General features: G+C 34.4%; 8 protein-coding genes across 24 annotated transcripts in view; 5 read left to right on the top strand and 3 right to left on the bottom strand.

Moving 5' to 3' along the window:
- The window catches only part of LOC102609202 (uncharacterized), a 3,514-nt gene extending 2,701 nt beyond the window's left edge, over positions 1 to 813 (top strand). Inside the window, exons 8-9 of one of the 7 annotated variants that reach the window (XR_008053593.1) lie at positions 99 to 460; positions 573 to 813. Coding sequence is in view for 1 of the 7 variants with exons in the window: in XM_006479362.4 (XP_006479425.2) it covers positions 99 to 266 (168 nt within the window). In the remaining 6 variants the exon portion in view is untranslated. Of the gene's footprint in view, positions 1 to 98 lie in introns of all 7 variants that reach the window. The other 6 variants (XR_001508376.3, XR_003065679.2, XR_001508377.3 and 3 more) reach the window with 6 other exon arrangements.
- A 153-nt stretch (positions 814 to 966) lies between these two features.
- LOC102608915 (uncharacterized) lies at positions 967 to 11,870 on the bottom strand. Of its 6 annotated transcripts, XM_025099447.2 has the most exons (20): positions 11,709 to 11,869; positions 11,396 to 11,431; positions 10,747 to 11,250; positions 9,980 to 10,180; positions 9,466 to 9,549; positions 9,121 to 9,180; positions 8,827 to 8,871; positions 7,907 to 8,106; positions 7,281 to 7,784; positions 6,862 to 6,958; positions 6,576 to 6,755; positions 6,406 to 6,495; positions 5,928 to 5,990; positions 5,705 to 5,779; positions 5,145 to 5,195; positions 4,519 to 4,596; positions 3,767 to 3,901; positions 3,278 to 3,385; positions 3,121 to 3,186; positions 967 to 1,459 (listed from the first exon to the last, which is right to left on the bottom strand). In XM_025099447.2, exons 3-20 carry the CDS (start codon positions 11,086 to 11,088, stop codon positions 1,385 to 1,387), a joined length of 2,454 nt encoding a protein of 817 aa, XP_024955215.2. In that variant the 5' UTR covers positions 11,089 to 11,250; positions 11,396 to 11,431; positions 11,709 to 11,869; the 3' UTR covers positions 967 to 1,384. The 6 variants fall into 6 exon arrangements, with proteins under 6 accessions (XP_024955215.2, XP_052294735.1, XP_006479424.2 ...); XM_052438775.1 differs by having other exon boundaries at positions 10,747 to 11,431; XM_006479361.4 differs by having other exon boundaries at positions 7,284 to 7,784; positions 10,747 to 11,431; positions 11,709 to 11,868.
- A 6,262-nt stretch (positions 11,871 to 18,132) lies between these two features.
- On the top strand, positions 18,133 to 21,632 carry LOC102608244 (RPM1 interacting protein 13). Of its 2 annotated transcripts, XM_006479360.4 has the most exons (4): positions 18,133 to 18,948; positions 19,952 to 20,038; positions 20,163 to 21,318; positions 21,475 to 21,632. In XM_006479360.4, the coding sequence occupies exons 1-4, from the start codon at positions 18,646 to 18,648 to the stop codon at positions 21,507 to 21,509; spliced, it is 1,581 nt and encodes a 526-aa protein (XP_006479423.2). In that variant the 5' UTR covers positions 18,133 to 18,645; the 3' UTR covers positions 21,510 to 21,632. The 2 variants fall into 2 exon arrangements, with proteins under 2 accessions (XP_006479423.2, XP_006479421.2); XM_006479358.4 differs by having other exon boundaries at positions 20,163 to 21,632.
- A 458-nt stretch (positions 21,633 to 22,090) lies between these two features.
- Positions 22,091 to 27,839, bottom strand: LOC102607453 (uncharacterized). Of its 2 annotated transcripts, none has more exons than XM_006479355.4 (13): positions 27,656 to 27,839; positions 27,472 to 27,526; positions 27,296 to 27,385; positions 26,965 to 27,042; positions 26,754 to 26,828; positions 26,387 to 26,439; positions 25,350 to 25,500; positions 24,932 to 25,042; positions 23,442 to 23,568; positions 23,192 to 23,289; positions 22,892 to 23,030; positions 22,666 to 22,718; positions 22,091 to 22,550 (listed from the first exon to the last, which is right to left on the bottom strand). In XM_006479355.4, the coding sequence occupies exons 1-13, from the start codon at positions 27,757 to 27,759 to the stop codon at positions 22,470 to 22,472; spliced, it is 1,215 nt and encodes a 404-aa protein (XP_006479418.2). In that variant the 5' UTR covers positions 27,760 to 27,839; the 3' UTR covers positions 22,091 to 22,469. The 2 variants fall into 2 exon arrangements, with proteins under 2 accessions (XP_006479418.2, XP_015386254.2); XM_015530768.3 differs by having other exon boundaries at positions 27,472 to 27,523; positions 27,656 to 27,819.
- Positions 27,840 to 30,955: 3,116 nt separating this feature from the next.
- LOC102606961 (receptor-like serine/threonine-protein kinase ALE2) lies at positions 30,956 to 38,929 on the bottom strand. The gene is made up of 9 exons (XM_006479354.4): positions 38,314 to 38,929; positions 37,429 to 37,512; positions 36,851 to 36,964; positions 36,661 to 36,771; positions 34,653 to 35,021; positions 34,309 to 34,569; positions 32,714 to 33,103; positions 32,364 to 32,604; positions 30,956 to 32,034 (listed from the first exon to the last, which is right to left on the bottom strand). The coding sequence occupies exons 1-9, from the start codon at positions 38,372 to 38,374 to the stop codon at positions 31,323 to 31,325; spliced, it is 2,343 nt and encodes a 780-aa protein (XP_006479417.2). The 5' UTR covers positions 38,375 to 38,929; the 3' UTR covers positions 30,956 to 31,322.
- Positions 38,930 to 49,062: 10,133 nt separating this feature from the next.
- On the top strand, positions 49,063 to 53,943 carry LOC102631471 (WD repeat-containing protein WDS homolog). Of its 2 annotated transcripts, XR_370828.4 has the most exons (5): positions 49,063 to 50,129; positions 51,782 to 51,883; positions 52,335 to 52,970; positions 53,094 to 53,395; positions 53,479 to 53,626. XR_370828.4 is itself a non-coding variant. In XM_006479352.4 (4 exons), the coding sequence occupies exons 1-4, from the start codon at positions 49,482 to 49,484 to the stop codon at positions 53,644 to 53,646; spliced, it is 1,554 nt and encodes a 517-aa protein (XP_006479415.2). In that variant the 5' UTR covers positions 49,069 to 49,481; the 3' UTR covers positions 53,647 to 53,943. The 2 variants fall into 2 exon arrangements, 1 of the variants encoding a protein (XP_006479415.2); XM_006479352.4 differs by lacking the exon at positions 53,094 to 53,395 and having other exon boundaries at positions 49,069 to 50,129; positions 53,479 to 53,943.
- Positions 53,944 to 54,611: 668 nt separating this feature from the next.
- Positions 54,612 to 57,151, top strand: LOC102630956 (uncharacterized). Its single transcript, XM_006479350.4, has 4 exons — positions 54,612 to 54,920; positions 55,820 to 55,915; positions 56,034 to 56,106; positions 56,927 to 57,151. The coding sequence occupies exons 2-4, from the start codon at positions 55,831 to 55,833 to the stop codon at positions 56,943 to 56,945; spliced, it is 177 nt and encodes a 58-aa protein (XP_006479413.2). The 5' UTR covers positions 54,612 to 54,920; positions 55,820 to 55,830; the 3' UTR covers positions 56,946 to 57,151.
- Positions 57,152 to 58,040: 889 nt separating this feature from the next.
- LOC102630449 (uncharacterized) lies at positions 58,041 to 65,727 on the top strand. 3 transcript variants are annotated; one of them, XR_003065373.2, is made up of 15 exons: positions 58,041 to 58,457; positions 58,760 to 58,912; positions 58,998 to 59,114; positions 59,192 to 59,276; positions 59,585 to 59,693; positions 59,826 to 59,893; positions 59,997 to 60,122; positions 60,200 to 61,260; positions 61,476 to 61,676; positions 61,778 to 61,838; positions 62,841 to 62,954; positions 63,525 to 63,638; positions 63,728 to 63,834; positions 65,054 to 65,128; positions 65,318 to 65,727. XR_003065373.2 is itself a non-coding variant. In XM_006479348.4 (15 exons), the coding sequence occupies exons 1-14, from the start codon at positions 58,387 to 58,389 to the stop codon at positions 65,078 to 65,080; spliced, it is 2,397 nt and encodes a 798-aa protein (XP_006479411.2). In that variant the 5' UTR covers positions 58,041 to 58,386; the 3' UTR covers positions 65,081 to 65,128; positions 65,318 to 65,727. The 3 variants fall into 3 exon arrangements, 2 of the variants coding, with proteins under 2 accessions (XP_006479411.2, XP_024954363.2); XM_006479348.4 differs by having other exon boundaries at positions 63,728 to 63,817; XM_025098595.2 differs by having other exon boundaries at positions 65,054 to 65,727.
- The last annotated feature ends 1,853 nt before the right edge of the window (positions 65,728 to 67,580 follow it).

Raw genomic sequence — 67,580 nt, 5'->3', positions numbered from 1 at the left:
CAGCGCCCTTTTTTCTTTTCTGGTCCTTTCTCTCAACTCTTTTATGTTATACAGGTGAAGCTAGTGGAAATTAGCTAATATCTTGAGTTTCCTTGCAGCAAGGGGGTATGATCAAGGAGACGTGGATGGAAGAAGATCCTAGAGAAGCTATATTGAAGTATGCTGATGTTGCAGCAAAGGATCCTAAATATATTGCTCCAGCATATGCACAAACCCAACCTGCACCGGTGTTTCAAGAGTCTGATTCTGAGGATGAAGAGAAATGATTGGATAATGTTCTGCTATTCTTTCACTCTTTTCGGTTGCCAAGTTTCCATTGCTACTTCTTGATGGGATTACGATACGTGAATGAATCATATTCTCTTCATTTCTCTTTTTTTTGCGGCCGAGTTTGAATATTACCTACCTCACACAACACGTGTAATTTGGGCATCTGAGGAAGACCTTTAACCAAGCATGGGTATGTTAAAAGGTATTAGCAAGGACTTTGCATGCTTTTCCTTTTCCTTCGTGACTTAATGCATTTTGAATTTACTACTGAAGTTCTTGACAGCTTGACGGCTATGGTATAGTTTTGCATGTGATTCGCCATTTACGGACGGGACGTTTGCTGATGGGACATTTGCTGATTTAAAGTTCCGAAACAAGTTTAGTATGAACCTTGTAATACTGTATGTTCTGGAATCTTCCAATGTAAACTTTGTTATGTATCAACATCAAAGTCTGCCGCACCAACTGAATTTGTCATGATGTGGTGTCGAATTTTAAACCATTAGCTGGCTCTGTTGGTTAAATGGCAGGTTTTCACGTGAATGAGTGTCGTAGACTATTTCTTCATGACATTGTTGGAGTATGACATCATATAGATATGTTAGCGTGGTGCAAGACAGCATCAAATAACATGGTTCAGCCTTGTTTTCGACAAAATAAAGAGAACAGTTCAGCAAAAGGACAAGAGAAAGCAAGTTGAAGAACAGAACAAAATGAAGAGTTAATCACATTTAACTGAAATATATTTCCCTCTAAATAATTTATTGTCACTCTATAAATAATTTTATTGAACATTTACAAGAATTTGTTGCAAGACAGATCTCGGTTAAGCTTGACATCATATCCCTGAAAAAGAATGGGATTGATGATCACTTTGTGGTGGGCAGTAGTACAACAGACATAAATGGCGTGAGGCATTTGTAACCAATACTATAACATTGTGTTACAGAAAAATAAAGCTTAACAGCACTCCTGGTATGTTTCTGAAACTATTGTCATAGACAAAATACTGGCTGTCAGGTCATGAACAAGAGTAATAGAGGCCATTTCCCTACGAGCTTAATTGCTTTGATCATATCTGACCTGACTCATCAAATCTGTTAACTGGCTAAAGTTAGAAGTACCCATTCTCGAAGTTTGACAAACGAGAGTCTGATAGAACAGTGAACAGTTGTGTGTCTACAAATGGCTGCATAAACCAGAAAATGAATGCATGAGTTGATTCAAACTCTTCTTTAAAGACTGCAAGAGTATCACCAATGTAAAATAAAAATGACAATTAAATAGACTCAAATAGTCCGTGAACAAAATAAACAAGAGTTCCTCAATTGTATTACTACTGATGAATACTGCCTTATACTTATCCAAGCAGTTCTACAACCCAAGGCAGCGGAAACAAATGTAGCAGAACTTGTGTTTCTCTAAATGCTTGATGAATGCAGACTGCATGCCTAGCTCAATAATATTCTTTCACCAGGTTCAAACAATCAGATGAATACAAACAAGATTGGGAAAGCAAGTTAGAACATAGCTGAACATTAATACTCTTAATAACCTTCAAGTCCAACATTCTTGACAGATACAAACAATGTTTTTTTTTACATTCTAAGAATGGTAACAGCAACACCTGATTGTGCCTTAAAAGTACCAAAATAGTTGTGCTGTTGGGGAGAGACATTTCAAACAACATATAATGAAAGATTATAAACCATCTCAGACAGTAAAGCTTGGTAGTCCTACCAAGTTGAAGAAAACAATACCAAATCATAGTGGAAGACATCACTGAATCTGTCAGCTCCATTTTCCCTACACTGAGTGAATACATGACTCTTCCAGAGTATTTGACATGTCGCAAATATTTATAGTGTATCTCTAGATCAGATTATCTTCTATTTTATATTCTCTAGTCTATCTTTCTTTCAAGTGACATGGTTGAGCCTGCCCCAAGTGCCACTTTACTAAGGGTAAGCGGGACCAGTGCCAGGTGCATACGATCCTTGATCCATCTAATATATCCAAACTTCCATCTAATATATCCAAACTTCCTTTGTATGGACTAAATTGGAGAAGAATTATCTTTTAACTGAATTGTTCTATAGTGGGATGATCACCACTGGCTTAGATTCTGTCTAGCCTTCACATTGACTCAGATTTCTGTTCAATGGTTTATGGGGTATTTGCTAACAAAATGTGTCAGCTATCTGTTTGAGAATTTCCAGCTAACGAACTGTGTTCTTGAGAGCTCAGAAACATTGAATTAATTTAAGAATTGGAGAGAGGACCACCGAAGAAAAGCTATTAATGATGATCCAACATAATAAATTTGTGATCAATTTAATTCTGCTGATTAAATAATCATGAGTCATGAATTCCATGATTAGAAGTTCAGAACCCCTCTCTTGCAACTAAATTTAATACCAATATTCAACTAGTTGATAAACCAGAAAAAGCATATATCACACTTTCTTGAGTTATCCTTGACCCAATGCAAGACAGATGCCAAATAACCTTGTCATATGGATCAAGTCCAAACAGAGTATTAGAAAGGAAAAAACATGTCCACACAAATAGAAACAAAACAAGCAAATACAAAGGCAAATCAAATGGGAAGATTCATCCTACGAGGACCTCTAGGTAAACTTTGGCTTCCATACTATGTTAAGCAAACACTTGAGTTGAAGCTTAAGCTTAATCATGTGTAGTGATAACTTAACACACATTAATTATAGTAAAAGGGTCATAAGAGATCACCATTTATGTTGAATTAGTGCATAATAGCTACTCTTTTATGTATTTGCAATAGTGAAAGAGATTTTTTCAAGGCAAGGACAGATTAAAATGCAAAACTACCTTGACAAATGGTCTGTCCCGACTAGGAAAGGAATCAATAAAACTATCTTTAAGAAGTAAAGAAACCTGAAAAGCCAACCAGAAATTCATATGTTAAAAAGTTTGTGAATACCAAAAACCTTGAAGAAAGTAAAATTTTTATGGTAGATTGACTGACCCTGTCATTGTTTGATTGTACATTAGTTATTGTGTGAGAACTCAAATCTGAACAAAGAGACTCCATGTAGCTGCCCATGACATTCAAAAATTGGGCTGCAGCTTCAGCCTGGAAATGAATTAAGATGTTAGTTCCTGGCTAAAGAACAAACGGTGAGAGATACTCACAAAAGATGATAAAAGGTGAAAAGAAAGCACAAAAAAACGAATGTAACTCAGCAATTTGAGGGCCAAAGGCGACAAACACTCTAATGAAATTAAACCTATAAAAGTACTATTTGTTTTTTAACAGACCCAAAGATTCAGTCTACTTTATATCATGAGAACAATATCTTTTTATGCATGAGAAGCATTCCACTAAATTTTTATTATCAAAAATATTATTTAAACTGATGATAACTGATCCTGCCTGAAGACAAAAAGTTTCCAACTAACAAAAAGACACACGATCAAAATCATTAGGTATGCAATAGCAGCAATCTTTAAATACCTGCACTTCACTGCACCTATATACAGGATGTCTTCTAGCTATTGAACTTTCAAATGACAGCCGAGCATGTATTGGTCTAAGTTCAGATACAAGTTCTCTCTGCTGAGGAAGTGCTGGCAAGTGACATGATTTCACCTGGTCAAAAGCCAACAATAATAAGAACACAAAGCCTTCTTAACAATTCCATTGTAATTAAGATTTTCCATTAAAAAAAAAAACTTAGGATATTGTACAAAAACAGAAACAGTTGAAACTTTCCATAAAAATTTCTTAAGATTAACAATCTAGAAAAATATTTGGAACTCTCATACTTAGTTTTGATGGCTAGAATGAACATGTGTGATATTCTACCTTTTCAGGGACAGAGCGGATGCAACAATAGATTAGCATGTGCAAAATAAAGCAAAAGTTGAGGAACAATAGATTATATTTGCTGACTAAATAATAATATTTGTTATGATAATAATATCAATAGCAATAAAAATAATGAATGGGCATTTTTAAGTAGCGCAATTTATAGTCACCCCTTCTTGAGCAAAAAAAAAAATCAAAAAACCAAAGAATTGTTATTTGAAAATAAAAAATGAAAGAAGTTTACAACATGGGTAAAATTTCTAATTCCAAACTGTTAGGACATATCAACCATAGGTGTTAGATCTGATTTATAAAAAAAAAAAAAAAAAAAGTTAGCCGTTCGATTCAGTTTCCAGCATGTCCGGAAAAGATCCAGAAAATGAGAAAATGCTACACACCTGGTCCTTGAGAACATTAACTTGTACAAGATTAGATGTTTTTATCTTTAAATCAGCAGGTTTGGTTTGAATGCCAGCCTGTGAATGATAGAGACAAAAGTATTAATCAAAATAGTATCCCTATTATTTATTATAGCTTCAAATAAGGCCAAGAAATATCTAAAATAAACCATCTTAAATTCCTAAAGCATATAAATCTCCTTTCAGATGGACAGAATAGTAAGTTTGAACAATTTAACCAATATAAGCTCCAGGAAAAATTTCACATAAGGAATCTCAAAAGTACTTGATAATTAATCCAAGACACTTTTAACAACTGAACTAGCAGGTGAAATAAATGAGCAAAAGAGAAATTTTATTTTAGCAGTCTGTAAAAGTAATATGTGTTCTCAAACCAAATATAGAGTACAAGATTGATGTGTAACTCAAAGGTGCAAATATTTGAAAGGAATTTAATCAAGTTATAAAACTAGGATAGCTATGGCTCCGTAGTTCATCTTGAAAAATGTAATTGCTAAATGGTGTGAAGTGTCTTTAAAAGGGTTTACTCCATAAAAGGTAATAAATTTCAGTAGCATGCTACTTATGCCATAAACCTGCAATATTATAAACTATATGAAACTCACTATAAAGGGAACTGGCGCTTCAAGAAAATCAAGCATCTTCGCTGGAAGAATCTGTACAAGATGAGGGGATAGAAGAGAAAACCAATTATTCCAGATCTTATACATGTCAATGCGTTGCAGATAGCCTCTGTGCAAAAACTACATGAGAATATTGTTTTAAAGAAAGGAAAATAGTACAAAATCAACAATCATAGCTGCCTCTGTAACATGGTTTTGAACTAAGCACCAGCATTTCATCCATCCCATTAGAGGATATTTCAATTTTGCCCCAGATAATTAAATCGAGAAGTTTCAAATTTCAAGAAAATAGAAATCATGCATCAAATGTTTTGCAGTAAAAAAATACAAACCCTTCACAAAATAAAATTTTCTTTCAGTAAGATGGCCTCAGTAAAACAACCAGTAACCAGTAATTTTATGATTGCTTTATGCCATGACAGATTTTGAACAGGAGGACTTATTTTTAGGATGAGTTCTCAAGAGTTTAGGTTTAGCTCGAGATGTTATCTCACATCTCTGAAGGTTCAAAATGAAACGGGCAATGACTAAATGCTACTTACTGGAAGAAGCAAGCTCTGCCATTGAAATGGACGAATCATGGGAATCAGAGATAGGACAACAGCTGATAAAACACCCTGCAACATTAAAAATTTATGAGGGTGAAGAGCCAGTTGATAACAATCTCGTCATTTAGAAATTTTCAACAAATAGAAACTGTATTCCCAGAAAATTTATTTATCTATGGCTTAGCATACTTACTTTCAGTAACAGAAACTAACTCACCAGATTAGGACACACTACCACCACTTGTTTTTCCAGTAATACTCCTGCAACCAGTGCCAGAACCTGGAAATATAATTCATCAAGATCAATCTTTATATTGGAATGCATATGCGCATGCTAGGAGGAATGCTTTAAGTACTGGGGCAAATTTAATAACTCAGATGGTTGTTGTTATTATTATTATTATTTTTAATTTAACATCAAATTTGTCCAAAATCGAACACTACATTTTTTACGACATCAGGTATCCAATTCTGTATCCTTTACACATTTAAAATTGTTTCCATTTCACATATAATCACAGTATACATCGAAGTTCAGGAGCTTTTATTTTTCTCCCAAACAAATATAGCATAAGAGAAATAGCTTGCAACACACATGATCTCAGGAACTACTCCAACAGCAGAAAATATATTTAAAAAAAGAAAAAATAGTTTATATGACAAGCCAAAAAAATAGCAATTAGAAAGAGCATTACACTTTCAATTGACAGAACTCGACAGATGGTTGCAGTTGCCCATATTGACAGCGCAAGAGCTTCTTCAGCAGCAGCCAACTTTGCATTGACCTTTTTATGAATTTCAGTAATATTGAGTGCATATACATGACGAGGACATAGCTTCAGAAAAACTATGAACAAAGATATACCTCAGCAGCTTTGAATGAGTCCAAGGATTTTTCACAGATGCCCAGGGCACAAATTGGAGGTCGGTTGTACTCAATAGCCTGTAAATGCTTAAGTGGCAGGAAAACTATTCCACTTCCTGGTGCTGGAAGCGGCAGAGCATGATAGCCACAAACTATTTGCAACAAATCATTCTTATTTTCCTGCAGAGGAGGTATGAAAAAGAAAAAGAATTAATGGTCAAATGGTAATTATGATGCCACATATGCTAAATTGATGTGTAAATGTAGGAAATGACGATAAACTCACCCTAGCCCATTCCATTATCAAGTCATCCCCTAAATCTTTTTCATAATTCGAGAAAAACTCATCATCTTCCTCCTCCGATGCAATGCTTCTAGCTGGACTGCCAAAGATAAGAATATATTATTGAGATTGTCACGAAGAAGGAAGACATGCAGACAGATGCATTAGATGGTGAAGAAAATGAAAGTTATCTAGTTAACTTATGCCAATAAAGAGAAACCAGGAAAACTAGTAAACTAGAAAGCAGGAAAACTGATTTGAAGTGTGAATCCAGACCCGATCTCAAGGAACTAATCAATAACTAGCTGATCTCACAGAAGACAAAATCTGGACACAAATTAAAAATAAATTCTATTTATTTCAACCTAAGCCCGTAAGCCAATATTTTATGAAAGTTGATAATAAGATAATTAGAAATCTACCACCTGAATAGGGATTCAGAACTTGCAAGACGCTCTAATGTGCGGGTCTTAGATCCAGAAAATGTGCCAACATCTGGGGAAGCATGGCCATTCTCATAGGTAGCACACATTCTTTCCAAATTATCAGAACGATTTTCTGAGGCCTCAGAAGCAAAATCATCAAAATACAGCAAATTCTTCCTATCATCTTTATCTATTTCCCGTAATTGACTAGTATCTGAACCCTCACTAGCAGTCACACTTTCAGGAGTCCGAGGTTCTGATATCTTTATCGATGAAGATGTGACCTCATCATCCGAAATAATTCCAGCAGCGGCCGCAGTTAGAGCCACAACACTGTCAACGGGTATTGCAGAGGCTGTCCAATCATTATAATCTTCCCTTTCAGGTGAGTCACTGTCATTTATTGGATCATTTAGTTTGGGTGTTGAAGGAACGATATCGGTGAGTGACATCTCAGCAACAAACTCTGTTATCCGGTTCAGGCGCTCCTGTGCTATTATACTACATCAAAGTATGAACTGTGTCAGATCTGTTACGAAGAAAATGTGTGTGTGTACAAGTCTCTCTCTTATTCAGAAATCAAGGACAAATAATCCTCACAACAGAATGAAAGAAATATCAACCTGTTCAACATCTCAAAGTGTAACTCAAAGAAAGGAACTCTGGTTAGCAAACAATAGCAGCGAGGGGCAGAAACCAAAAAGCGGCTACATCTTCCAGATGATTGAGAACGTGATGGTGAGGTACCTAGAATACCAGGTGGCCTCTGAACAATTTCTGATACATGTAAGCAAACTCCATAAAGTGTAGCATTGTCTGCAACCTGATCAAGGGAACAGAAAACTTTTCAGTATCCACCGAATCATGTTTATGACAAAAACCATTAGTCAACAGGAAGTGAAAAGTTACACAACCAAGTCACAGTAAGCAAAGCAGCCAGCAGTCCAAGAAGTCCTTTCTCAATACAAAAAATTGGAATATATGAACTTCATGAAAAAGTAAACTGTAAAAGGAAGTAACTTGTTTCCAGAATCAATTAGATACATATAGCAGCTTGCATATCAGTGTAAGAAGATGAAGAGTCTGAGGGGGAAAGCACATAAAAAACAAAGAGAATCTCAGAAGACAGCACTCCTAGAGTCAGAGAAGGAGAAAAAAAAATGGACAACGCACATCACTATTGTACAAGCTAGGTACCACCACAACCATCTAACACATGAGCAAGAATTTCGCCTAATGAACCCAAGAAACACTACACTATACTTAACCTGAAGACAAAGACCAAAAGTAATCTAAGACAGTGGAAAAGTTACGGCAAAACTCATCAGTAATTATTGAAAGTTACTGTTGATGACAAGAAGTAAATCAAAAAGTGATTTTGCTTACAAAAGCATCCAAACTCAAAATTCATTTCTAAGTCAATATTGCCAAAAATAAGATTCCCAATAGAACGACTAGAGATGACCGGGGTAGCACTTTGTGGAAGCAATAAAATAACCAATGTAAACAAACATGATAAAGAAGATACATGGATAAAATATACCTTGAGTGAAAAGATAAATGATGAATCATCTCTGCCTAGATGCTCCTGTTAAGAGCGTCAAAGAGAACAAGTTTACAGTAAGTAATGGATAACAAAAAGCATATCAAAGTGCAAAAATCTACTGCAAGATGACCTGTGAAAAGTAATAGAAATTCCATATATACAATAGAATACATAATCATGTTAAGTGCGTAAATGTTGTTTACTAAAGAAGATAATTAGCAACAGTTAGACGCTGGAAATGTAGATTTTATTTGTCGTGGTAGGCAGTACAGAGACATTAGATTTGCAAACCTGTCCATAAACAAGTTCATTTAGATCACTCAGTGATGGGGTCCTCTCCACCAATCTTGCCTGTAGTATAAAATTCGTGAGTAAGACAATGGCTGATAAACATGTGCCAGTGCAGAATAGAATGAATTCCAATTGACAGAACGTCAGCCATCAATTTTCAGATTGAACCGCATCAGAAAATTATGAAGAAATGTGCACTATATAATGTAAAAGACAATACAGTTATTGATCAAATTTATATGTTAACATTCCAGTAAATTAAAACAAAAAAAAATTGTAAACTGCTCCACAGTAAATGAAAATTTTGGCAAGTAAACAAAGTATCAGAAAATATCAGAATCAAACCTTAACACCCCCAGGAAAACAGAAGGCAGTTAAATCCTTAGGGCGCACAGCTAACTTTTTGCCAGGAGGATATTTGAAAAGTATCTGTAGATATCAGAAAGAAGAAAAGAAAGATAATCAGCCCATATCTTAGTTAACATGACAATGGGTAACTGTTTATCAAGATCCTTAAAAGCATTCCAACAAAAAGGAAAGCATTCAAACAAAAAGGAAGACACATAAACCAAGTCATCAATGTTGGTAAAAAAGAACAAATATACTTCCACAGGTAGAAGTATCACAGAAATTCGCGCAGAGATTTCTTGGCATAAGATACAATTGCATTTTATTTCAATAAAAAAAACATAACCATAGATTGTGCAGTCAAATAATGAGAAAATAAAGTAAATTCCATTAAAGTGTATATCTTGAGTACACTTGCGGCAAAAACAGCAGTTATACAATATATTTTGGATCATATTATTAAAAGTAAAGAAGGTTTCCAGGAGAGCACTGATTTATTCATGCAATAAACCTGAGGTTCCAATGTCGGAAGTGAAGGACCCGGGTATTGTAGAACTCTAAGGTCTAACATCTCAGATTTTGCCATCTCTGACTCCCATTTCTTCCTTCTTGCAAAAGCATCCTCCACACATACAAGATTAGCTTCAGGATGAAGCCCCACGATAATAAAGTGCTCAAATAGTGAGGTGGGCTCCTTGTATTTTGTATGATCCTACAAAGAATATCTTGTAGTATTTATTATAGAATCAGAAAGATAAATGCGGTTCATAAAGTCCTCAACATTACAAAAGCTACAAAGATATAACTGAGAACAAAATTGCCAACTTGAAAACTAAAAAATATTTTATGGAAAAAGAGAAGAGAGAGTAAGTGAGTGAGTGAGAGTATATAGCATGGCAAACGACCAAGTTAACTAAACTACAAGAGCATATGAATCACAGTCCAAATTTTGTGTACTTAGTTACAGCTGGTTGTTTCCTCTGAAGCAGTAGCTGGAAGTGGTAGCTAAAATGAACCATCCAACTCATATCCTCATAGCAGGTGTTCTCTTCAAAAAGTACTTGTAGATGTGATACACACAAAAAGAATGTTTAAAAAGAAAAAGTATCCCTAACCTTGAAAAATAAAAAAACTAGTTTCAAGCTGCCCGAAAATAAAATTAAAAAATAATAATGAATGAAGGAAAGAAAATTTAGACACCATTATTTCGACTCATATAAAATTTTTCAGACGACTAATTGAATATAAATAACAAAGAAGCATATTAAGATAGAATACCGTAGATTTGGAGTGACGCTGATACCACAGGCGTTTTTGGTTTGCCAGGACCTCAGGATTGAAACTAGACTGGTAACCATTTTCCCGAGAGAAGCCACCCCACCGCCAAGCCCTTTGCATCTGACATTTAAATCTCTGGAAGCTATTAGTACGTGTATGTCCCGCAGTTAAAACCTCACTCTGACTGCGCCTATGCCGTGGCCCCATCAGATTGGAGCTTGAGTTACTGTGTGAGTACACACCTTGCAGAGCTTCTCCAGCCACTCTAACGGCCTCCTCCGATATTTGTTGTAAAACATGATAAGGCGATGAGGCCTTATCTTCTTCCTCTTTGGTATCCATTTTTAAACACTTAAACTCATCTTGTAAATGCTCATTTCATCAACCAAAAGCAAATCCTCCCCTAAATTTTTCGGGAAAAGCCCCCTAAACAAGCATAGCTTTCAAGCCATTTCACTTATTTTGACAGGTTCATCACAATACCTACCTAATAAATCTCATTAACTGCACCTCATTATAAGCAACAATCAGCATGAAACAACCATGGATTCCCTTTAAATAACGTTTATCCTTGATTCTAAGATGGCCCAAATCATAAATACGTTCAATATAATCAAAACAATTTTCACAAAAAGCTAACAACTTTAACCTGTTTTGAGCCTTATTGGTTCATAAACTGCACACCCTGAAGGCAAAACGCATTAAAAGCAATTCAGATATTGCCAACTTTTAAAAACAAGCATCATATTGCACATAATAAAAGACTCCAAATCAAGAATTTAAGTATGCAACGGCTCCATAGTCTTCAAAACGGGGAAAAAAATAATCAACATTTGTAACTGAAATTGAAACTGAGTTAATGCATTAGCAAATTAAAGGTGCAAGCTTTAACTTTTAAAGCAAGGCGATGATGATCAAAAGGAAAAAAAGAAAAAAAAAAGAAAGAGATTGTGCTCGCATACCTCTTTGTTGGATTAGGATTGTTGTGAGAGAGAGAGAGAGAGAGAGCAAACGAGTTGCTAAAAATAGAAGGAAGTTGAACAAGATACAGGAGGAGGTTACCCATGAGAGAAGGAGAGTTTGTGTTGAGTTTTTATACATGCTCTTACTATTCAAAAAATAATAATTCAGATATTTCGGCAGAATCCATAAAATTCCCCATGGCTTTTTGAAATTTCCAATGGATACCCAAAAATGATGGGAATTTATTATATTTCTTTATTTCCCTTCAATTTTTGACAATGAGAGAGTTATGCTGAAAAAAAATTCATTCTTTATATGTTAATGAAGTTCATTTTTGAAATGTTTTGGCGTTGAGTTTTATATATGCTCTTACTATTCAACTGAAAAAAAGAATTCGAGTATTTCGGCAGACTTCATAAAATTCTCCATAGCTTCTTCAAAACTTTCAATGGATACCCAAAGTTATGGGAATTTATTTATATTTCTTTACTTCCCTTCATTTTTAGACCATGAGAGAGTTATGCTGAAAATTTTCATTTTTATGTGTTAATGAAGTTCATTTTTGAAACATTTAGTGAAAATTTATGCCATCAAATTAAACGTCCTTTTATAACATAAATAGTATAATCGAAAAACTATAATTTTAATTCAATATGGATTGAAGAAAATGACCATATTAATCTATTTAATACGAAAATATTAAATATTAATAGATAAATTCCTCCATTTAAAGGAGATAAAAACTTAAAAATTTTAAGATTTCATACGGTTATCGTAATTTATATTTTCATGAATTTTAATTATCATTCACAATGACAGATATGAAATAGTTTGGATGAAAGATTAGCATTAAAATATCCTTTAAAAAAAAAACAAGTTATACATACGTTCAATATCTGTGCTTCGACAATCGTTGTTATATGTAACATGTATTTAAAGAAAAATATTTATAAAAAATTAAAAAAAAAAAAAGGAAATTAGAGCAAAGGGCGAAGGGGGAAATACAATAAACTAAACTAAATGATTATATTCGATGCATTCTGAAATTTACAGAGCCACGTGGAGTAGTAAGAAAATAGAATATTAAAAGTATTAAATAAATATATTAATAAGAAAATGGAATATTAAAAGTATTAAATAAATATACATCGGTAATAACTTCCATTAACGAGAAAGTGATTTTGACTTTTAAAAATTCAACGTGTCTCGTGACTCGTGTGGTTACTACGACCACATTTCCTCCTTAGATCCGAGCCGTTGAATCAACATCTGCGGCTCGAGTTCGACATAGAAACTGAATGAATCTTAATTCCTATACAGGAGCGTGTACGGGACGCAGCCCTCTGACAGTAGAGCGTGTGACGGACGCTCGTAAAAAGCGGTGGGTGTACTACTAGAAAGGGGAAGCGGAAAGTAAGAAGATCAGCATGATATAGGAGGATGCACATGATGGAGAGAGTGCGGTCCTAATCTCGAGAAGTGTAATAACATTTTAGATTTTGTTTTGTGAAATTCTTAGAATTTGTTAACTTCATGAAAAAGATTCCCGCAGCTTAAAAGTTTATCTTTTCTTTCTAAATATCCAGTAATGTTATGCTTATGCTTGTTCATTTTATATATATTTAATTGCGATAATATTTATGTAAAGAGTATTATTAAAAGTCTCTTTAAATTTTATTGTCTATTTATTTATATTTTCCTTTAACAAATTTTAACTACAACTATTTTAATTAAATATTTGTTTCTAAGTAATTTTATGTAACCTGATTTTAAATGTCATTGTTGTTGTTGTGTTTTGAATATTTTTTTTATAAATAATTTTATTGATGTGCTCTCAATATATTTTTCCCAAATATGTTTGTCCATTTTTTAATTTAATGCATGCTAATTAAAAAATAACTAGTAGTTAATAAATAAAAAATGTAATATTAATTATAAAATTATTACTTGAAAACATACAACAATTTGAAGAAAAAAATTTATTGCGAGATGTGTATGAGTCTAATAATATTTAGTATGTTAAAAAAATTAAACAGCTCATTTTCTAAATGAAAAATAAATAATAATTATATTTATTTTCTCTCTCTAATAAAAACGATTAATAAAATATGAAGAAACTCATTCAGCAATATTGAAGAGTGAAAATCATATTTTATTTAAAGAATTCTAATTGAAGTGTCTTTCAAAGTGTCTAATCCTTATGTAATTCTTCAAATAAGAAATAAAATTTTATTTGAAAAATCTTTCGATAGTGCACTAACATCTTAATACAGTATGTCAATCATTAAGCAAATTGTAAAACTAATATATTAATAATTAATAATAAATCAATTATTACCATACACATAACATTAAATTATTAGTATCGTATCAATTAGTATCTTAATTAAATATTTTTTCGGCATATTAATCATTTGGTATTCAAATACCACATTAGGATCCGACTAATATAATATCCTAATTAAATATCTAGCACGACATTATTGATCAACGCCTCAAAAATTCAAATGTGAAAAAAGACAAATGTTAAATATCTAGCACAACATTATTGACTCTCTTTCAATTGATCAACGCCTCAAAAATTCAAATGTTAAAAAAGACACCAAGAATCCGATCTGCCCTACATTAAACTGTTATTAATTTTGAGAAAACTATTTTAAACTTCATTTTAATAATTATTTTTGTGTTCAAATGTACTTGAGAAGTGGTAGACTTCGTCGTTTTCGGAGTGGAAAATAATAATGGTAATCAGTTTCACTAGATATATGTATTTTCAAAAGCACCCCTGAAGTTTAAAAAATTGTTGGAAGATGATCCTAAAACAATTTGCAAGCAGCCAAGTCCACGCAACTTCTGGTGTGTGCAACTAGAAAATTTTAATGCCTTTCTTCGGGCATGATGATGGTGATGCCCCAATTCAAGGAGAGAGACCATGCATTCAAAACAGGACCACCTTACGGCTTGGTTGCTTAAAGGGAAGACATACTCATACAATCTTTGCATGGGTTAATATTTTATTTATTGTCCAGCCATCATTAACGCTAATACAAAATACACTACGAATATAAAATATAAATAGCTATTGTATGAGAGTTTGATGCACCACGACCATGCTCGCATTCGAGGGATGATGATAAATTTTAATAGCTATTGGTGAAGCACAGACAAATTCTATCAAACCATATATATATATATATATATATATAAAGCTTGAAAAGAAGTCGCTTTTTTTAATTGTCATGATTGACACATTTCCGTGCATATTCTATATTTTCATAGTGTTCGTGTTCGACCATATAAGGAAAAAAAATCTTGTGTTCTTGGAATCAAGTGAATAGTCGGTCTAATTAATATAATTAGTAAAAGATAGTGGTTATGACAAAGCTGCTTCACCGTATAGCGTTGATGATAACTGTTAAATCATAACAATAAGTATATATTTAATATTTATTTTTATGATCGTACAATATTATTCCACTATAAAGCAATTTCAACTTAGTAAAATTTATTAAATGGAAATAAAATATCTAGAATCAAGTGAATAGTGGGTCTAATTAATATAATTAGTAAAAGGTAGTGAATAGCTTGATAATGACTGTTAAATCATACCGTAAGTACAAATTTAATTTTTATTTTTATAATCGTACGGTCATCAGTATTACTCCGTCACGGAGCAATTCCAACTTAGTAAAATTTATTGAGTGGAAATAAAATTTTTAGAATTCAACCCATTATATTTTTTTTTTCAATAACGGAAGTGCTGTTTGCTGCGTATTAAAAGTGAGAAGTGAACAAATAGCAAGCCACAAAACCCAAAATAGGAATAATTACAAGCATGTGGCTTGCTACATGGACCAACAAATGAGGTATACGGCATCGTAGTTTGGTCCTACTTGTCTACACCACCAACCACCATCGCTATCATTATTCATTGTCATTTGCTAAATTAGAAGTTTCAATAAGACTTTATGTGACCCTCTTGAGAATATTTTCTCTTGACGATAAACCACTTAGGGATTTTTTTTTTTCAATAATTTGGGACCGTGAGAATTTTTTATATTTTTGGGATTATTTTATTTTATTTATAGTGAATTTGACAAAAGTAGGAAATTGTTATGAAAATTGAGAATTTGGTGAGACTTGCGGATGGACTTGTTCAATGCACGAAAGCTACGAACAAGTAGGGTAACCGGTTTAATGGGTTGGCTTTTGTGGCCCAAAAAATGCCTAAACGCTTGTGCTGAGTTTTATGGGCCCAAATTGAGCCTATAAAAATTCAAGAGATACTATTGGCACCCCATTTTTTAATCTTATAAAATCCCTCTAATTATTTTTTTAACTTACAATTTTATTTCTTCTGCAATTTAAACTTTTTATTGTTTGTTTACTTTTCATTTGACAAAATTTCATTAATTTCTTGGAATTATTGTAAAAAAAAAATCATAGAAACTAGACAATTTGTTCAATAAAAAAATAATTTCCATCATTACACTAGTTGAAATTTGAATTTGACAAAAAAATAAATGGATTAATATCTAAAATCCATATACCAATTTTGCAAATATAAAGGGTTTTAGTAGAATTTATGATATTGATAAAATATTTTGTGTCGTGTCCTTAAAAGAATGGAGATTTATAAGATAAGAGATGGGGGTGCCAATAGCACTGTTCTAAAATACAATCAAGCCCGTTATTTTTCGGCCCAATAGTGGCTTTGGATTGGACCTTCTGCTTTTTTGTAGCATACAAAACTCTTTTACAGTTTTACTTTCCAATTCCATGCCGTCCGGCGTCCGTTCAAAGTGATGAGGAGAGCAATCGTCATTTTCCATTCCCAAAAATCAATAATATCATGTCTCCTAGTGAATGACACCTCATCCCCTAAATACGAGGAAGTAACTTGTCATTTTTACTCTGACCAACAGATGAGGTGACGGGACGAGTAGAACCAGCCGCATGGGATCATCGCAAAAATTCAAATCATCATTGACTTTAACATGCGTTGACCCAGTCGTTTAATAGATCTTTATTATCACTGACTTTAAGAAAAACCGCCTCATTTTGATTAGTCCAACATTTACTTATTAGACTCCGTACGTCTTTTTAATTAAGTAGGGCTTATTTAAATAAAAATTTTATTAATAAAATTTTTATAAATTGAGTTTTTATTAAAAAAAATTTAACTGTTTTATCATCAATAAGAGTTTTTATTAAAAATTTATAAAATTATTTTAATAGATAAATTTTTAAAAAATTATATTATGAAAAAAATAAAATAAAATAATTAAATAAATAGATGATATTTTATATATTTTAACATTTAAAAAAAAATTAATATCTACTTCTAAAAACTCAAAATTTGAACTTTTACTAGTAGAGGCAAAATAACCTATTTATCTTCAAAATCTCTATTAGAAAAATTACCAAACAATAAAAAAAATTATAATAAAAGCTTATAGGATTAAATAAGCACTTACGACCATTAAATAAGTCATATCAAATAGTCATTTAAACCCGTAACCCTAAAAAGTATGAAACGACCAACACGGTTTTGCAGTACATTAATTTTTTTAAGTTAAATGCAATTTATTTAGGCTCCTTTTTATTTCTAAAACTACCATGTAATTGAGTTGATTGGCACATTCATGATTCAAACTTCAAATCTTTTCTTTTGTTGTGTGGGTTAAAATAAAAAACCCAACAATGATTATTTTATTTCACCTATAATTTCCTTTAATAGAAATACTTCACCCAAAAGTGAAGTTGAAAATTATATATTCCAAATTGTCCCATTTTACTAAAAAGTAAAATAAATAAAAAGATTGGATTCACAAGTATCTTCATCTTGTAAACAGTAGTTTTAATCTTTCTTTATTTAAATTTATTATCATATATAAATAATATTGTTTAAGGTTTACTAGAACTTTTGAATTCATAAAATTTCAAAAATTAGGTTTCAGATTAGCAGTGTCGGGTCATGTCTCCGCAGATTTGTAATTTAAATATCAATAAAACTTTTATTGTGTGGATTTTAAACAAAAAACAATTAACTTTTTTTTTTCAAAAAAATACATGATGCAAAAGATTCAGTAATACTAGGAATGCCAACAAATGAGTCTCAATTTGAGTTCAAATGATATACATCACTCATTTATTGAATAATATATTTTATATTTAAAAAAATATTTAACTATTATCTAATGAATAAATGCCACATTTTCTAATTAAACCTTAAATGTTGAAAAACCTATCATTATTCTTAAAAGATTTAACTATACGAAAACGTGCGGCAAGGTTCACGACATGAGATGACACTGTGGACAACACACTTGACCAATTTGTACACATCATCACATCATGGCACCTTCTTTACCAATTACAAAGCAAACGCATAAACATTTCAGTTAATGCCAGTGATGCCCTCGGCCTGTCACTCAAATCTCAACTCTTGTGTTTGCTCTCTCTCGACTCAAATAAGTGTGTGCCGTGTGCGTGTCTCTTAATATTTCCTCACTCTCTCTCACCACTCCGAGCATCTTCTCTGTTTTTCTCAAAATTTATTTTCCCGATACATAAATTATTTTTTCCTTTTTATAGCCATTGATTCGCCCCCCCCCCCCTCCCCCCAAACCCTAATTTCCTCATTTTCGCATAATTTGCCGCGAAAGCTTCCCTCTTTAATATTTTATCTTATTTTATTTCTAATTGTTTAATTAAAAATTAAATTTTTTTTGGGAAAGAAAAAACAAACTATTTCCAATTTCGTATGGATTCCAAGTCTTTCTTGTTAAACGATTTTCTTTCTTTATTTGGAGATCTTCATCACTCGGATAAATTTAAATAACTTTGATTTTCGTTCATTTTTTTCTTCTATTTTTTCCCTTTTTTTATGAAGAGAAGTCATAAATCCCGAATTTCGTGCCTTTTCTTAAAAAAATGGAGGAAAATACAGTGGTATTCGATATTAGTTCCGACGAAGAGCCGGCCCTTGACGTGGCGGCGGGAAGCGATGACTATGGCTGGATATCGAAGCTACTTTGTGATGAGGTGGACGACTCTGATGACGTCGTGGTAGTGGGTGAGATAAAGTCCAGGTCTTCAAAAGTAACGGCGAATAAAAGTTGTGAAGACGACGATGACTGTGTCATTTTGGATGGTGACCCGGATAAACCAGTAGCCGTTAACGAGGATAAGGCCGATGATGGTGACGATTTGGTTATCGTTAGTCAGAAGGGGCAGGTATACTTCGGTTTAGTTTTATGTTTATGTAAAAGCTTTGTTCTTTTTTGTTGTAGAATGAAGAGAGAAGATAATGATTATGATAGAATTTTATTTTATTGACAAGGGTATTGTCTTACAAATATGTTATGCCTTGTTGATTTTGTTCTTTTGATGTTTCTTGGATGATTTTGTTTGTCCCACATGAAGATCATTGGTTTTTGAGTGATTGGAATTCTGAAAATGGGGTGTATTGGTTGATGGTTATGTTTAGACACTAAATAGGCTTCTGGCTTTTGAAATTTTGTCGCTAGGAAGTATGTTATGGCTTGGGAGTTTTTGTTGCTCTTTGAGGTTTTGAAGGCAGCTGGGTGATTCTTTGCTGTTTCTTGAGGTTAATTCTATTGATGGGGTTTTGTGAGAATGGTTATCTTGGATATGTTTATCTGATCGTGGTCTTTTGTGAAGTAGACATGATATGAAATTGGAGCAATGAGGTTAAATTAAAGTGAATCTCATCCTCCTTGATCTGCTGACCATACCACTTTATCCATATGAAAGGATGGTGAATCTGTATATCAATTGATCTGCTGAGCGCTTCTAGCTCCAATTTGCAGGAACTTGCAGATTGCACATTAATTTTATGTGGGTGCATCCATATGATTGGCTTAATTTCATCTGGTTATTAGTGGTGGTGCCACACGTCACTGGATTGGGTTTTCTGCTGCAAGAACACTCTATGCATGGTTCAGCAGCATGTGCTAGTTTGGATTGCAAACTGAAAGTGTGATTGTTCACTCTTTTAGTTATCTGGATAGAAAGTAGGCTTTTCGTTCACTCCCGTAATTATCTGGATGATTGCTTTTCTTTCTTTTCTTTTTTTAATAATTATTATTTTTACTTTTAACCACAACCTCCAAAAAGAAAAAGGTAGAAAAAGAAGTCACTTATGGAAAATGCTATTTGCATTGATTCTTAGTACATTCAGACACTAATGTCGGTTCTTTGTTTATTGTTGTTGCAGGTTGCATGCAGAGACTATCCCCATCCACGACATCTTTGTGCTAAATTTCTTTTCAGTTCTACCGCACATGAAACTCACTGTAATCTGGTAAAGTCTTTTGTTGCTTTTATCTTTTTGAAACATTGGCATAGACCTCATTAGGAAACTGTCTTATCTATAGCCTTTAATGGTTAACATTTCTTGTTCTGATATATGCTGTTTCCGAGTGCAGTGTCATTGTTACGTCTGTGACATACCTGCGCCATGTGCACATTGGGGTACTGGAGTTAACAGAATTGACCACTGTCATGCCACTGAGAAAGAGGAGTTTTGGAAATCTCAGCGGAAGACTTTCAGGCGGGAGAAAGATGCTCCTTTACCTGTTCAAGTTCAAGTTCCCGATATCTCTTTGTCTTTGCCATTGCCCCTACCTAACCAAACCCCAGCTCGTGATATCATTCGATTGTCTTCGAACTCCTTATCACAGAATCAGGTCTCCAGGCCTGCAGTAATTCGTGGTTGCTCCACTACCCCCAGGTCGACCATTCCAAACATGATAAGCCAGTTTAGAAGCCAACAGTCGGGACAAGTTCGTAGCAGAAATAGGATCCCAACACGCTCAGTTTCTCGGCCACCGATGCTTAGGGTACGTGGTCCAGGAATGTTCAAAAGGGCTGCAGTTGCTGGAGGTGGGTTGGAGGGGAACCAGTTTGTATATGGCTCATCAAACATCAGAAGTGGTTATGGATCGCAGTGCTCACAAAATCCTGCTCCACGGGGAACATCAAATGACCGGATTGATGTTTCATGGGCCCCCTGCATGAATCATGATTCATTTACATATCAAAACACTTCCCAAACTGGCATGGGAAATGTCTTCACAAGTACAGTGCCCTCCCAGACCCAAGTGTACAGTCAGCCACTTCCTCAACCTGAAGTATACAGCCACCCGATGGCTCAGCAACTGGTATACAACCAGCCCATTCCTGAACCTCAACTATACAGCCAGCCTATTCCTCAACCTCAGTTATATACTCAGCAGAGTCCTCTATCAAATGAGGGCCAAAATGCCAATGAACTAGGAAATCAAGTGCAAAATTCCACAGGTCTGGATTTGTCGGAAGTTGATGGGTGGGCATGCCAGACCAATCTGAGCAATCAACTACCACAAGTTGAAAATTGTCAGCTTCCTAGAACAGTGTGCATAAATGAGCCGTCGCCTGCTGAGGAGTTCAATTCACAGGGTAATGGAAGCGCTAAACTCTGTTACAACAATTTGAGTGAATTGGAGAATTGGTATCCAGACAATCAGTATGGTCAGGTGTCAGAAGGATATGTCCCTTTGGACCTGGATGCTGTAACTTCTGATCCTGCAGCATTTGATGCAGGTATGCTTTTTTTCGATTTTGAAACCTCTTTCAACGGTCTGGCACGTGCATAGTTAGCAAGTATTGCTGGTGATGTTGATAAAAAGAAAAAAAATAGGATGGTTTATTTCCAGCTGCCTATTCACAGAAGAAGCTAAAGAAAATTATGTTTTGTAGGTTGGGCTTACACTTTATCAGAGGACCTATTGTAGTGTACAAGTATTATGAGATGAAGTGTACTCAGTGCCTAATTGGATGAATGAAATTGTACAGATGCTGTTTGCTCGTTTAATCTTTTAGTTTAACGAAATCCGATGCCAATATGTTAAAAATTATGGGCCATTCTTCTTGTGGTTTCATTTTCCCTTATTACTGCAACTTTTGATATTTTTGTTACTTATCATATTTATAGTGTATCGTCTGTAAAAGGAATTTGCATTTTCACTTTTATTGATGGAAAAGCAGGTAATCTTGTCGGAACTTTTACATAGAAAAATAGCTTGAGTTCCAATTCCAGATCAAATTCCACTTCCATACATCTTGATTGTATTTTAATCGTAATACCTTCTCCCGTGTGCAATTATAACAACGGATGTCTGTGGTAATTCATAAGCTTGTGCAAATACAATTTCAAATATCTTTTGAACATCTTTGGACACATGCATGAATCCACCTACCCCCCTGTAAAACAATATCAAACTGAATGGCTTGAACACTACCGGTTGTTATTATTATTGTTGTTGTTGTTTTTAAGAATAATAATAATGATTAATAGCAAAGACGAAAAGAAAAATTGAAAAACAGAAAGTAACTTGGAAATTGTTTAAAATGAATGATCGTCTAATGAGATACTAAAGAGTGGGAGCGTTGCATAAGGAAATTATAAATGAGCTAATGCTAAGTTACATACATGTAATATAGGGGATCCAAATTTATAAATGAAATTACATATTTCCAGACGGTAAACATAAAAGTTGCCAAATCACATCAACGAGATCATTGATAGAAGGTAATTATGAACATTCCTTTTTGTCGTTATGTCTTCCTTCTTCATGTTGAATTTTTATAAACATTTTGCGAAATACATATGGCGTGTGAGAGACCTCGAGTCATTCGCCTAATGCATGTTTCTGTGCCAAAGTGCCAATTACCTGATGAGGCTGGCAGCTACACTACAGAAAAGATGCTAACCGAGGATCTGTCCTATGTGGAAGACTGGTTCGAGCTCCCAAAGCCCTACAGCCAGCAGCTGCCTGCAATCAGCACACCAAATCAAAAACATCAGACAACTTTACGTGGCACTTGCAGTATTAGGGCAGTTCAACTATATCAGAGAATTAGCAACTTGGGTAGAAATAAGTTGCCTACCACTTGAGCCGCAAATGGCAACATCTTCTCTGGTGACATGTTGGCACAAAGAGCTGCAAAACAAAGTAAGGACAAATGCATCAACTTTCCAAAGTTGAATATGAAATTGACAATGGTGATAAGCTACTTACTGTTTTAACTAAAAAGGTACAAACAAAACTCATGAAGATGAAAAATACACATTTTTGTGTGAAGTGAACAAAATGTGTCAAATGGTTTAGCTTACCATAAAGTACTGCTCCAATGAATGCATCTCCAGCACCAGTGGTATCAACAAGTTCTGATGGTGGTATTTTCTCAGCTGTTCCAATATATAACCTCCCGCTTACTGTCCCTATCCCCTCTGCTCTCAGTCTTGTCTCTAACTGGGAGATTGAAAGGGTTATTTTATTTCTCAGAAGCTTATCTTTATTTCTGAAGCTTTGCCTTAAAGAGATATAGTTCAAGGCACAACAGAAATTGAATGATGAAGTTTGTGTTTACAGCTCAGCGGCAACAGTAAGTTTCTTATGATGGAAGTAATTACCGAAGATATACATGTTGGGACTGCCGCTCTATCATCCTTCCTCTGTTTCAGCCGTTCCAATAAACTGTCCACGTCAATTTCTTCTAACTCAGGACTTTCTGCCAGTATCAATGAAATAAAAACCTGTATATTTAGCATAGAAGTACAACAAGCTTGGCCGTTCCAAGTCTCACTTCCAGCACTTCCAATTGCTGTAAGTGCACAACATCTTCTCACTCAAAAGGCAAAAACTGGGGAATTGAATACTCACCGTTGACACTTCTCTCAAGCATTATGCATCCATCTTCACCCAAAGTCACAATTGCAAATCTCAAATTTGGCAATTTCAAAAGCATGGAAACAAGTGCACTTGGAACAGAAGGTGCCTCTGTCCAGACCTGTCACATGAAAAATTCATAAGTCTGACATAAAATTAAGCTGCAACATAAGATATATTATGCATTATGGATAAAGGCTTTGAAAATCCAGTTCAACCTAACAAGACAAAAGGACACAAAGTAAAAATGATGTAAATCAACAAAGAGCACAAAAATGAAGAAATCATTTTCATCATTCCAATATTAAACTTCGAAATAAAATATACTTGAAATGAAAGTGATGGATGGTATAAATAAAGATATTAATGGAAAAGATAACTTCCAGAAATGAAAGGCAAAACTGAGGTGATGGTTATTCGGTATCACAACAGAACTATGCCAAGTGTTTAGCAAGCCAGAAGATATAATGCTATCTCAAAGGAAACACAACTCTCATTGTCAAACCAAAATCCTCGACAGTGCTGCTTCATCTCTCACTCTCCCGATCTTTCTCTCTGTACTAAGATATCTGAGATTGAACCAGCAGACCCTACTGTCTTTCTCGACTGATAAAACTTAAATCTGATCTCTAACTCTCAGATAAAAGCCTAAAGATTAATTTCAAGAAAGTATTGACCACAGGAATTTTAAAAAAAAAAATGGCATTTCCTCACCATTTTATTCTCTTTCTAATTTATAATATAATTCCAAGTGGTTGTCTCAAAACAAAATTTGTGAATTATAAGGTAAATTTTGACAGTGAAAAGAAAAGTGAGCTATAAATGATTTTGATGATGAACCCCGTTGATGTCTCATTGAAGCATACAGTGATTTCTCATATGGTGTTGTTAATGGAATTAGTGGAGATTGCACTTCATGTTGAGATACTGTAACATGAGAACAGGAGGATCATTGTGTATCTGCATGCAAGTTTCGGCCCTGAATGAAAACACAGGCGAAATAGACTGCAAAGAAAAGATTCAATATATACAGTAAACAATTGGAATGAACCAGTAGAGAAACAGACAGCATGCCTAATATCTCGAGTGAAAGCCAAAAAAAAAAAAATCCATTATGCAGAAATGAAATCTTAATACCTGCAACCAATGAATTGGCTGAAAATTAAGTTTCAGGTAATCAGCCAGTTAACTTTCTAGTCATACCAGAGACCTGGAGTCTAATCCCACCATATGGGAGGATTCTAGAGAAGATGGAGGGCTCCACAAATTTTGTAGACAACAAACTTTATGGAAAAGAACATAAGGAATAGTTTGAAAAAAAGGGAATCATATGTCTTCATAAGCAGGAAGAAGAGAAGGAAAGAGGGGGTAATCAAGACAATTGATTTTGGATACTTGTTATAATCATGCTGATCTAAGATAGTTGACATTTCTTAAAATGTCTGGCAAATGAACTCAACCATCAATAGTAGTTCCAAACTTGCCTGAGGAAATTTCGCTGAGCAGACTGCGTAACTAGCCAATTTCAGAAATTCATCGATCCTTTCCCTTTGCCTTTCTGTGTCTATCAAAATAGGTATATTCTTGCGAGCAGCCTGTACTGGAAGAACCCAATAAATGCAGTTTAATTCCTATAAGTTGGCATAAATCATTTAATAAGGTTATTTTTGCAACATCATCTCACACCCCCCCCCCCCCCCCCCCAAAAAAAAAAAGACATCTAGCAGAGAAATGCTGCATATAAAATGGCCAAAAAAAAAAAATCACAGAATATCTTTTTTCCAAAATAAAATGAGCATGTTCTCATTCTATTTCGTCAACAAGATGAGAACTCGTAAACTTCATTTACCGAGCAAGGATTATAAGGAACTAAAATAACTTAATTAATAAGATAACAATTACCTCCTGTGCAACAATTATAGCAGTGTCAGGCAACCTTCCATCGAGGTAGAGAATTCTTGCTCCATCCAGTGCAGAAAATATAGTTGACTCTGAAAGGTCATCCGGTATCATGGGAGGGTCTCCAGGAGTATGAATACATGTACGAGTTTTCCTGAAATCATTAACAACAATTAATCATCTGGAACTGAAAGCAAAAGACCAACTTAGCTGCTTATCAAAAGGAATGAAAGAAAAAGGGAACCCGCATGAGATGTTTGATAATTCATTCCAATTTAAGGTTTAGTACAAACAATATATTTTAAGTTTCTTATGAAACCTCACTGATGTCAAAGATAAGCCAATATTGCTAAGGATACACTGGATCAGTGGCACAGGGAGAAGCTGGTAAAAAAGAATGAAGACTCTTGGGAGCAACTAAGGTCTGATGGGGAAAGTAGCAAAAGGGCTTTAACCAAAAAATAAAAAATAAAAAAGGACCTAAGGAACCTGCACTAACAGATAATAAATTTATTCCAATGAAGCTGTCAGAAGGAACCAAAGCTTTGAAAGCTATACATATTAATGCAACTAGGATTCCCACATGCCACTATTCTTTTAAAGGGACTAGAAAAGGGATAGGAGGGGAAGACACAGAAGAGAAGAATGTCTCTAAAGTATGCAATAATTTGTTCTCTCTTCTGTCCTGCAGCCAACCTTTAGTTTCTCTTAAATGAAAAAGATAAGTAACTTGGGATCAGTTCCCAATACGATATTTACAAAACTTAATTATTTCCTGAGTGAATTTATACACATAGCACCACCATCTCCTCCCAAAAATTTCCACTAAAAGGAAACCTGAAATCTGTTAGAAGTCAGCATATGCAGCATGAACCATGATTACAAGTAAATTCTCCAGGACGATCTAATGAACAGAAATTTTCTCCAGAAAAATCCATAAAGTCAGAAAAAAGGTCAAATCGGATTTTTCCTGTTCTACTTTTTAATAGCTTGCAACAAGATGCCATATCAAAGATTGAATGAAAAGCAAAGGTTCTCACATTTGGTTGTCAACAATTACATAGGTAAATGGTGAATTACCCTCCTTTGAGACCTGAACATAAGAAAATGGGGAGGGGAAAAAAAAAGAAGAAAAAAAGATGTAAGATTGTAGAGCGATTATGGCAAATCAAAAGTATCACCTACAGAATATATCAATCAATAAAGGCAATACTACTAGTTAAAACTGATTTGTTCAAGCATGAGATTACAATCCACACCAAAGCCTTCCCCTTTTATTGCAGCTGGCACTTGAAAGTGAAAAACTACTTTAACTCCCAATTGAATTAACGAAACGGTTGGTAATCCTGTAACCCATGCTTTGTCAAGATTATGAATTAAGTACATTATCTGAGCTCTGAAGCTTACCACAAGAAAAGAAGTATCCACGCCATCGGCTTCAAACTCCTCCCTTATACCCTTTCCCTGAGGGTCATCAGCAATCTGGCCAAATTACAACAAAAATACATTTAGGAGAAGTTCGAAATGTTAAGACATATCAGCAAAAAGATCCAAACTGTTGCGCAAAGTGGAATATGTTTCAAATAGTACAGGAAAACATGATAAACAAAACAAATACCTTTGAGATTATCCTTGGGTTTAATCCCAATCGAGCAGCACAAGTCAACGCATTTCCTGCATTTCCACCTCCTTGAACCTGAAGAACACAAAAACATGATCATAACAAATAATTTTTGCAAAGCCATAAAAAAAAAAAAAAATTTCACAGTTCTGCTTATTTTCCACTTACTTAAAATCCTAATATGGAGTACCAAATAGGGTCAATTGGGAAGCAATATGAGAAATTAAATGGCATTGGCTAATTTGGCTATTTAAAAAAAAAAAATCATTGTAATGAAGACAAGAAATAAATAAGAAAGCACAAAAAGTTCAAATAAATAAATAAATACCCTCAAGCTTGTACTTCGGATTTTGTCGTCCGGCTTAGGATAAGAGGCGACTGCGGCCAAGAAATCCAATCCCACGCCGCCACAGCCTACCTGTGAACAACACGCGCCTCCTCCACTTCATTAGTTAGCATGCACAATAATAACTACAAATAAATGAAGAAAGATAGAAGACGTACAACGATGCGGTTTTCGGGGAGAGGAGGTAAAGGATCAGATGACATTTTGAATCTGCTGTAACAAACAACATCTTATTCTTATCTATCTTAAATAAAATTTAAAATTACAATTATTTTTGGAAAAAAAGGAAAAAAAGAAATGCAGCGCAAGTCGAGGTGAGAGTGACAGTGAGAGTGAGTTGACCTGGAACTTGAAGCTGATAACGAAGAGGAAGAGGTTGAAGGAGGATACAAATAGCGAAAAGAGACGAGCTTTACGGCATTAGGACATGGCGTCAGGAATTGCATTTTTTTAATTCTTTTTTTATAATTAATATTAATAATAATAATAATAATAATAATAATAACAACAGCTGTTCAGTTAGCGCGTGTCGTGCAATATAGTGGGAAATCCTATTGATTTACATGCATGTGGATGCGGTGCTGAAATGCATGTTGTATATTTGGAGAAGGGTATGTTTGGGAACGGTCAGACTGACGGTGGAGGTGTAGGATTGGTTTGCTCCGGATAAGGAGGCTAGCTGGCTGTCACAGACTGCAATCGCAGGCATTGCATGCTATTGTCGATTCGGCTGATTGCATGCTTGGTAAAATATGGGCTTGGGCCAGGCTTCTGACTGTAGGTTTGTTAAAATGCAGGCTTGGGTCAGGTATGAAAAAGCCTAGGTTAAAGTCCATATTATTGTTAAAAAGTTCAGGCTCCTTATAAGTCCATTCAAGTTTGAACGGGCCGGGCCTAAGCTTGGTTGAGCGGGCCTGGGCCAGACTTAAATCGAGCGTGAGCTTTCATTAATTTTAAAATAAATTTTTAATGAAGTAAAAAAATATAAATTAAGAATGATTATCCAATCCATAATAAAATAATAGTCCAGTACACAAAATATTTAACAACATAACATAATCAATCATAAATATTGATATAAAAAAACAAACTAATTTAATATTTACAGGCAATCTTCTTCTTCATCCTTCAATTTCTCACTAGTAAAAAGTTCTTCAAGAACTTCACCTAACAAAAAAAAAAATGATAACATAAATAGTAAAGCAAAAACGGTTAATAATTGATTTTATTTAGAAGGAATTAAATAGAAAAATAAAGTATCTTGATTCATTAGAACACCAACAAATTCTCAATTTATGGAAAAAAATACAAATTTTCAGATATCCATATTGTCATTATGATAAATTAAAAACATAAACTTAATTTATTTGTAAATAAATCCACGCAAAATTAAACCATCCTTTTTGCAATTTTCCCCAAATGCACTAATAATAAAAATTAATATCCAACTATTGAGGCAAAAACTAATAGCTAGCATGTTGCTGCAAAAATTAAATCCTAATATAGTAATCCCAACTCACAGAAAAACAATTAAGGATTAAAGAAAAAAATTAAGGAACAATAGAATAAAAAATCATCAATCAACACAACTCACAGGTGTAACAGCAATGACTGGTGATGGGCTGAGGCGACAACGACGGCTAAGAACTGCCCATTATTGGCGAGGTTCGCTGTTACGCCGTTTATTGGGTTCGCGTGGCTACATGCTAGGTTCGAAGTGATTGGACGATTTATCAGTGATGACTAGATGGTGAATCTATGGATGGCTGCAATCTTTGGGTGGGTGTGAGGCATTGACTAGTGAATGTGCATGTCGGCTGTTTTTGTTTAATTTTAGAGAATTTTTCAGTTTTCATTCTTTTTCTTTTTATTTAATTATTTTCATATAAAATTCTCACTAATCCCTTAACTAGACCAATCTATGCAAGCTTTTTATTTGTTGGCCCATGTCCATTAATTTACCATGCAAGCTGGCTTCGTGCCCATGGGCCTAGGTCGTGTCGGCCCGCATTTTTTTGCCAACCTTAACTAATTGTGTAAAAAGTGCTACAAGAGTGGTGCATGTGGGGATTATGGAGTTAGATCCTTTGGAATTTCGGTAGGCCAATACTATTGAGGAAGAGGGCACTATGCCAACCATACACAAACTGGGCAAGAACTATGGTCGTTTTCATGATGAACCCCAAGGCATAGTGAATCCAGTCGATATTGTTCCATTTCTACTAGGCTTAATCTTGTAGTATGAGATGCAAAAGTATCACACAGAGTCATAAGCTCTTGTCTTGCGATAGTATCAGAGCCACGCTTGCTATTTGTCAAATTGTTGTCTCAGTAAGCTTGCCAAGCACTCTGGTGTTGTACTAGGTAAGTCCCTACCCTTTTGCCTAGTAGGGTCACACACCCCAAGCACTTACATCAAGCAGAACAGTGTCTACACACAAGTCCTCTTCCTAGATAAGGATGAGTAGGAAGGGAGTTCACGAGTGAGACTGTGGAAGGTGACCTTTACGCTTTTGCGATGGAGGTGCACACTTGCGAGGCGTACTCTTCTAGCATGAGTACATGCATGGTCATGGTGGTGGGAGATTGTCACAGACCACAATTATGACACCCAATTATACGCATGGTACGCTAATGTCGACTTGGTTGTATTGATTGTGTGAGAAATGCTCCAGAAGAAGGTGCGTGTGGGGGGTATGATGGAGTTAGACCCTTTAGAACTCAAGCAAATTCAATTTGAGGAGCTTGTTACTTGTTGAGGATTTAACATTTAAGAGGGGACTAGGCCAACCCTTTACAAATTAGTTAGGAACCGGAACTGTTCTCTTGATGAGTTTAAGACAAGACGAAATCAGTTGATATTGTACCACTTCCACTAAGTTTACTCTCATGGTATGGGATGTGGGAGTGTCGCATGGGATTGTAACATCTCGTCCTATGACATGGCGTTGGAGCTAGCCCCTATGCCCCACTTGAATCTGTTTGGTTGTTGAATGAAAAAAAAACAGAAAAAAAGAAAAAAGAAAAAATATGTTCAATTATTAAAAAAATTACAAATGTTGTTATAATTATTACTTCTATCATCCAATTGATAGCTTCGGCGAACTTCTTCCATCTAATCTTTTCTCCCCCTAGAGAAACCGAACCATTATTCAAAATCTGATCATTTTGTATGTTGCTTGTTCATAGAACCAAATTCAACTTATCCAAAATTATATTTTTGCTACAATTGTTTACTCAACAGATAAACTAACCAAGAACGATGATAGAATTCAAATATCCATTGAAGTTTAAATCCTTGAAAGTAGAGAGTAGTCGTTTCACAAAATTTACTGCAATGGATTCAAGTTGTCGGGTATAGTTGAAGAGATATTAAATTTTTTATCAGCACTGCAGTAGCAATGCTTTTAATTTAGTCTTCATTTTATAATTTTTTTTCCATCACTACTCTCAATTATTTTCTATCCTAGTATTATTTTGTTGTAATATTTCTGTCTTTAATATTATTCTTTTTTATAAAATTTCTTAATCAAATGTTTTTTATGTGTGGCCCAGCCGGCTTGGCCAAACTTTCTACGAGAAATGCATTTATAATTTATAGAAATAAAGAGTACATAAATTTTTAAACAAAAGGCAAGAGAATAAAATTATAACATGAAATGTATTTCTATTTTGGAATTATATAAAAAAAAGATTGAAATGATTTTCCAGCTGAGCATGAAATTGTTAATCGATACAGCATTGAACCATGAATAATTTTTAGCAGACATACTACATGGTAATGGAGAATGCAGCCCACACCTCCAACTTTTGTATACACTACTAATGAATAAAGACTAGTCAAAATTAGAAGCCAAGGTCATTTAGCCAGAAATCAATTAAAACCCCAGAAATTCTCAAACACCTACACTACACCAATTGACCGCTTTACTCAAAAGCCCTGGCCCTTTTGAACTGTACAATTCACAGGAAAAAGAACGAACAATCAAGAAACAAGCCTTCATGTTCATCATGCCCAATATTCATCATTCCAAATGTGCCTCGGAAGGAGTCCCCCATGTTCACTCATACTCCCTCTTAATCTGTAAAAGTTTGCCTTACTTCGGACTGTTCTCAACGGGCCTGACCTATTTCTATGTCTAGTTGGTAAGGACATCCCATCCCCAGCCAAACTAGAAGCTGAGAACGCTCTGTTTTCTGTCTCTTCAAGTGGACCAGAACTGTGCTCCATTGTTATGAAAGAAGAGGCTTGCCCATAAGTTAAGCGAGGGGTGAGAGCACCGGCATTCCACCAACTGCTATCTGAAGGCACAAGCTCGCCTTTAAAGTCAGAATCTGGAACAGAAGAATCCTTTGGGCTACAGCAGTCCCCACAAGTTTCGTCTGTGTCATTATATATCAACTTCAAGGCCTGCACAACTTCACCCATAAATGGTCGGTGAGTAACCTCGGGGTGAACACACATGGAAGCAATGGCTGCCACCTTAGCCATGTCATCAAAATCATAGCTTCCTGCCAATGAAGGATCCACCAACTGCTCCAAACCTTCTCTAGTTGTCAGTAGTGGCCGTGCCCAAGTCACAAGATTTTCCTGTCCCTGGGGTTGGGACATATCCACAGGTTTTCTTCCAGATAGAAGCTCAAGCAGCACAACCCCATAGCTGTAAACATCACTCTTCACAAGTAAATGCCCAGTCATTGCATATTCTGGGGCAACATACCTGCAGGTCATAAAATAAGCATTCCATTAAAATAAGCAATATGCTGCAAGTTACAGCAACATGTTATTGCCTGTGGTAACAAAAACTGCAGTAACAATAACAAAATGGGTTCAGTGGTTTTATGGCCTAGATAAACCTTTGGGTTTCAAGAAAAATGATAAATCCTACAGATGTCTTTAGGAATATTAACATGGGAATATTGGCGTGTTATCGTGTAGGTAAAAATAAAAGTTGGGAATGATTAATATGACTTATATGATCCAATCGTGTTTAGTTTCAACGGGAAGAAGAGGACATGCTAATTATTTACTCGCTTAAAATTGAAGTACCCGAAAGTTCCCATGACCCGAGTAGAAATATGCTGACTGCCTTCAGTTGCTTCTCTTGCCAACCCAAAATCTGAGACCTTCGGGGTGAAGTCATCTTCTAGCAATACATTACTGGCCTTAAAATCTCTATGAATAACACGAGGATTAGAATCTTCATGAAGATAGGCCAGTCCTCTTGCTGCTCCAAGGGCAATCTTCATTCGTGCTTCCCAGTCAAGAGGTCCTCTATTCTTGTCAACACCTAAACATTAATATTAAACCGACGACTGATTAGCCCAACTATGTTAACAAAGCAATTTCTAGCGGTTAAAAAACAAAAAAAAGTCAAAACCGTAAAGAGGATAACATACCATGCAGGTGTGACTCAACACTGCCATTGTGAACAAGTTCATACACCAAGCAGCGCGTGCGTCCTTCAATGCATATACCGATCAATTTCACGAGATTACGATGATGTAATCTGCTTAGCATCTCTACTTCTGCAATAAATTCACGGTCCCCATTCTGATTATTTCTTGTTAGCAGCTTCACTGCAACTTCAGTTCCATTGTCCATAACACCATGGTAAACACACCCAAAACCTCCTTCCCCCAAAATTCTCTTGGAACTGAATTTCTCTGTTGCCTTCTCAAGATCAGAAAGTGCAAATGTTTTAACAGAGAGGATACAAGTAGCCATGGTGGACATGAGCGACACTGAGGTTGAGCTAGCAATACTACTAGATAAGATAGACCCAATGCCTGCATTACATGTAAGATCCAGTTATCTTCACTCAGTTTATAAAGTACTGATAAATTGGATTGGATTAATGAAATATAAAATGCAACTGAGCCTTGTATCCCAAACTGGATCTTCCAACAAATAAAATTTCTTGTCCTTCCTAAGCTTTGAACCATCAAAGATATTTATAGTGCAACCTCGAAATGATGATAATGGTAGTAATATAATAAATAAAGGAAAAATGGAAAGAGAAGAAAAAACTACTTCAAGCAAAATATTGAGAGAATATTTTAACATTTTAAGTGATATTCGTAATTTAGTTACTTTCCTGGGTACAAGTGTAGGTTAAAATGTTAAAATATTCTCTCAATAATGATAATGGTGCATTATTCATTTTAAAGTTGACATTCTTAAACTATCATTATTCATTCTAAAGTTGACATTCTTAAACTGTGGTAATTCTATTTACTCTAGCATAAAATGTGAAAGGCATCCCCCTAGGTAGCTAAGTAGCATCACTTGTGTGAATTGAGTCAGATTTGAGTTTGGGTTTATTTGAGAACAACAAAAAGGCCTTCTCCAAACAAAAAGGCCTTCTCCAATGTATATCTGGAAAAGAAAACACTGTGGTAATTCTATTTACTCTAGCATAAAATGTGAAAGGCATCCCCCTAGGTAGCTAAGTAGCATCACTTGTGTGAATTGAGTCAGATTTGAGTTTGGGTTTATTTGAGAACAACAAAAAGGCCTTCTCCAAACAAAAAGGCCTTCTCCAATGTATATCTGGAAAAGAAAACACTGAAAAAAAAAATGTTGTGATTCAATTGTACAGCGTGGTAATGTGGGTGCGCCCCTCATTGCAGTTTGGAAAGAGCAGATGATAAAACAATAGGTTTATCACTGCAAGAAGATAATTGACTGCTCACATGACAGTATTGACTTGATTTAGATAAAAGACACCAGGAAAAATGAGAGAAAAGTAATATAATCACACCAGCATAATGCATTAAAAATTATACAGAACTTTCTTGATGTTTTCCAACAGTTAAGCAGGAAGACAATAAAATAGTAAGACGTGACAATACAAACATAATATAGCCAAGCAGAACTAGCAAAGAATCAGTGGCATGATGGAGATCATTCTCACCGTAAAAGTTCTAAGAAGTGCCTCACATTCGATTTCAATGTAAGAGCATCTGAACACCAAAATCAAAGACAGACTTACCGGATCTTTTGTTTATAGATGATGCAAAGGCAGGGCCAACAGCACTTGATGGTTTTCTAGCCTTCCTCCATTTTATAAGGATGGATATTGCTCCAACAAAAACCAGTAAGAGTACAAATGCAGACAAAGCAATGATAGCAATGGTTCTGAAATTCATCCGCTGATTTTTATTTCCAAAGTTTGCAGAGAAAGGGAGAGATCCAACACTAACACTTGGACCACTCTCTGTAGAACTCTCATATGGCGGAGAAGAAGGAATACCTGAAAAAGACTCTCAAGTCACAACCTCATTTACAATTGAAATGGTAAAGCACTGAATTTTAGAGGAGAACTGAAGTTCCTACCTGGATAGCTGATATAAATGACTTCATAAATACCAAATAGAGTCAAATTTAAAGGAACTTTCTTATGCCACAGTCTGTCATATGTCAGAACTGCTGTGGTATTATCAAACTTCTCTCCCAGTGGAACCAAGTTAATATCCACCACTGTCTTTCCTTGATTTTGGCTATCAGCACTGGCACCCATAATTTTCACCTGACTTTGTTGCAAATATGTTCCTGCCGCAATTTCAATCTCCAGCTCATTCATTACAGGAAAAACACTATAGGGCGCTACATCCAAAAGAAGTCTCACTTTCATGGGAAACACACAACCACAAGGTGATCCATAAGGAGTTGCTGTAAGGGGCTCCACACATATTTGATCACATCCTGCCAAATGTTCTATTATCAATACCAGAATATAAAATAATCTTGTCAGGAGATATCTCATTCCATGAAAAACTCAACCTTCATAAAATGCAACACTAAAGTGCAAAGCACCTTAAATTCTTTCAAATGTCGTGCTATAAAGCGCCTTACACTGTTTCAAATCTAATACACATAATGTGAAGCAACTTTAACTCTTTTGTAGCATCCAAGAAAAACAATAATGTTCATCATAAATGCCTTCACTAAATTCTAAATCATTTCAGAACAGTATAGCTTTATAATCAGTCTTTGGCTCTTTGTCAACTTCAAGATACCAAGTTGACAGACAGAAGTGGCAATAATGGGTTTATGCGAGTTTGTGTAAGGTTAAACATCATAAAACTCAAATCCAGAAGAGAAAACACATCAATAAAGAGTTGATCTTATATACACAATGATGCAAAGAGACTTTTAACTCTTTTGTAGCATCCAATAAATCATTTCAGAACAGTATAGATTTATTATTAGTCTTTGGCTCTTTGCCAACTTCAAGATATCAAGTCAATAGACAGAAGTGGCAATACGTATGGGTTTATGCAGAGAGTTTCTGTAAGGTTAAAACATCATAAAACTCAAATCCAGAAGAGAAAATGCATCAATATAGAATTGAACTCACATACACATTACACAAATTGTGACAGCAACCATAATGCATAATAGATTAAAAGAATTGAAAAAAGAAAATGCAAAAGGAATCATTTCTACCATTCACACCATACATGTCCCATGCCAAAATAATTCAATTTTCCTAATCCCATGCACATACTAACATTATTGAAATTCAGAGAACCTAGCAACAATATCCAACTTTGTCAGAGAAGAGTAAATTAGCTAACCCATTCCAAAGGAGCACCATATACAAGAAAACCCACTAGATTAAGTGTGCAGTATGATTCCTTAGCCAAGGGATGGATGACTTTGGCTCAAGAAGGCAAGGTCAAGCAGTTTTGGTGGAAGATGGCCATAACTAAAGAAACGGGAGATTATGTTCCCAAATGGGGTAACTACCAAGAATACATACATATATATATATATATATAGAGAGAGAGAGAGAGAGAGAGAATCCACTGGGAGGCTAATAAGATAGGCAAGGCTTCATTGGTGATGAATCTTACTATGTTTATTTCTTACTTTTCATTTCTTTTTTTTTTAATTTCCAGGAGTTGGTTTGAAGCTTCCCAATAAGTGATGCTTAATATCAAGAAAGAGTGGAGATAACGGAAATCCTGAAGGATAGCTAAAGATATTCCAAGTAAACAAAATCAGGCCTATTGTTTTTGCCCCCACACTAGACACAGAAGCATCATTTGAGTTACTGCTGTTGGGTTCCTCTTAGTTTATATCTCCTTTGCAGTTTGCATGCCCAGCAGGATCCCACTCTTTCTGCACAACCTGCTGGTATAGCATCTATATAATGGCCAAGAATATCAGGTTCAATCTTCTCCTATTCCTATCATTGATTTATGATTTCCTAGATTAATTCGATAATGATGATTTTCAATGAAATCCTCCATCTTTTTCTGGTCATAAAATACAATAGGGGAAGAGAGCCAGAGAGGTGCAACTACTCCCTCAAAAGGAACAACAATCAAAATATTACCAGGTCTTACAGAAGAAGCAGGGGTGACTGCATGAGGTTTTGAATGGTGATGATGGTGACCACCTCGATGACGTCTTGGTAATGGATCAATGCCAGGAGTAGCAATGGAGGCTGACAAAGTGTAGCTAAATTAGTGAAATGAGCTGCAATATGATGGCAGGATGTCGAATATCAGATTGCAGTAAGTTACCTTGATGGATTGGAGATGGTGCAGGTGCCATGTATGGTACAAACGAAGGTGCAACTACATGCATTTGATGCTGTCTCAATTGAGTAAATGACAACCTCATGGAAATTGCCTTTGCTGCCACCAGGACAACAACCATGTCAGTTATCCATAGGTGAAATTATTAAGCCAAGTTACCAAAAGATGTTGAGAGAAACTCAATGAAAGACTACAGTGAAGATGAACAATTTGAATGCTATAATCTTCCTTCGTCTAAGAAAAATGAATTCCACATTTATTTGGAAACTTCAAATTGTCTAATTCCCTTTTCCATATGTCTGTAATATGACAACAACATCAAAAGATTTGATCATCAGAGGCCATCACTTATCTCTATTACGAATATGATTAAGTTGAAGAAAGATTTGATCAGGTGAAACAGGGCACTTCAGAAAGTTTTATTCAAAGTGTATTGTTTTGCATTCCAAAATGTTTGATTAGGAACTAAAAATTCCTCTATCAGAAATGCAATAGACGTAGGAAACATACAGTAAAAGTAAACTTGTACTCACTCAGTAATTTGTAATAATTCGCAACCTTACCGTGCTCGACTAAAACTTCTCTGGTTGATAACAGCCGATTCGATTGTACAGAAGGAGACAAGTTTAAATGGAATAGTGGATGCCCTAAAAAACAAACCAAATATATAAGTTAGTTTCCTTAAATGCATCATTTTTAGGAAACATTATAATAGACGAGACCATGCATCTTACATTAAAAATGAGCCACATAATGAGTGCATGGAAATCAAACAAAATTCTTGTGAAGGCAATTTAAAAGCGTTTCAATGACTCTTTGCTTTGCAGCTCATGTATCAGAAAAGAAAATTAAATTAATGTGCAGATGACCGGACTGAATACTTAGGGACTCAACACTACACCAAAGGTTTCCCCACTCAGATAGAAAATGACAAAGAAGAAATCGGGGATTCATAGTTTTGAGAATGTGTTTCAAGCCCACAATCAGTTCATTGGCTAAAACATGCATCCCATAGCCTAAACATCTAGAAACCTCCAAAAGCCTTGCCATAACAAAGCCACACTACTTATCCATGCTAGAAGTCTAAACTAAGCTTTACTAGGTTACCAATAACACCTGCAGGCTGCAGTCACGCATATCAAGCAAACCACAGTGTTTTCGCGCCCGGTGTTATTCAAACACAAGATATCTGGTTCCCAGTTCATCCCAATTTCTGCCCATAACACTGGGTCACCGATTCGCATTAATGAAACAATATCCTAGAGAATAAAGAAACACCTGAATCCAACTTATTTGAGTTCAACCGTACAGAACGCCAGCTGAGTCACGCTTGCTTTTTTGATAAAAGACAAAACGATACATTAAAAAATCAAAACTTTCACTTTAATTTCTTTTCCGCAAAACTTAGCCAACCGAAAAAAAAAATTAAAAAAAAAAACGGATGATACCTAAACAAGCGGAAATAAAGCTCAGGACGAAGTGAAGAAGAAGCAAAATCAAAGCAGGCATCTTCTCTCTTCAAACCAAACTCCAAACAAAACATTGTCAGTAGCCAACACATTCCAGCTCAACCACCTCGTCGGAGGCTCCTGGCAGCTTTCTAGGGTTCCGGCGAAGCAGTCGCGTCCTCCAAACCTCTCCATCGCACTCCGCCGCCACCATAAAAACCTCCATCGCTAAAAACGAGGGCAGCAAATCATGAGCTCAGCTCAAAGACAAAACCCTAGGAAAGAGAAACCATAACACAATGCAGGTGGATAATAGTAATAGATTCACAGATCCGTGAAACGCGGTAAAGATCTAGGAACGCAAAATTTACAAAACACGTAATATTTCTTTTCAACGTGTTTTTGTTTTTAAAAAAAGAAGAAGGAAGAAGCTGTGAGAGGCTTTGGAGAGAGAAAGCTCGTGACCGGAGTGATCTAGAGAGAGAGAGAGAGAGGGGAAAAATGCAAAAAGATCTCGAAACTGTTAATGGAGTCGTTTTGGATTTAGATTTTTAAAGAGAGTAGGAGAGTTTGGTGAAAGCAAAACGAGTGAGAGTGAGGGATTGAAAGTGCGTAGGTGTTTTTCAGCTACAAGCTTATATTATTATTATTATTGTTGCTGCAGCACATCACATTAATGATGGCTGTCTGGTCCCCACGCTTCGTTTGAGCGCGTGGTGGGGACGCCTTTCCAGCGAAACGACAAACCGGGGGGGTGCGTTTGCTTGTGCCACCGTCTTTTGGAGAAACCGTTTCTGTTTTTTGGATTCGGAATTTTAGAAAAAGGCCAAAAGTAAACTGGAAAAGAAGCAAAAAGAAGAGAATGGAAAGAAGAAAAGGATTGCGTTTTTGACTTATATGAAAGCAAGCCCCCTGAATCTGAGTTAGTAGTCAAACTTTATCATGTGAAACCCGGATTGAAAAGATTAGTTCATATTTTATTCACAATAAATATTTTATTAACATTAAATATTCATTAACCGCTTTTAATGATTTGTTTACTTTTGTATTAAAATGGATGATGTCTGTTTATTCATTGCCAGTGCGAGTGCTGATGCTGAATTTAAAATTAATATCTTTCTTTAATGTATTTTATTATTTTATCATCTTTCATTTTTTTTAAATATTTTTCCTCTCATTCTATGGTGTGTTTATTTGAATGTTTAGAGAATGAAAATAAAAAAAATGAGAAATATAATTTCAAAATAAAAATAAAATATCTGAGTCCCACATAATGAGTGTTGGGAATGAGAATTCTCATTTTCTGAACTAACTTTTATATTTTTCTAATTTTTTTTCATATTTTCTAAATTACACTCGTTCAAATCATAATTAATTTTATTATTTTAAATGTTATTATTATTATTACTAAATTTTATTATCTTTATTATTTTAGTTATTATTAATATTATCATTATTAACATTTTTTATTATCATTATTAATTAATATCATTTTTATAATAATATTTATACATGTATCTAATTAATAAAAATTACATTATTTAATACTTTTAGTATTTTGGTAAATTGATTCTCATTTTTATTTTTCATTCTCATTTATTTTGCCAAGTAAACACATCAATGTCATTCCAACACATTCTCATTCTCATTTATTTTTGTCAAGTAAACATTAGAATCTCATTCACATTCTAGCTCATTTTTATTTCTGTCTCATTTACATTCCACCCAATTCTCATTCAATGAAGTAAACGCATCACTAGTGTATTGTCCCTAACTCCCATTTTTTTTCTGTCCTCTTTTTTTTTTTAAAGGAGGGATGAAGAGATGGTGATAAACAAAGATAAAATGAGAGAATAAATAAGAATTTCAAGGCCGTTTCTGACTTGAGAGTGGAAAGGAACTTGGAAATAAATTAAGATAGAAAGTGAACCTAAAATAAAATGAGATAAGAGAATGCGTTTGTTGTTATAAATAAACAAGAAATTAAGAGACCAAACTAGAAAATAGATTATGGTGAGATTATTATCCATAAATTTTTGGGATAAGTTACCAAAATAAATATCATGATTTTCAAGCCGACGAAGATTAATTATACAATAGCCGCTAGTTTACTATTTTGTAAAGGCACCTGCCCCAATTTAAATGTAGCCATTACCGGTTAATTTATTCTTCTTATACATAAAATACTTTGAAATATTTTTAATTTGTTTATAACTCGTGTAAATTTTTTAAACATACATACATACATTTTATAGGAGTAGTTTTCTGGTCAGAGATTTTAAAGTGCGGGAAAGTCCAAAAAAAATTTTAAAACCACACGGCTTTAAAGGCTTATAGTTTTAAGCTTTTAAAATCATACTGTTTTAAAGGTTTCCCGCACTTTCCCGTACTTTAAAATTCATGATTGAAATATTTCTCCATTTTATAGATATATATTATATATATATGTATGTATGTATGTACGTATGTATATGTATTAGTTTTTTACTACTTAATAATATAAAATAATTAAAGGTGAAGTTATTTTAACTTGACAATTTTCTCGCTAAATCATTTATTTTAATTAAGTTTTTGTTATCAAAATAATTATTGACAAAATCACATAATTAACCCAATTTTTTCTTTTCTCTTTCAATTCCTCAAATTCAACGTTGGCTCCTTCAAATGTTTACTTTTAACTGTGAATAAACATTGATACCTGGTTGTCAATTTTTCAGAATCGATTTCATTATGGGCTTCGCCGATTAAGAAGAATGAAACCGAAAATTCAAAAAATGAATATCACTTACTGGTCATGAAAGCTATAAAAATTTATTTTACTTCTAAGTTTGGAAAAGAAAAGCTAACAATACAATAACGGTGTATATCCCAAGATACTTATGTGACACATAATTTTAGTTATCAACTTCTTCTAAATCAAATTAGCCCCTCTGCAGTATTTTTATACTGATTCTCGTCCCTTTAAAAATTAAACATCTTATTTTTATTTATCATTTTTCTTTTTTTTGCAAACCATCCATCAGACGAATTTCATCACAATAAAACAGGGTAATTTTTAAAAACTTACCCTGAAGTTTGGGCTTGTTGCAAGTAGATGGCAAGAATCTATTTATTTATAAAAAACCCCCTACCGTCAGTTAATTTTAACATTGACCGTTAATTGACTGTGCAAAGACAATATTGCCCTTAACAATGGTTTGTAGACTGACATAACTAAAAAAAAACTAAAATTGTTGGCGCGAAAAAGCACAAATCCTATTTTTTGACAATTTTATCATTGTCAATTCCAAAGATTTACAATATCATAAGTAAAGATTATGACTATTTTATTTTCAAGTTTTTAATTTTATCTTTCTTGTAGGAACTTTAAGGAAATATTAATAATTTAAAGAGGATTTTTAAGTTTTTAATTTTATCTTTTTTGTAGGAACTTTAAGAAAATATCAATAATTTAAAGAGGGTAAAATAGCCAACAATTTTAGTTTTTTTTTTAGTTATTTCCGTCTACAAACTATTGTTAAGGGTAATATTGTCTTTACACAGTCAACTAACGGTCAATGTTAAAATTAACTGACGGTAGGAAATTTTTTACAAATAAATAAATTCTCGCTATCTATTTGCAACAAGCTCAAATCTCAAGAAAAGTTTTTTAAAATTACCCCAATAAAACATTGCTCGGAATCACAATAGTTCAGGATCGATTCTCTAAGAAAACCAACAAATCTACTTCTTACATCTTCAGCGAGGGTTGTATCAAATTTACAAGAATCACATGCTTATTAAATTAAAAAAAAAAAAAATTGGAGGCAAATGGCTAGCTTCGATACCTGTGTGATGATGTGGATCTGCGCTTGAGTATCTTCAATGATCCAGAAAATAAGATTAAAATTAAAATAAAAAAAAAAAAAGAGAGAGAGAGACATGAATAAAAATAAGATATTTTGGAGGATCATCATTTGATTTAGAAGAAGTTTACGAGTGAGATGATGTGGATGTGCCGCATAAGTAGCACGTCATCTGGTATGTATTTTGGAATTGGGATTTGACTTTTGAGATGTGCAGCATTATTGTTGACTAACATACAAATTCTTGTGCCAATTTGAGAATTATAATAGAAACAAATAAACAAAGTTCATAATTTACTGAAAAATAAAAGAACCATTAACCAAAAGAATGAAAGTGAAAGGTCAATTTACATAATGTGATAGAAAAATATAATAGAATATGAATATAAATTGGAGGGGTAAAATAATCAATCTTGAGAATCAGGGTTTGATTTCTACCTCCTTTAAAAATTAATCTCTTATTCTCCATTCTCATTTTAGGTGTGCTCCACGATTCTAATTTTGATTCTTACCTCTAATTTAAGAAATAAACATTGTCAAAAATTTAAATTCCAAATCTAGGAAGTGAAATGCATCATTAGTGTATAAAAAACTATAAAGAATCCAACTCGTGACTTTTTCGCTACAGCAACCTTGTGCTTTGCCGGACTTGGAGGACGAAGCAGTAGCTTTCATTCTCTGGGTTGAGCTTGGCCCAATTCCTTGATTTGTTTGAAGCCCAAGCTATGTCTCTGTTGAACAGTTGGCTTAAACGTGCCAGTGCCCATCTATCGGATCCCAGGGCCTGACCTTAATGCCTATGAAATATGATAACAACACTTGCTCCAAGAAGGCAACAAAATTCGGGCAGCAAAGCACCGAAGCTTTAGTCTTAAAATAACAGATCCATTTGCATACGAAGCTGTAGTTTGTACTTCGTAGACGCGGTGGACTTGACAAGGAAATTGCTCGGTTGTTGAGACATTATTGGGTGAGAAAGGTGATGTGATTGAGCATGATGATGAAGCTTTATTGGCAGACAAAACTAATTGACTCTGATTTTGTCCCATCATCATGTGTTCTGTATAAGTTGGCATTTTATATTTGGTATGCGGCGCTCTCTTCCTCGTTTTAATGGTCGACCCTCTACCCTCGATCCGTAACGTATGATTTATTATTCATGAACTGTATAATATTGTGTAAAATTTGAGTTGCTAAATAATAATAATAATAATTTGAGTATGTGGCAAAAGGTTAGAGATTTTGTGGAGATTTATTGGAGCATTTTACGGAATAAGGCTACGGGATGAATATACTCCATTTTATTTTTAACCACAAAACATGTTTAATAATAATAATAATAATAATACTTATTTAATGAATGAATTCCACTTAAACGTTAATTAGGCAAAATTTTTTATTAGTTAATATTTTTTTTATTAGCGGGATTCAAGTGAGGCATGAGAGTGTATTGCTGCTATTAGGGATGGCAATGGGCACCGCCCGCAGCGGGTTTGCCATTACCAAACCCAAACCCGCACAAAATTTAAATTACCAAACCCGCAATGGTATCCGGCGGATTTTTTGCGGGTTTCCGTATTTAAAATCACAAATATTTAATATATAAATTTATAATAATAACCTCAAGTTCCATATAACATATTCAATTTTATATTTAAACAATGTAAATGAAAAATTAAAATTTCCACATTAATTCAACACAAATTCTCAAATTTAAGTATAAATTATACAAATCTATTTAAAAAACACAAACTAATATCTAAAAATAATAATTACATTTCATATTATCATTTAAAACAAGATCAAAGAGAATATATTTATTTTATTCACCACCATAAGCACCCATCTAACACAATGCCTAAAATAATAATTAAGATTAATATTTTCAAATACTAATTCGAAGGGAAATGCCTTTAGTTTTCTTTAGGTTATGACTTTAGAATAAGAGATGAGCCATATACACACATACACAACTTTGAGCCTTTTACTATTTGGTAATTTGATTAATTACATTATTTTCTTTATATATTTTTATATTTAAATTAAATTAAAAATATTTGAAAAAAATTATTGCGGGTTTGGTGGATATCCATGCGGGTATCCACCGGATATAAGGTTAATACCAAACCCACCCGCATCCATATGCGGGTTTTAATTTATAATACTAAACCCGCCCGCAACGGATAAAATTACCCGCAACGGACGGGTTTTGGCGGGTGGGTTTGGGCAGGTTTGCGGGTTTGCGGGTACAATTGCCATCCCTAACTGCTATAGATGTGAAAAGATATCAAATTGAAAATAATGGACGAAAACTTCAGCATTTGAAGATTTGAAATAAACATAAAGTAAATATAACTAATTGAAGAACTCTCATTTTGGTTTCTTCGTTCTGCTATTATAATAATGTTGGTTTCTTCGTTCTGCTATTATAATAATGTAATTACAAGATTGATTTTCTAATTTTTTTTTAATACTGATTACATATCAGATTACTGCATTACACAGATATTTACAACAACTGTTATTATAACATATATATTACACTGATATTTACAATCACATACACATGATTGGTACTTACATTATTATATTGAATTCTATGAAATACATGCCCATACAAATAACTCATAACATATGAGAGATATCCATACTTCACTCGCATTTCGTAAGGGAGAAAGGTTTATAGATATTAAGAATATTTAGCCCCCACAATGCTTTTGTGGAGGCTTGAACCGCTGCCATCACGCTTATGAGGGCAGCAGCCCACCACTTCGGCCAAGGCTGAAGTGGCAAGTGTTTCTAGTTCTGAAGCTGTGGAAAATAGCTATTTGGCCGGTATTTTGAATCTGCTCTTGACTATCTTTAATTATCCAAAAATTGAGATAAAAATTAAATAAAAAAAGTGAGAGAGAGAGACTTTAATTTTTGAAGGGACAAAATAAAAATAAGATATTTTAGAGGGGCATAGTTTGATTTAGAAGAAGTTTATAAAGGAGATGATGTGGATGTGCCACATAAGTAGTATGCATTTTGGAATTTATATTTGAGATGTGTAGTATTATTGTTAACCAATATTCAAATTCTTGTGCCAATTTGAAAATTCTAATAGAAAGAAAGAAATCAAGTTAATAATTTACTAAAAAAAAAGAATCAATGACTAAAATGATGAAATTGAGAGGTCAATTTACATAATGTGATCGTAGAAAAAGAAAAAAAAGGATAAAATACAAATATGAAATAATAGTGAGAGAAAGTGACTGAAGAGTAATTTTGAGATTTTAAAATTTTGATTGTTCATAATTAATATACATATCGTTTAGATGGGTATATATAAGAAGAATTCCATGGGTTCAAATAGCCACCCAATAATTAAACTTAAATTAATTTTATTAAATCATTTAATCAGTTAATTGTAAGACATATATATGCTGAAAATATAAACTATCATACAAGTTTCAAAATCTGTATGACATATCATCTATTTGAAAATTTTACAACCTCCAAGTCATACACGATTTACACCATGGTAAAACTGTAAAAGTTTTATAGCATATTATTATTGTCATATACGTGGTGAAACCATCAACGATTTGTCATTCGAGTTCTGTTAATTGAACAATCTGTCATCTACAATTCTACATGTCAAATAAACGACATTTCATACTTTTTATACTCCTGAGTGAAAATCATATGACATGTCCTCTATGCTATGAATATCTTAGCAAGTTTTCATACAGACTCTATAAATCTTTTCGACTTGCCGTCTGTATGATAAGGTTATAAAAACATACGCCAAATTTAAAATAACATTTTCTTTATTATTTATTATTCTAAATAAAATAATTTTAAGTATCTAATAATACTTAATAAATTGATGGTAATATATCTTCATTTTTATTTTAAGTTTTTTTTTTAATTCACCTACCTACCCTAATCTATTTATATATATATATATAACTGCTTGGTTTCCTAATCTATTACTGTTTGGGTTTTCCATGGCTAAGAGAAAGATCAGCTCCATAGATATCTGATAGAGCTGGGCTAAGCTGAGCTGTGCTAGGTTGTACTATATCTTTGACAAACAAACTGATACCATCCACAGAACGTTCGTGTAGGCCCATTACCTGTCACACTCACACTCTCATCCTTATCTCAAAGGATGGTACACAATACATAGTTGCCGCTGGTTGGTGTGCTACGTCCTGACCTGTGGTTCTATATATATATATATATATATATATATATATATAAAGCTGAGACTTGAGTAGGTGATGTGGCATCATCATTTCTCATATTTGTATATTATCTATTATCTAATAAATAGAGAAATTTTCTTTTAGATTTGACTTTCCATCTTCTCATAATTAATTTGATTGTTATTACACAATAATAATTTTGTAAAGATTTTAATGAAACATATTCTTTGTAATGAACATTAAAGGGGAGTGTTATGAATTTATTAAAATAAATGTAGATGTTCATAACATATATCTCTTAGTCTCTACACTATCTTCCATTAGCAACCTTTAGCTTCCTTATAACTCCCATTATCTCACACGGAAGTATGATCCATAATTTTTCATAATTTCATGGAGTGATTATGTAACTATAAAAGGAGAGTGCATCTTTTTGTTTTGTACACACACAATTGGAATGAATAAAATCACTATATAATATATTCTCTCATTTTATTTTTTATCTTGCGTTGCTTCTTTATTTGTATTGCTGGCTAATAGTTTTTTTTTGTTTTTTATAAGGCTGCGTCATCTTAAAAAAAATCAATTCATATTTTTTATCAGTTTCATCAAGTGTAAAGTAAGAAAAAATAATAATACTAAATTCTTTTTTTAAAACCGCGTGAAGCGTGGTTCTATTTTCTAGTATATATATAAAGCTGAGACTTAAGGAGGTGATGTGGCATCACCATTTCTCATCTTTGTATATTCTCTATTATCTAATAAATAGAGAAATTTTCTTTTAAATTTGACTTTTCATCTTCTCATAATTAATTTAATTGTTATTACACAATAACAATTATGTAAAGATTTTAATGAGACATATTCTTTGTAATGAACATCCAAAAGGGAGTGTTATGAATTTATTAAAATAAATGTAGATGTTCATAACATATATATCTTAGTCTCTCCACTATCTCTCATTGGCAACCTTTAACTTCCCTATAACTCCCACAATTTCACAGGGAATTATGATCCATAATTTTTCATTAATTTCATGGAGTGATTATGTAACTATAAAATGAAAGCTCATCTTTTTGTTTTGTACACACACAATTGGAATGAATAAAATAAATTTATAATATATTTTCTTATTTTATTATTTATCTTGCGTTGCTTATTTATTTGTATTGCTGGCTAATAGATTTTTTTTTATTTTTTATAAGGCTGCCTCATCTTTTAAAAAAAATCAATTTATATTTTTTATCAGTTTCATCAAGTGTAAAGTAAGAAAAAAAATAATACTAATTTTTTTTTTCAAAACCACTTGAAACGCGGTTCTATTTTATAGTTATTAATAAGAGGGGGAACTAAAGTTTTTGCATCAACTTTTTGTTGGTGTTAGGATTTGAACCTTCGCCCTTCATCTTTCAGAACGTAGGTTATTTCATAAGGTTACAAAGCCAACCATTCATTTTTATTTTAAGTTAATCCAATTAGTCAAGTCCAATTTTGTAACTGCACAAATCATAGGCAATGTTAAATAGGGCGAGGTCAATTGAACATTTGAACCCGACAAATAACTTTTTGTACGAATTTTTTGATTAATTTTTATGTTATAAAATTATCCGTACAAGTAAATTATATTATAAAAGTGTTGTAATAATTACGAGCTTAGAAATCACAATAAATACTATCAAGTTTTAACAATTGAAATTTTACAACAATTATTGATCACATTTAATAATTAAATCGTATTAAAATGATGCAGTGTGTTTTCATATTTTCCTAAAATGACACGATTATTAATTATGTTAAATTAACATCACTTGTTTATTAACTATATCAGTTTAGAAATAGAAATTTTAATATGCGAGTCTGTATCTAAAATCATTAAATACTCTATTAATCATATCATGTACAAACCGAAGCAAAACCTAAACTGGGTTTAAATGGATAGATAGTCCACCAAGTAATTTATAAAACACACTAAAAAATCTGATAATATCTAGAGTTTTGTGGGGGTAAAAAAAAAAAAAAAATTCTAATGGGATAGTTCTCTAAAGGGAAAAGGACATTCAACCCCCCAACGTTTAGGAAAAGGAACAAAAAATTCCTTAACGTTTCAAAAATGACTTATAACCCCCTTTTCGTTAATAAACACCGTTTGTTTTAACAGTAATTTTTTTTAATTTTTAATTACTATTATACCCTTATAATAAATATAAATTAATATATTGATTTGAGATATGTCACAATTAATATTTTTTTAAGACTAAAAATTGAGATACAATTACATTTTTACCCAAATTATTTGCTATAAATTATACCTTTCTAATGATCAAACCTTTCATATGTGATTATTACTAATAAAACGAAATTTGATTAAACCCTTTTTCTTTGAGGAATCAAAACTATATTATTATTGTTAGAAAGGTATAATTTATAGTAAATAATTTTGGCAAAAAAATAATTGTATCTCAATTTTAAGCTTTTAAAAAATTATTAATTATGATTATCTCAAATTAATATATTAATTTTTTTATTATAAAGGTATAATAGTAATTAAAAATTAAAAATAAATTTACTATTAAAATAAATGATGTTTGTTAACGAAAAAATATTATAAGTCATTTTTAAAACGTTGAGGGATTTTTTGTCCATTTTACTAAATGTTGAAGGGTTGAATGTCCTTTTCCCTTCTCTAAATTACACGGCTGGGTTGGCACTGTCAGCAACAGTAGATGAGGAGCGACAACATGGGCTTATCCAGCATTAAAACGACAGCGTCCGATTGACTGGCAAAGAGCCGGCTGGCTATTTTACGGATCCATCGAGGTGTCGACAACAGAAACGTTTCTCCCACGAAACAATCATTTCGACATCATTCATTCGTTAAATCCCCAGTTGCCCAAATTTGTCTTCTCGTTGCTAGCTGCTCAGTTGGGTATGTAAGTGTAGTTGTACTCTTTTGTATTATTCTCTTCTAGATATACATATATGTATATATATAGTAAACTTTGAACTTATAGATTTTTATTTCCCTATCTGGCTTTTGGGTATTTGTTATTTTTGGAATTTATTGAGAAATTTTGGAGTTTTGGGTTCATCAAAAGGTTGTAGTAGAATTTCTCGAAATTTCACTTTGATGGAGAATTCATCTACAATGATAGGCCCAAGAGGTCTAATAAAGAAGTACGAATTTGTGAGAGTTATAGTTCAATGCTTGTATTCGTTAGGGTATCAAAAGTCTGCTTCTTGTCTGGAGTCTGAGTCCGGTGTATCATACAAGTCTAAAGGGTTTGAACGGCTGGAAGTGCAAATACTTAATGGTGATTGGGATGGTTGTATTGATACCCTTATTGCAATTACGGATTTGAACGATGAGAGGAGAGCCTCGGTGTTGTTTCTGGTGTTCAAGCAGTGTTTTTTGGAGTACTTGAATCGCGGGGATGACTCTTTGGCTTTGAATGTGTTGAGGAAACGGGTTTCGTCCTTGCAAATGAGCAAGGACAAGATTCATAACCTTGCTTCTAGCATGCTCTGCGTGGAGGGGATGAACTTGGGGAAGATAGACGAGGGTGTAGTTCTTGAGCTGCGAAAAAGGTTGTTAGTGGAGCTGGAAAGACTGCTTCCTCCACCTGAAGTGGTGCCGGAGAGAAGATTGGAACATCTTGTTGAAACTGCTGTTACATCTCAGATTGATTCATGTCAATATCACAATTCATCAGTTGCCATTTCACTTTATGAGGATCATTGCTGTGGTAGAGATCAAATCCCCACAGAGACTGTTCAGGTATGCATCTTATTGCAGTTGAAATCGATACCGTTGCTGCGTTAATAAATCTAGCAAGAGAGTTGGATCCTGTAACTGCTAAAATACTCAAAGTTAAAACTACAAAATTGTAAGGGCCGTGGATTTTGCCAATCAAATCCCCACAGAGACTGTTCAGGTATGCATCTTATTGCAGTTGAAATCGATACCGTTGCTGCGTTAATAAATCTAGCGAGAGAGTTGGATCCTGTAACTGCTAAAATACTCAAAGTTAAAACTACAAAATTGTAAGGGCCGTGGATTTTGCCAAATTTTAGATTATAGAATACAATTTGTCTTTTTTCATAGTTAGAAATTTTATAAGCTATATTTCCCTTCGAGATGAGTCATTTAATAGAGTGACACAGGAAATCAATTTCCCAAAGTCCTATTTATTGAAATTACTCGTGGAGCTGAGAATAATAATATTGATTCATTTCCTCTTATAATCATTACTTGGTGATTAGAATGTAAATTTACCTGAAGATCTGTTTATTTGATTGAATATCCATGCCTCTTATTGTGACAAAAAGGTCTTGATTGGAAGTTTATGACACAATCTCTAAAATGTTTCTAACATTTTTCATAGTTAGAAATTTTATAAGCTACAATTCCCTTCAAAATGAGTCCTTTAATAGAGTGACACAGGAAGTCAATTTCCCAAGTCCTATTTACCAAAATTACACGTGGGGTGGAGAATAATAGTATTGATTTCCTCTTAGAATCATTATTTGGTGATTAAATTGTGAATTTCCCTGAAGATCTTTTTATTTGGTTAGAATAGCAATGCTTCTTATTGTAACAAAAACGTCTTGATTGGAAATTTATGACACAAGCTCTATTATATTAATGAAATATTAGGCTACGAGCTTATACTTGTTGCTAACAGCTATCCATCTTCTTCTTATGGCATGTGGAGATGCCTCTTGCGTATGCATTTCTACATATGCTTATATATAGAATTTATCAGAAGACCCTATGATCTTTTATTGGTAATGTAGCAACCTTAAGATAATGCCTCTCCCAAATAATCATTCTGGTTTTCCTTTCTAAACCATGTAAATTTATACATAGCTTAGCTAGAGTGGAGGAATGAACTGAAAGCAATATATTTTCGTTGTTTCACTTTTGCAAAATTAGGTTGGATAGTTGAGCAAGTCAATATTGCAAAGTTACAAAGGCTTTTTCACCCTATGTTAAATGTTAAATGTTTATTAGAGACCGTATTGTATCATTCTAAATTGCCTTAAGCTGGTATCTTTCAAGACTATTCTCGAAACTCTCAATCCAGTATGGCAGTACTTGTCCTATCAAAAAATGCATGGCAGGACTTGAATCCTGTATATACCATACGCATTGCTGTTGATTGCAAATTCCTAAACTTGTTCATGGTCATGCATCTAGATAGTTATGCTTATTTTCAGTAGAAGAAAAATATTATCTAAGCGTAACCCTAGGAAACAATACATATACTGTGATTTATGCCAAATGGATATCTTGTATTTCTTGCTCACAGTGGCTTGCTGTTTTATGATATTTTATGTATGTGGATATCTTGTATTTGTTGCTCACTGTGTCTTGCTTTTTTATATATTTTATATATATGCAACTCCATTGATTTCTTATTGTTGCAGATACTGACTGAGCATAAAAATGAAGTTTGGTTTGTACAATTTTCTAACAATGGAGAGTACTTAGCATCTTCATCAAGTGACTGCTCAGCCATCATATGGAAGGTATGCTTCAGACGTGATCCTAGCCATTGCCTATTAGAAGTATTACATCAAGCTTCTTTACCCCTTTTGATGGTAAAGTTGCTAATTTGAAATCGATGTAACACACAGAGAGTATAAATGTTTTTGAAATATTGTACTTTCTGAGTATTACTCTGGATTCCAAACAATTTTTTCTTTTGCAACATTTAGTGAACAAAACTAAAATTGGTTGCCAACTATAGCGTCAATTGGAAATGAACTTTTAAGAACCATGTGGAAGGTTGTTGTTGTTCAGTGATGTTGTTATATACGATTCGTAAAACATGAAATACACACACTTGCTCCAAGCACACACACGCATGTATGATAATTGCTTAAGCTTATAGATGCATGTAATTGATTTGATATCCAGATTATAGATTACTACGTAAACTTGTAAAAGTGATTCATTCTTTTGTACTCCTCCTCCTAGGTGCTGGAAGACAGTAAACTGACATTGAAACACACTCTCCGAAGCCACCAGAACCCAGTTTCCTTTGTGGCATGGAGCCCTGATGACACAAAGTTGCTCACATGTGGAAATGCAGAAGTTCTCAAGCTGTGGGATGTGGAAACAGGTATCTGCAAGCATACATTTGGGGATCATGGCTTCATTGTCAGCTCATGTGCTTGGTTTCCGGACTCAAAGCGACTTGTCTGTGGCAGTTCTGACACTGAGAAGGGCATCTTCATGTGCGACTGTGATGGGAACGAGATAAAAGCATGGAGGGGGACGAGGATTCCCAAGGTTTTGGATCTTGCTGTGACACCAGATGGGGAAAATCTTATCAGCGTTTTATCAGATAAAGATATTCGGATACTAAATTTGGGGACATATGCTGAGAGGGTCATCTCTGAGGAGCACCCAATCACATCCCTGTCGGTTTCGGTAGATTGTAAGAACTTCATTGTCAACTTAAACAGCCAAGAGATCCACATGTGGGATGTTGCTGGAAAATGGGAAAAACCATTTAAGTATACGGGCCACAGCCAAAACAAATATGTGATACGGTCCTGCTTTGGTGGCTTGGATGGTACATTTATTGCCAGTGGCAGTGAGAATTCTCAGGTATTCGCTTTTTCTTGCATATAAAGGATGCAGATGCATGCGCATGTGTTTTTTTGTTGATTTCCTGAACTTTCCATTCATCTTGAATCCTTGATGTTGCTCCATACTTGCCTATATTTTCAGACAGCAAATTTGAAATGTCAGTCTAACTTGACATTTGGTTTGGAGTGAAAGAGTTTTTTTCTCCCCTCCTTCAAAGCAAGCAAGTTGTGTTATCCTTTGAATTAAAAAAAAGTTTTCATTTCTTCCCTATATCATCAGACACTACACAGTTGTGGCAATAATAGCGTCGCCAGCTCGCCCTATAACCGACATAATAACTATGTTATAGTGCTTATCTTCTCCATTATGTTGTTCACTGTTCTGGCCTTCGGACAAGATGTTGTTGGTTCTGCTGTTTCTATCTCAAGACTGCATCCACAAACGTAGGATCCATTCATTCACTGTCCCTTATTTGGTGAAGCAAATAGAACTTTCTAATTTGTATCTCTGTGACTTATCTTATCAGATCTACATTTGGAATCGGCGAAACTCTAAACCAATTGAAATTTTATCTGGCCATTCAATGACTGTAAACTGTGTGAGCTGGAATCCTAAAAGGCCTAAGATGTTGGCATCAGCTAGTGATGATCACACAATCCGGATCTGGGGACCATGCCAATCCAGTGAGGTATAGCCTGTGGAGCTCATTTGAACATTAACAGAAATAGATCTTAAGGTCCTCTGTACAGAGTCTGTTCTTTTGCAATAGTTATTCATTTATAAATTTGTATACCAGCGGCTTTCTCTCTGCCGGCGCAATTTTGGCACTCATTTCATTTGTAAATTCCCATTTCTTGTGTTCTTTGTGCTCTTCCCTCGTGTCTATCAAGCTCTATGAATTTTGAGTATAGTTGGCCGTTCATCCACCAGTTATAGCAAGTTTATTCAGTTTGTTCAGACTACGATTATAATAAAATAACTGTTAGGATTATGTATTTCTATCTGAAAATGAATTTACTTCTACTGAAACCAATGGTAAGTTTTAGGCTACACTCGGTCTGCTGTATTCAAGAAGATTTTCCTTCGTTTTCCAGTTATTTGACGCCAAGTTTGGGAACCCCGATTCAGTTAAAAGCGTTTTTTTCTGGTACTTTTCTGCTCTGGTTGTTTGCCATAGCTCCGGGTGTTACCAGATATTGTTTGTTCAGTGATAATTGCTTTTGTGTCAATTGAACCAACTGAAATAACTAAATTGCATTAGTAAGTTGTGAAAGGCACAATAGCGCTTAATTATTACCTTTTTTCTTTCTGAAATATAAATGGTGTTTTATTTATTAAAAAATAAAAAATTCTGTAAAAATTTAAAACTCTAATCCATTTTCTATGTTGATGAAAGTTGTACCTATAATTTTTTTCTAACTCAGTGCAGGTGACATGCCCTCAGGTCACAATACAACACATAATTCAATAAATTCTCTTAACAATTCTTGCTAGACTAGGCGTAGGCACTTTATTTATTTATTTATAAAGATTTTTTACTTGATTTGATCAGTGACAGCGTACGGAACTGCGGATTTTTCTAAGAACCCCATTCCACTTTGGCTTGTTGACTTAAAATTGAATAAAATTGATCTTAAATGGATTTTTTATTTTTATTTTTTAGTTACGTTGTCCCTGCACTGGAATACTCGTTTTAGCCCAAATGGCAATAAAATTCCGGGTCGGTTCGGGTCTGGAATGAAAGCTTGAAATTGTCTCCGTCAAATCTCATATCAACGGGTCAAAGTTCTGTTATTCAAACCCACAGATCTGGTTCGAATAAAGTTCCAACAAAACACAGCGAGCTGTATCACTTAATTCTAAAACTTTGGTTCCTCTCGGCTTCAATAATCTCCACTCCTTTTGATTGGAGCCAAGCCTCTGCCTTTGCCCATTGATTCTTTTGCAGCTCAGTCTCCCGTTCCTTTGGTAATTACACCCCGCCCCCCCCAAAACAAAAAAAAAAGAAAGTTTTGCATTAAATTCTCGTGTCCTTTTTGCTGAATTTGTAGCGCATCACTCTGGGTGTTTTAATGATTCGCTTTAAATCATTGATTCTTTTGTTCGAAACTAGATCTTTTTTTTTTTCAATTTCTTTGATTAGGATAATTTGCTTGGTTGATTGATTTATTTAAATTTTGCTTGGGGCTTAATTTGGAAATTATGCTGTACATGTTTTCTCTGTGAGGTATTGAGAAGAGAAATCTTCAGAGTTTTCCACCATCAGTATTGTTCAGAATACTGTTACTGTTATGTAATTATTTCTCTATAAGCATGACAATTTGAGTAGTTCATGATTAAGCTATATTTTCATGCCAACAAAGAAAGTTTATATAAAAAAGGGTGGTTTGCAGATATAGACTTACTGATTTGCAAATCGTAACCCAGCAAACGATTGAGAATGAAACCTATATTGGTTCTTCATTTTGGATATGTAATAGCATTATTTCAATCTGCGACCGTTTCATTAAGATCCAACATAACTAAAATGAAGAGCGGCAGTTACCTGCAGTCCATCTAAGCAAACATAGGAATCTATTAGAAAAGGTCTGGGCAATTTGGATGAACATTTTGTCAGACTAATGACCTGATTTGTTTACCAATCAATCTGTTCTCGCATGTCTTTGTTAACATTGAAGTGAGTGTAAGATCAAGAACAATTTTTTTTTTTTTCCCTTTTTGGTACCTGGCTCATTTCCAGTTAAGGCGAATAAATTTTTGTATTTATTTCAAAGATTTGATATCTTGGAGTTTCGAGCTAATTGTGTTCATTGGTGTCTTAGCTTGATTCTTACATTGTACACCTATATGTAATTATGCGTCTGTAGGATTAAGAGCTATGAATTGGATTCAACGGAAGATTCATCTCTACAATGTCACATTTGGACTCTACATGTTGGACTGGTGGGAGCGTTATCTTTTCAGTATCCTTTTTCACATTCTTTCTGACCAATCTAATGAAAGTATTATAAAGGAAACGAAAAGAAACTAGAATTGCGCTCTGCTATGGTGTTGCACTTGTAAGTTCCTTAACTTTGGCAGATGTTTTGGTGGTGGTTTTGATGTGGTTCATCTTTTACAATGGGTCAAAATATGTAACTGACTTCTTCCAAAGGTAACCCTACAACTTTGTCGGTGCTCACATCTAATAGTACTGTTTGCATTTATCCTACATTTTAATTTTCAGAATTCAGTTCTTGGGGTGTAGGACTGGAGGATTGACCACTGTTCTTTGTAACTGTTATGTGTGTTAGCTCATTGATGTTTTTTTGTATGGAAATGATTATTATATTTCCCATGATTGATCATAAAAACTTAATGGGGACTGGACCCATTTGTGATTTTGTGGATGTAAATTCCAGACTAAACTTTGTGCGAGTAAATCAAAGCCAACTTGAAAGGATATCTTCCACTGGTTACCAATGTTGTCATGAATATTCTTTAGCCTTCACTCATAATTACATATTGACTGAGTTAATTTTCTGGATGTGTGTTTACTCCTAGTTCTTGTTTTTTCTGAAGAAAGTGATTGTGATTTCACATAAGTTGGAATATTCCATGTTGAAATATAAAACAGTGTGTTCTGTAGTTAATATTATGCTGCTACCAGCGAAAGATAGTTTGCAGGGAAAAAAAAAAAATCAAGCGTTTAGACTCATCCAAAGGGTTGAGCGAGTGCACAATTATTGATCTTCATGCCCTCTCTATCTCTCTCTAAGTTGATAATGTGGACCAGCAAGTCAATATTTGGTAATTGCACTACACGCTGCCGCTTGTCATGGTGCATGTGTCTGTGCGTGAAATATTGCCCTCTCACGAAACAATATTATGATGCTGCTTAATGTTCTTACAGTGGTGCCTAAGTTACTTTTTACGACTCATCCAGCATTATTTGGTTCTGAAACTAACTTTGGTTTCTCATTTATTCATTTCAGGCATTTAACAGTGACCTGAGTTACTACAGGTTGGAGGATCCCAATTCCTATCCTAGCTTGCTAGTGTGAAAATGTTGAATATCGTGTGGGGAGCCTCACGATGATTTTATCCAATTTTAATTATTCCAATATGTGTAAAAGTAATTGTGCATGTTCCGCACAAAATTGTACCCCATTTTGATGAGGATTTTATAATTATTACTCTTCTTCTTCTTTGAAACTTTATTTACTCATCTTTTATGAGAGCTATTTGTAGAATTATGGAGTTTGGATCGTCCATATTATCAGTTCCATGAACCATAGAAAAATGGTATATAGCAGCAGAAGAAGATAGCGACGACATAATTAATGTCTGATTTTGGAGAAAAAATAAATTTTAACTATAACGAGGAAGATGGAATTTGGTTTTTATTTAAATGAACTTTAGGAGGTTAAAGATAGGAAGCATAGGGGTAGTTTTTTTTTTTTTTTTTCAAACATCTTGGGCTAATGTGAGGGAAGTGGTTCGAGCCTCTGCAGACGCATTACATGAGTTTAATTTAAATGTCATTTCTTGGAGCTCCAGAGTTTGAGTGAAGGTAGTCTTTTTTCCAGGCTGGGAGTTGACGTCCCTCAAATATTTGAGAGGGTTACAAATCTGAACGGTGTCATATCAGCATTGGTGTCAACAGGTCTCAGTATATATATATATATATATGATTGTACATATCAATTATACTATCATATAATATGAGTTGTAATTTGAGCAATAGTCTCATATCATAAAAAAGAAAAAGAAAAAAAGAGGCAACTTATAATCTGACGACGACATGAATATGAATGCAGTTATTTTGAAATAATGGATTTTGAGAATTATTTTATTTATTCCTTTTCACTCTCGATCACCTAATAGCTACGGTGCTACCCAAACGGCCTGCAAAGATTTATCCGACTGAAAAGTGGCAAAATCTCGGGGGTGCAAATTACCCTTTTTAATTTTTTATTTTAAATATAATCCAATAATATTGTTAATTTATATTTAAAAAAGTTAATATTGTAGGTTTTTTTTTTTTTTAGGAATTATTGTGGGGTTAATACTTGACATTTCAAACCCAACCCGTTAATACTACGGGCTGTGAAAAAACAACCCTTGTTAGAAGATCCACGCGGAGGAGGCGATTTTGGTCAAAAAGGTTAAAAAAAAAAAGCTGTGGAAAATAACATTACCCAGGCGCAAATCATGACATAAATATACTCGCCTCTTTCCGGTTAAGCCCTCCTGGCTTAGCCCTTGGCTTTAGGTCTCGTCGCCATCTGAAACTGAAAACCCCCCAAATTGACACAGATTCTAATTGCTCTTGCGAGATTGACAGAAGTTGTGAAATTAGGGTTCCAGGATATGCCCCGCCGATCAATTCTGTCTTTTTTATAAAATACTACTCTTGTTATTGGTCATTTTCTTATGACGTTTCGCTAGAGCAATGACGGGACTTTCCTGGCCTCACGATCAAAATTCCCTCCGATCACAACCGTCCAATCATCTCCGCCGCAGGTCAGAATTTCGAATTCCTCCGCTTTTTTCTCAATCGGAATGATAATTCGTTTAATCATTGCTCTTATCGATTTGTAATTAAATCTGTTGTTACTTTCCAGCTGTTCAATTCGTTTGATGTTGTTATTCCCTGCTTCTAATTAAAATTCACTAACATTTCGAAGTCATATGGGTTTTTAGATTGATTTTTATGATGCATCTGGACTATGATTTGAAATTGAAATATGTTCCCTTTTAGCTGTCTAATTTGGCTTCATTCTTAGTCTTTCTCACTCTTATCACCTTTGCAATAATCTATTTAGGGCTAGAAATGTTTCGCGTTTGTTAGCACACAGAGAGATTTCGCCCAAAACAAAATATGTACCTAAAAGGCAGTGGGTGGATGCTTCTAAATTGAAGACTTGTGGGCCCAGCGACAGTTCAGTGAGAGATGCAAAACGGGGTCTTGTTTCATGGTAGGCCTAATTCTGAATGGAACAATGCTTTTTGATAATGGGAAATTTGTTTGCATGGATTCTCACATTTTTTACCCTTTCCCAGGGTTGAGGCAGAATCATTACGGCATTTATCAGCAAAGTATTGTCCTTTGGTGCCTCCTCCAAGATCCACTATTGCGGCAGCATTTAGTCCTGATGGAAGAACACTTGCATCAACACAGTAAGCTTACGGATTCATCTGTTTTTGTTAAATATAATTTATTGCATTTTAAGCTGACACTCTTTTGATACTTGCAGTGGTGACCACACTGTAAAGATAATCGATTGCCAAACTGGAAACTGCTTGAAGGTGTTGAGTGGACATCGGAGGACACCATGGGTGGTAAGCTTTGTGTCGCCTACTTGTTTTAACCTCTCCATTGTGGACTTTTGGCTAATATCTATAGAGGACTGGGTTATAGCATTTTGTAATTGTTTTGGAGTTTATGCAATGAGAATGTAGTGCTTTGGGCTTTAGATAAGGAAGCAAATGGAGTAGTATATAAAGTTGATATATTGAATTTCATTTTTTTTTCTTAATATTATTCTAGAAAACTTTCCCCTAGTGAAGTCAGTGTGTAATGACATTATTTATTGAAGGATGTAAGAAGTAATGTTATTATTTTAATCATGCTAATGGAGCATTTACAGGTTAGGTTTCACCCATTACGTTCAGAAATTCTTGCAAGTGGGAGCTTGGATCATGAAGTTCGCTTGTGGGATGCAAACACATCGGAGTGTATAGGATCATGTGATTTCTGTATGTTCTATGATTTTTGCTTCAGTTCAATTTGCAAAAATGTTTTACAGTTTATGTATAAAGCCTATACTATTGCCATCATGCATTGACTCTGATTGTGGAAAGCCCCCCCCCCCCCCCCCTCCCAAACAGATCGTCCCATTGCTTCCATTGCTTTCCATGCTGAAGGAGAACTCCTTGCTGTTGCATCGGGTCACAAGGTGGTGTTTCTTGTCTTTAAACTTCTCAAATAGTTTTATATTGCTAGAATGGGCCGTGGTGCCCTCAGATCTCATAGTATTGACACTTGAAATTGTGTTTCAGTTGTACATATGGCCCTACAACAACAAAGAGGAAGCTTCCTCGCCAATAATTGTGCTGAAGACTAGGCGCTCACTTCGAGCTGTACATTTTCACCCTCATGCTGCTCCATTTGTTTTGACTGCTGAGGTGAATTATCCAATGGGTGTATAATTTATGATTTACTCACTCAATCATATGGATTACAGTATTGTACTGATATGCAGGTCAATGATCTTGACTCTTCAGATTCGTCAATGACACGAGCAACGTCTCCTGGTTACTTGCGATATCCTCCCCCAGCTGTCTTTGTGGCAAATGCTCAGTCCGGTGACCATGTTAGCTTGGCTGCTGAACTTCCTCTTATGTCCTCCTTGCCTTTTTTGATTGTGCCTTCAGTTTCAATAGATGATTCAAGAATAGATTTGCAGCATGCTAGTAGGCGTGCCAGTTCAAGTAACATGCAAATTGAGCCTTCTGCTTCGTTGCACTTGCAATCAGATTCTAATGTAGAGCAAGATGGTACAGTGCCTTCTATGGAGACATTTCCTGTGATTCCTCCTGGAAGAGAAGGTTCTGTAAATGATTCTTTCCCTAATGGGATAGAAAGTGGTGTTTCTGATTATGCAGTGGATGCTATGGATACAGATGAAATGCAGCCTGCTGGGGTGAGCGGACAAGGTAACTCTATGAACCTTGATACTCTTGGTGGTGTAATGAGGGGAATTCCGTCACATGTTTCAAGTCAACCGGCTGTCACTGAATTTGGGCAACTTCAGCATCTTTTACCCATTAGAGATCGAACTTTTTGGGAGCTACCATTCTTGCAAGGTTGGTTAATGGGTCAAAGCCAAGCCGGTGTTCCTCCAATGCTTCTTGGTGGTGGTAATCGTGATCATTCAGCTCAACATATGGGTTCTTCTTTGATGTCTCATCAATCTCCTTATAGTGCGAACGCACCGGTGGCCTCTTTAGCAGTGCCTGGCAGCATTGGCCTATCTGGTGCTCCGGGAAGATCTGGCCAACATCATATTCCACACTCCCGCTTCTCTGAATCAGAATCTAGAGAAGGTGCTGCTTCCAGTAACATCCTGCAGGATAGCACTGATACTCAACCAATTGTAAGTAGAATTCAGTCTGAACTTGCCACATCACTGGCGGCTGCAGCAGCTGCAGAGTTGCCCTGCACTGTGAAGCTCAGAGTATGGTCACATGATATAAAGAATCCTTGTGCTGCACTTACTGCAGAAAGATGTCGCTTGACAATTCCGCATGCTGTCCTTTGCAGGTAAAGGTTTTGGTATGTTGTTTTTATGGTTTGATTCTCATAGATATGTAAACTGATATCAAGGTAGATGTTATATTTTGTTCTTACTTGGTGCTCGAAATCAACAAGCATGCTTGTCTCTGTGAAATTCATGGGTTTTCCCCTCATAACTATAATTGTAAAGTCTGTTAGTATATTTGCATAATGTCATTGCTGGACAATATTTGTGTTTGCAGTGAAATGGGTGCCCATTTTTCACCCTGCGGGAGATATTTAGCTGCCTGTGTTGCTTGCATGCTTCCTTACACGGAAACTGATCCAGGATTACAAACATTAGTCCATCAAGAACCTGGGGCTTCAACATCCCCAACTCGCCACCCCATTTCAGCACACCAAGTCATGTACGAGCTTCGTATATATTCTCTCGAGGAGTCAACGTAAAGCTCAATTACTCATCACTGCTTCTTTCAAAATTGCCTCTTTTTCTACTCTCTAATATGATTAATGGTTAACTAATGTGATTTGCATGTTGATACAGTTTTGGTTCAGTGCTTGTATCGCGGGCAATTAGAGCAGCCCATTGTTTGACCTCAATTCAGGTTGGTTTTAAAGATCAACTGGGTATTCGTTTCAGTTTCATTTCAGTTTGTTTACTAAGTGGCATTTTAATAGATAAACTGGTATTCATCTTCAGTTCATTTACCAAGTGGCTTTTTCTGTGTACTAAAAACTTTTGTCATGTTTGTGATTTCAATACATTATGAGTACTCAAATGGCCATATGGGAATGATATTAGTAGGTGATGCAATAGTTCTTGGGGCCAGCAGAGATTAATTTAGAACTTGATTACTTACAAAAGATAAATTTATAGCTGGTCCCATGTGCAAGATGTCAACGAACCTGAAGGATGACAATTGAATCAGTCTAAATCTATAATTTGAAGAATAGTGTTGTGGATGCAATAAATGACAGGGCCATTTTTAGCTAATCAATAGATATTTCATAAATCAGGTTTTCTACAGTGTACATAGAATTAGTTGGTCTTTTATCTTAACACTTTTGTTAGCCTACAGTATTTTCAAGTCTTATTTCTTACGCTCATTATACCAGCTTATCTTGAAATGGCAGCTTCTCTACTGTTCCTTTTCTCACATTTTCAGCATGTTATTGCAATTAATTTGAGCGAATACATGAAGTGCTGTTGGAAGTAATGGCTGAAACTTATTACTTGGTCATGCTAATTCGAGGGTGGTTTCACCTATCTTTAGCTAAAGGATGGCATGATAGATTTTACTGGACTTTTCAGAATATCCCAATTATGACATTTCTGTCATGTCTTGTTGGAATTTATCTTTCTAAGAAGTCAGCCCCAAAGACAGGAGTTATTGATGCTTAGGGTAGCAATTTGATAAGTTAGTCACGTATTTGGAGAGTTGGTGTGCATGTGAATTGTTGGTTAAATATAACTAAGCTTCTTATTGCTTAGATAATGCATTTTGTTTGTCATCTTATTTTTAAAGTTGTGCTTACTATTTGCTTAAATCTCTGAAATCATGCAAATTTGTAGGGTTATGCTCACCTATTTTCTGCTTCACATGCAGTTTTCACCCACCTCCGAGCATATACTACTTGCCTATGGTAGACGTCATGGTTCTCTTCTTAAAAGCATTGTCATTGATGGGGAAACAACATCACCTATCTACACTGTTCTGGAGGTAAAAAACTTGATATTACTGAACAAGCTAGAAAGCCCTTGAAATGTTGTATTAGAAACTCTTAACTGAATTCATAAGGCTCATCCTGGACTAGAAAGTGCAAAGTGCCGGCAATATTTTTACTGACAGCACTAATTTTACTCAACTGGAAGTGCTAGCACATTATTTGGTCTTTGGGATTTGAAGGCTTTTATTTTTTTGGTTCTTGGTGAACCAACCCTTGAAATATTATATTAAAGTTTTTAGCTGAATTTGTAAAGCCCATCCTGCACTAGCAAGTGCAAATTGCTGGCAATATTTTTACTGACAGCACAAATTTGACTCAACTGGAAGTGCTAGCACATTATTTGGTCTTCGGGCATTATAAGCTGTTGTTTTTTGGTTCTCGTTGAACCAACAAAAACTTAATGAATGATTGAAAAAAAAATGTAATATGCAGTATCGGTACGTTGAATTGATATTTAGTCCATTATTATTTTGTGTCTGTAATGCTTGCTAATGCTCTACCATACTTGTTTGGAATTGGTCGCAATGGACTTCAAAGGCTAATTGTTCTTCTTTGTCGTCCAGGTTTACAGAGTTTCAGATATGGAACTTGTGAGAGTGCTTCCTAGTGCAGAGGATGAGGTCAATGTTGCTTGCTTTCATCCTTTTGCCGGAGGAGGCCTTGTTTATGGAACCAAGGTCAGAACTCAAATGTGCTTAAGATGATGTTGCATTTTGTCTTTCTATGTTCCATTAACTGACAAAACTGTCATGCTAATAAAATGCAGGAAGGAAAACTTAGAATTCTTCAATATGATGGTGTTCACGGTGCGAACTGCAGTGGACCAAATTATTTTACTGCAGAAAACTTGACAGAGGTAGATTAGTGAGCAAGGTTACAGAGTTTCAATCTTTCGTTGTTTGAATGAGTGTCCTATATTGTTATCAGAAAAGTAAATAAATAAAATGGGTGTCTTCTATAAACCAATGATTCTTTGCTATATTAGTTGTATTTTTGTTTCCCTTTTTATTTTGTTTTCTTCTCTTTCTTGAAAAAATTTCAAATATTGGATGCGTCTGCTAGCAGTTAAGTTCTCTCTTCAGTGTTTTTATTCCCATCCTCAGTGGTATTTCCAAATATCTGGAGTTTGATATTAGATTGTGATCATGAAATAAGTTTACATTGATTTTTTTCTTTTGTCTCTATTCCTTGAATGCCAGTGTGTTATCTGTAGTCTCGTCTTGAAATTTTTTTAATTTTTTTTTTACTTCACATTTTTAATGTAATAATGACGCATTTATTTGGATGGTTTTGTATATTTTTTTTTTTTGAATAGCCACCATATAGAAAAACCTCATTCTCAGATTGGTTCTGGATGGTTATGCATATTACATAATGATAAAAGTTTGTTTTCATAGTATAGCTGATAAACTGTTGTTTGGAAACACTTGGTGATGTTGACTTGTCTCCAAACTTTTCTATGCCAATGACTTAATGCCTGGAATTGGGATGAGTCACTTAAAGTTACTTTCAGGCTTTTACTTATTTCTTTTCTAACAGACAGCAACTAGTTGAGTTGGTTTTCTGGAACCTTGTATAGAAACTCAGAATTTGTCTCATAGGAATTTGTGGCTCTCCTGAGGAAGCTTTTAGAAATAAAAGATGTATTAAGACATTATCTTGAAATAACATTTTGGAGACTTCATTTGATACAGCGTACTCTGTGTTACCCCCCCCCCCCCCCCCCCCCCCCAATCACCACCACCACCACCTATAATAGTATATGCTATTGTGGCAGAAAAAAGGCAAGAAAAGAGTAGCTTGTCTTTTATTCACCAAGAGGATTGAGTTTGTTAAATGTGTATAGATATTATATGGTTTTAAGCTGGAAGGCCACTAGTTCTTGTTGGTTATTGAAACTCTTTGACCGTATTCTAAGTTAGGGTTCAGTGTTCTTGACCTTTGGACTATTTATGTCATTTAATTTAAGGTGCAATACATTGAAATAACATGATGTACAACCATAGATGTCTGTGATATTCTTGTCTCTTGAATTTTCATTTTTAATGAATTGACCCCAGAGAAGGTAAATGATTTGCCTTACTGTTTGCAGGTGCAGACATATGCTTTAGAATGCTAGAGATTGGCGCTTCTACTTCACAGGAAGTTGTTCAACTAAGCTTGCATGGTATATATTACCATCTTGTGCGAACTACAGTATAATTTTAATTAAAAGTATCAAGATCAAATTTCTTTTTCTAATTATCTGATTTCAAGGCATGGGACAGCCTGTTAACCTGCCTTGCTCATATAGTTGTAGATAAGTCCTGAATTTACTGTTTGAACAAAATTTGCTTTTGGTTGACACACCACACAGGATTTTTTGGCATGCTTGATGTTGGATGGATGGATGGATGGACGGATGGACGGATGTAATTTGTTGCTGGAATTCTGTGTCTTGTTTTCTTTCTTCCACCAGTAAAAGTTTTAGGACTATGCTCTTAAAGTCTGATATGATGTGCCGAAATGTACAAATTATCTCAGTAGTTACACAAAAGTTTTATGGATCTTGTTCTTTTCCGCTTAACAAAATTTGTTGTTCGATGGTAATAAATCCTTGTCTCTTCTACAAGAAAGTCTTGATAGAATGTGACACTTTGCTGAGATTCGATGTTGTTAACGTACGTTGCTCTAATTGTTACCCGAACAAAATGACAAATCTGCTAATATTTTAATATGAGCAAGAAATCCCGTCAGAAATTATAAATTCAATTTACGCTTGATGAATTTTTGCCTTCTTTTTTCTTTTTCTTTTTCTATGTAATTTATATGCATGTGGATCGTATAGCAAAATTGAATATTGACATTAGACAATATACGTTCACTTTTGTTGTTAGTAATGTGAAAGTAATAATGCTTTGATGTGAAAGTAATAATGGAGAATGCCCTTCTCAAAAAAAATAAAAAAAATGGAGGAGGCTGAGATTAGTAACATATCAAAGTTGGTAATATACATGAAAAGGGTTTTGAGACTGCAGACTGGTGGTACTACACCATTAGTGGCCAACAAAACGTTAGTTTGAGAATTGAGGTATTGTAACATGAATACTATCAAGACTTCGCAATCCCCGGCTCTTAATCAATGGGCCTTTGGTCTAATGGGAGAATTCTTGCACTTACAATATTGAGTGCAAGTGTTTGAGTCTCCATAAGAGTATTATGGAAGTTAGTTTTAGTTCTTCTTCAATTATCAACTAATTGAGTGGAGACAGTCTCTCCCTTACGAAATGTGAGTGGAGTAGGCACCCCTCGAATGTTAGAGAGGGTTTAAAATATTTGGACAAGTGCTTCAGAGGGTTAATGTATGGCGGTGGTTCCAGTTGTTTAGTACGATTGTAAATATTGTAATTATAATGTCTGATGTAATATCAATAACAATTTATGTATAACAAAATTCAAAAAAAAAAAAAAAAAAACCCCGGCTCTCAAACTATGAGGACACGTTCAAGTGTTATATAATTTGGTGGGAATAAATATTTCCTCTGTCAATGTGAAATCGTCAGAAAGAAATATACAATTCTTTACTATAGGTGAGGATAGAAATTTGGTTTGTGCTATAATATTATGGTTTTTTTCTTTTTCTTTTTTAAATGAGAAAAAATATTATTAAATAAGGAAAAAAGGAGAACAATAAAGACAGGTAATAAAAAGATATTTAGGTAAATCCAAGCATCTTACTTTCGAACGGAAACAATTAATAATCTCACCAAGTGAAAGAATTATAAGAAAAACACAATTTACCAAGATTTATCAACTCAATTCCCCTCTATGTAAATAAGAGAGTATTTATACTCCATCTCCTTTAATAAATGAGACAATTAAGCCCCTATTATGAAGAGGTCAAGGAGAGTCGTAATCATATAAGAGCTACAATATTAGACTTGATCTAAGTAATTCTAGAAAAATTTTAATTATAAATATTACTAATTTTTTTAATTCTAATATTCAAATCAGTGTTAAATGAATTAATAATAAAAGGCAGATGAGTGATCATTAAGAGCATGATATATAATGTTCTAATGAGGAATTTTATATTTTAAAACAAGAAAAACACATTTTTATACACTTTAAGATAAAATACACTGCATTAGAATATATATATATATCTTTCTTATTATTTTGTTTATATCTTATTTTACTAAAATAGAAAAAATTCCTCATAAGATAATTACTACGTATATTTTCAAAGTAGAAGTGACTATTCAGTTTATATCAATAACAAATTATTCTAAAAACCTTAGAATAAAGTTTATTATTGTGTGTGGCAGGAGCTGCAAGGCCCTGACGTAAATTAAAGACATTTACCTGAGTACCCTCATAAAAATTGCCCTGGAAAGACGTCTCCGATACAGCGTTTACCACGAGGATCAAAGCGCTGTGACAAGGAAAGAGTACATTGCACGAAACCACATATTCCTCACAAAACATTAACTCCCTGGCGGATCAAGATCAAGTCAAAACCTGACGTTTTGACATTAACAGTTCACATCAATCCCCAAGGAAAAGGACTTTTCCATTAATTAACTGCGAGCTAACCAACAACACCAAGCTTCAACGACCGGACAATAAATGCCGGAAAG

This window comes from Citrus sinensis, chromosome 3, assembly GCF_022201045.2.
Source record: "Citrus sinensis cultivar Valencia sweet orange chromosome 3, DVS_A1.0, whole genome shotgun sequence".
NCBI lineage: Eukaryota > Viridiplantae > Streptophyta > Magnoliopsida > Sapindales > Rutaceae > Citrus > Citrus sinensis.
This window is presented reverse-complemented; position numbering and strand designations above follow the sequence as displayed.

Bases quoted from the DNA above. Each gene is read 5' to 3' on its own strand.
- LOC102608915 (XM_052438775.1), bottom strand. From the start codon at position 11,088: ATGGATACCAAAGAGGAAGAAGATAAGGCCTCATCGCCTTATCATGTT. The intron at 8,107-8,826 runs GTATATTTTATC...TCCCTTGATCAG, and splicing joins CATTTATCTTTTCACTCAAG to GTTGCAGACAATGCTACACT. The intron at 3,386-3,766 runs GTATTTAAAGAT...ATTCATTTCCAG, and splicing joins ATAGGTGCAGTGAAGTGCAG to GCTGAAGCTGCAGCCCAATT.
- LOC102608244 (XM_006479358.4), top strand. From the start codon at position 18,646: ATGGAGGAAAATACAGTGGTATTCGATATTAGTTCCGACGAAGAGCCG. The intron at 18,949-19,951 runs GTATACTTCGGT...TTGTTGTTGCAG, and splicing joins TCGTTAGTCAGAAGGGGCAG to GTTGCATGCAGAGACTATCC. The intron at 20,039-20,162 runs GTAAAGTCTTTT...TTCCGAGTGCAG, and splicing joins ATGAAACTCACTGTAATCTG to TGTCATTGTTACGTCTGTGA.
- LOC102607453 (XM_006479355.4), bottom strand. From the start codon at position 27,759: ATGCAATTCCTGACGCCATGTCCTAATGCCGTAAAGCTCGTCTCTTTT. The intron at 23,569-24,931 runs GCAAGTTTGGAA...TTCATGTGACAG, and splicing joins GCTCAGCGAAATTTCCTCAG to GTCTGGACAGAGGCACCTTC. The intron at 23,290-23,441 runs GTGAGTATTCAA...TGATACTGGCAG, and splicing joins GCTTGAGAGAAGTGTCAACG to AAAGTCCTGAGTTAGAAGAA.
- LOC102606961 (XM_006479354.4), bottom strand. From the start codon at position 38,374: ATGCCTGCTTTGATTTTGCTTCTTCTTCACTTCGTCCTGAGCTTTATT. The intron at 36,965-37,428 runs GTAAGGTTGCGA...TCCTGGTGGCAG, and splicing joins AGAAGTTTTAGTCGAGCACG to CAAAGGCAATTTCCATGAGG. The intron at 32,605-32,713 runs GTATGTTATCCT...ATTAATGTTTAG, and splicing joins TGTTGAGTCACACCTGCATG to GTGTTGACAAGAATAGAGGA.
- LOC102631471 (XM_006479352.4), top strand. From the start codon at position 49,482: ATGGAGAATTCATCTACAATGATAGGCCCAAGAGGTCTAATAAAGAAG. The intron at 50,130-51,781 runs GTATGCATCTTA...TTATTGTTGCAG, and splicing joins TCCCCACAGAGACTGTTCAG to ATACTGACTGAGCATAAAAA. The intron at 51,884-52,334 runs GTATGCTTCAGA...TCCTCCTCCTAG, and splicing joins GCTCAGCCATCATATGGAAG to GTGCTGGAAGACAGTAAACT.
- LOC102630956 (XM_006479350.4), top strand. From the start codon at position 55,831: ATGAATTGGATTCAACGGAAGATTCATCTCTACAATGTCACATTTGGA. The intron at 55,916-56,033 runs GTATCCTTTTTC...TAACTTTGGCAG, and splicing joins GTGGGAGCGTTATCTTTTCA to ATGTTTTGGTGGTGGTTTTG.
- LOC102630449 (XM_006479348.4), top strand. From the start codon at position 58,387: ATGACGGGACTTTCCTGGCCTCACGATCAAAATTCCCTCCGATCACAA. The intron at 59,277-59,584 runs GTAAGCTTTGTG...GAGCATTTACAG, and splicing joins ATCGGAGGACACCATGGGTG to GTTAGGTTTCACCCATTACG. The intron at 62,955-63,524 runs GTAAAAAACTTG...TTTGTCGTCCAG, and splicing joins CTATCTACACTGTTCTGGAG to GTTTACAGAGTTTCAGATAT.